This window comes from Gigantopelta aegis, chromosome 4, assembly GCF_016097555.1.
Source record: "Gigantopelta aegis isolate Gae_Host chromosome 4, Gae_host_genome, whole genome shotgun sequence".
Classification (NCBI taxonomy): domain Eukaryota; kingdom Metazoa; phylum Mollusca; class Gastropoda; order Neomphalida; family Peltospiridae; genus Gigantopelta; species Gigantopelta aegis.
In genome coordinates, this window is record NC_054702.1 from 44,572,449 (window position 1) to 44,644,537 (window position 72,089).

At 41.7% G+C, this 72,089-nt stretch overlaps 1 protein-coding gene and 1 long non-coding RNA gene across 2 annotated transcripts; both read right to left on the bottom strand.

The window, feature by feature from the left end:
- Positions 1–15,582: 15,582 nt before the first annotated feature.
- Positions 15,583–17,058, bottom strand: LOC121369849 (adhesive plaque matrix protein-like). The gene has a single exon (XM_041494926.1). The coding sequence runs from the start codon at positions 17,056–17,058 to the stop codon at positions 15,583–15,585; it is 1,476 nt and encodes a 491-aa protein (XP_041350860.1).
- A 15,227-nt stretch (positions 17,059–32,285) lies between these two features.
- Positions 32,286–46,037, bottom strand: LOC121372075. Its single transcript, XR_005957883.1, has 3 exons — positions 45,816–46,037; positions 40,883–40,945; positions 32,286–32,566 (listed from the first exon to the last, which is right to left on the bottom strand). It is a non-coding gene; the product is annotated as an uncharacterized LOC121372075 (long non-coding RNA).
- Positions 46,038–72,089: the final 26,052 nt, after the last annotated feature.

The window sequence follows — 72,089 nt, forward strand, 5'->3', positions numbered from 1 at the left end:
AGGGATCTTTATCTAATATGTCCAAGAAATATATTTATGTTGAAGTTATTTATCAATGTGTACATTCCTCAGTGGAAGAATCAGGCACGGCGGAGCAAGGGGGGGCGGGGGGGGGGGGGGCTGGGGATCACCACACAATTCTGAATCAAAAATATTATTGGTAGTAAGGCGGAGATGAATTTTACTTGTAGAATGCAGGAAATTGCATTTTAGGACATCTAGTTTTCAAACGTTTACGGGGGAACATATCCCCGAACCTCCGAGTAGAGCTGGTCGATATACCGTTCGGTATCGGTTTTATGTCAATACCGATTTACTGTACCGAGCAAATTTCAAAATACCGAAATTTCGTTATTCAAACATATTTCCCGGAAAGCACTAATAATATATCTGACGAACGCAAAATGGGTTAGTGTAAATCAGACGAGAGAGCCTTGTGTATGGAATTTAATTGTATTTAAATGAAATTAGCGGGTGAGCCTTAACACAGGGATGCATTTAAAGCAAAGTAAACCGAAAACAGCTCTTGATATCGGTATTGTGTCAATACTGAATACCGTACCGATACCAAGGTAAATCACCCCAAAAATACCGATGTCGATACCGAGCCTCAAATTTCAATACCGCCCAGCTCTACCTCCGAGAAAGTTTGCTTTGCGCCCTCAATCTCAGTGACACCCCCCACCCACCCCTTGTCTACTTGCTTCCTCCATGCCTGATAATACTACCCATCTTAATATATAGTTCAGTGGAAGGGCGCTTTTGCTCCTTTCCAGCCAATGCTCCATGACGTGTACGTCAATGGTCGTCGTCCTGTCTATTGGGAAAGTCCATATAAAAAATAAATTCTTTGATGATTATTTATAACTTTCACGGGGTTTCTTCCATACGAGTCCATATAGTTAACCCAAGTCTTCGTTACTGGAGGTGTTTCCAGATAGCAGATTAAACTAATTGGTGTACACGAGACATAACATGTCCACCCATAGCAACCCTGATTAGCACGCCACCTGTTTCTTCAGGTGTAAGTGACAATCTACCAAAACACGCTGTCCTAAACCGAACCGGGCTGACACAATGTGAAAACACCCTCCGGTCAGCGAATTACTTTGGACAAAGAGTTCTGTAGTCTTGCTGCGACGATGAAAATTAATACTGTAAATCACGAAATTAATGCGAGCAAGTAATTAATGCGGAAAATGCGGCGAACACATCGACGCAATAACTTGTTTAGTCTCATTCCCAATATAAAAAATGTGCAGGATTTTACTATAATACTAATATAAACAATTATAATATAAAGATGAAACAAAATACAAAAAACTATTAATTAATAAAAATACGCATTTTTGTTCACTCATGTACGGACGCAATAATATGACGTATTAATTATATGATTTACAGTACACGTTTAACGGCCACATCCATAGTGGTGCTTTCAGGTAACAGGTCATGGTTAATATATAAAAATAAAAATTACAAACTAGCAAGAAAAACCTCTTCAACTTCGCGCATTAGCGTACAAGATGGAGGAGGCAACTGCCCCCCGCCCCCTCCCACAGTGCTGTAGCAAATTCCCCAAATTCGGGCAAAAACGATAAAACAAATTCGGGGAAAATGAGTAGCCCCGAAACCGTTTTCACTATGCATTACCGTCATTCTGCCCACAATATCCATGTAAAACTGCGTAGTGATTCGTTTCGTTCACAACCATCTATAGCTGTTTGGAAGTAATGCTAATATGAATAAATGTTGTCATCACAATTCGAGTATTTTTGTTTAATTCGGGTAAAAAAATTAGCCTGCGAGGGCAAAAAAAAAAGAAAAAGAAAGAAAGAAAGAAAGAAAAAAGAAAAAGAAAGAAAGAAAGAAAAAGAAAGAAAGAAAGAAAGAAAGAAGAAAAAGAAGAAGAAAAAAAAAAAAGGGTGTCTATGACTTCGTGTTTTCTTGATATGAATTTCTTCTTTTCTCTTCGGTGGCGGGACGTAGCCCGGTGGTACAGCGCTCGCTCGATGCGCGGTCGGTGTGAGATCGATCCCCGTCGGTGGCCCCATTGCGCTATTTCTCGTTCCAGCCAGTGCACCACGACTGGTATATCAAAGGCCGTGGTATGTACTACCCTGCCTGTGGGATGGTGCATATAAAAGATCCATTGCTGCTAATCGAAAAGAGTAGCCCATGATATGGCGACAGCGGTTTTCCTCTCTTAATATCTTAACCACATGTCTGACGCCATATAACCGTAAATAAAATGTGTTGAGTACGTCGTTAAATAAAACATTTCTTTCTTTTCTTTTTTCTTCTGTTTTTTTTTTTTTCTTCATTTTTTTTTTCATACTCTTCTTCAACTTATTTTCTGCTTATATCCAATTAAGGTTCAAACACGCTGTCCTAGACACACACTTCAGCCATCTGAGCTGTTTGTCCAGGACAGTGGTTTAGTTGTTAGTGGTTATCGAGAGAGAAGATGGTGTAGTGGTCTTACACCTACCCATCGAGTCGTTAAAACTCGCTCTGGGTGGGAGCCGGTACCGAGCTGCGAACCCTGTACCTACTAGGCTGAACCAAGACACCATCAAGGCCGGTGATCCGTCACCGAGACTGCATAGATTATATAGGTTAATAGGTGTCATACAAATACTAGTTGATAAAGTATGTAAATTTATTAGTATACACAAAGCTATGTGATGGTGTGTTTATGCATATAAATTCTGACAGTAGCAGCATACATATTAATGCTCAAGGTATGTTAAACTAGTATAAATATTAGAATAAACGTACACGGAATTAAGTTATTGTCTTTATATACAGATAATTCAACCTCCAAATGGTTCTCACTAAACATTTACCAAGTTCATTTACATAAAAATTGAAGTAAACATGTAAAACAATGCCATGATTCATAATGACATAATTATTTTTATTGTTAAAGGCATACTGTCACAGACCACTGACCTATTTAATGGCCTAACAAAGTATTACCTGAACAAAAATAATTCGATTTGTCCTTAAATGTAATTTATTCAACCATCTTCATAACCACCATACTCCATTTATTAATGACATTTTGTAAAAATAATTGAATTATGGCAATGATCTATAATTCAAAAATTAAAATCGCCGAGATGGTTGGCATGGATTTCATTCCATCACAGTTCAGTCAAGGTGGTGCGATGGCTAGATTTGGTTTCCAACAATTAATGGAATTTTTATTTATTATCAATTTTTAGAGAAATAAGGTCCTTAAATCCGTGACAGTATGCCTTTAAAAACAGTTCTACTCTAAGGTGGTAAATTCTAACAAGTGACGTTTAACACGTTCTGAGTAATCAAGGGAAAACACTACCACCATGGAATTAAGATAACATAAATCGTTATCTTGAGTATGGTATATCTTTATTATACAGACCTTTATATCGCATAATTAAACGTATAGGAATAGCCTAGTAAGTCCCCTCCCCCAAACAAAAGAAGAAAAAAAAAAAGATAAAAAAAAAAAGATGAAAAATCAAGATGTGTCTATTAACTGACATATATAACATTATTTTTAAAAATCTGAAATAATTAGTATCGTCACGACAAAGATTTACTTACCAGAGACTAGTGTAGGAGCTGGCACCCCTAGGCGACGGGTGGGACGTAGCCCAATGGTAAAGCGCTCGCTTGATGCGCGGTCGGCCTGGGATCGATCCCCATCAGTGGCCATCGGGCTATTTCTCGCTCCATCCAGTTTACCACGACTGGTATATTAAAGGCTTGATATGTGCTATCCTGTCAGTGGGATGGTGCATATAAAAAGATCCCTTGTTACTAATGGGAAAATGTAGCGGGTTTTCTCTCTAAGACTACATGTCGAAATTACCAAATGTTTGACATCCAATAGCCGATGATTAATATATCAATGTGCTCTAGTGGTGTCGTTAAAGAAAACAAAACTTCCTAGGCGAAATGGTGATTAGTTACGCTATATGCCAGCAAATATTATTTTGTTTCTTCTGAAATATAAAATAATGTGTGTGTGTGGGGGGGGGGGGGGGTATTTCTTAAGATGTTCCTCCCCCAGCTAAAAGGTATAGGTCAGGTCAGGTCACAGTTTAACGTGCACATTCAAGGCAAGACCTTACGTCTAAGACAGGAAAGGTGGGGGGAGGAGAAGGCGGGACTCTCGCATACGACTTTAGCACTAAAGGAGCACTGGAGATCGGTTGTTGTGGCCGAGATAAACGAGGCGAAAGAGGCGGCTGTAAATTTTGAAAATTCTCAGAAGGAGAATTAAGTTGAAAAGTTGAAGTAATTTGTCGGAAAAATTTCTGGTGATTGAACGTTAATTTTGAACGGTTCGTACCGACCTATACGAACCTGGGGATAGCCTAAAGCTGTATCCTAACCGGCAGCGAGCGATGTTTTGGAAGTCATTGCTTTCAATTGCCGTATCCTAACCGCGCGCGTGCGACGCCACATAATTATCTCTCGCGCCGTACACATGCGGTTAGGATACGGCGATTGAAATCAATAGTTAGGATACAGCTTTAAAGGCTAGAGGGTGGTGTTCAGGCGTCAAAGCTGGCGAAGTGAAGCTGTATTCTAACCAGACGCGAGCGATTTTTTTTTTTAGAAATCATTGATTTCAATCGCCGTATCCTAACCACACGCATACGGCGCGACAAATAATTATGTCGCGTCGCACGCGTGCGGTTAGGATGCGGCAACTGAAAGCAACGATTTCTAAACTAATCGCTCGCGGCCAGTTAAGCTGTATTCTAACCGGCCACGAGCGACGCGAGCGATTATTTTAGAAATCATTGATTTCAACTGCAGTATCCTAACCGGAAGCGTGCGACGCGACATATATATCTATCGCATCGCACGCGTGCGGTTAGGAAGGAAGAACATTTTCATTTAACGACGCACTCAACACATTTTATTTACGGTTATATGACGTCAGACATATGGTTAAGGACCACACAGATATTGAGAGAGGAAACCCGCTGTCGCCACTTCATGGGCTACTCTTTTCGATTGGCAGCAAGGGATCTTTTATATGCACCATCCCACAGACAGGATAGTACATACCACGGCCTTTGTTACACCAGTTGTGGAGCACTGGCTGGAGCGAGAAATAGCCTAATGGGTCCACCGACGGGGATCGATCCTAGACCGACCACGCATCAAGCGAACGCTTTACCACTGGGCTACATCAATGATTTCTAAAATAATCGCTTGCGGCCGGTTAGGACACAGCTTTAGGATACAGCTTGACGCAGCTCCCGTTGAAATCTGATGACGACATCCCCGTTGTGCTGCGCGAACACCCTGCGCAGGGTCTGACGGTGTGTAGAGCCGTCCCCCACGTATGCCAGCTGGTATACACCGTCATGTTGACCAAGTACGGCTCTGGAGCTTAAATACCTGACGGGCGCATTTGGCATACTAGTCCATCAAGCCTGACCCCAAGGCAGACTAAACGTCCCATCTCATTTTTTCCCTGTTGGCGTTTCGGAGGTGCGATGGGGAACGACGATCATCGTGGCACCTGCGCACTTATTTTGCCACAAAGCATTACGAAGAGAATTCCAAGAATGACGAAGACACGTGCGAATACGTACCTCCGGCTAAAAAACCATATGCTACATTCAATTAATAGGGTTGCGGCCATCTGTCACCTGCCGGGGTCAATCAGTGCACGTTACTTACAGCAGTTCCAAGAAAATCAAACCGGACTACAAGTCTAAAGCGTCATCAACTATGTAGGTTGAACGCAGAAGACGAAGAATCAAATCAAAATGTGCGTGATTTATTTTTTCTTTCATAATTTTCCTTCTTTTTAAAATATTTAATTTGGTTTGGAGGGTTGTTTTTGTTTTTGTTTAAATATTTAATTTGGTTTGGAGGGTTGTTTTTGTTTTTGTTTAAATATTTAATTTGGTTTGGAGGGTTGTTTTTGTTTTTGTTTAAATATTTAATTTGGTTTAGAGGGTGAGGTTTTGTTGTGGGGGTATTTTGTGGGGTTTTTTTTTTTAGCTCATTGGTTGATTTGAACAGATCCGTAGTCCGGTTTTGTTTTGTTTTTGTTTGTTTGTTTGTTTGTTTTAAAAAAACAAAAACAAAAAACAACAACAACAACCCTGAATACAGATTAGTTGTATTTAATATATTATTAATGGGGTCAGTGGAGATATAAAGCAGAAATAGGAACTAAAAACCACTAAATAAACATATGACCCCCACTATAAGAAGCCCGATCTGTTTATACTTGTTAAACATATCGATAACATGGACTCTTAAAGGTAGTACTAAACCAGATAACTTCCGGCTGGGTCAAAGTTCGAGGTGCACCGAACTTTTGGCAAAGAATTTAACACCACAAGTCCTGACCATTAGGGCTAGCTCTGGGTGAGCAGAACATTTCGCCAAATCATCTACTAAACTTAAAACATTTCAGAAACATTTATTTTCTAACAAAATATCAATTATTACATGAACTTAATTCGCCAAATTAAAATAAAACTCGCCAATTGATTTTGAAATTCGCAGATGGCGAATTTAACAAATGCCAGAGCTAGCTTGCCTGTGGTTGGCGATAAATGTGAGCGTATTGGTTGTAAAAAAATATGAGTTTCATCCGGGCAAATAATATATGCAAGTACCGCTGTGTCAAGTAGCCTTGTTTAAAACATGTATTGGGTATTTGTACAAAAAATACTACAATTGTGTGCGGAACTTGGGTAGTCATAGACGCTACCCATTATCTCTGAAATGAGCAGCTTGATCCCCATTTTTTTCTGATTCACTTTAAGGGTGAGGGGTAGTAGTATTTATATCCGTGGTGTTTATGTCGACTGATACGCTGCAGGTAGGAGTTTTAGCCACATGTTATTATGGTCGTCTATGGGATTTGATTTGGTGGTATACACCCTAAAGATGTGGGAGCAGGACCCAGCTCGGTCGGTAGAGCCCGAGCTGGTTTAGTCGTAGGATCGAAACCCTTGGCGGATCCATTCTCTTATTGTTTTATTTTCATCCCAACCAGTGCCTAAAGACTGGTATGTTAAAAGCCATGGTATGTGCTGTCCTATTTGCGTGAAAGTGCATATAAAAAGATTCCTAGCTGCAGTGCTAATGGAGATATGTAGCGGTTTTTCTCTGAAGACTATATGTCAGAAGTATCAAATGTTTGACTTCCAACAGCCAGTGATTGATAAATCTATATGCTCTAGTTATGTCGTTAAACAAAACAAACTTTAACTTAAAACTGCATTCTCTACTACATCCTATAACTTTGTTTACTAATACAAAACAAAAACAATTTTAATAAACTCATGTTGTTTTTCTATCCAACAGACATCGGCAAATGCAATGGTAAATAGTAAGCTTGAGTTTTAAGGTGTATCTGAAATGCCAAATAATGGTGTGTATCATGTGTGAAAGGTTATCTTCATAACCTGTTCTTAATGGCGGCCCAGTGGTAAAGCACACGCCTGATGCGTGGCGGTCTAGGATCGATCCCCGTCGGTGGGCCCATTGAGCTATTTCTTGTTCCAGCCAGTGCACCACGACTGGTATATAAAAGGCCGTGGTATGTGCTCTCCTGTCTCTGGGATGGTGCATATAAAAGATCCCTTGCTACTAATGAAAACATTTAGGGGTTTCCTTTCTAAGACTGTGTCAAAAATTACCTGTTCTCTAGTGGTGTTGTTAAACAAAACAAACATTAACTGTTATAGCTTGTCTCGTGACGTCACGATTTTCCACTAACAGCATTTCACTCGTTTTACGTTTGACATATAAAATTAAATTATAGAAAATAAAAAAAGAATAAAAAAAAAGGTTTGTTTTATTTAACGACGCCGCTAGAGCACATTGATTTTTTATCTTATCATCGGCTATTGGACGTCAAACATATGGTCATTCTGACACTGTTTTTAGAGGAAACCTGCTGTCGCCACACAGGCTACTCTTTTTACGACAGGCAGCAAGGGATCTTTTATTTGCGCTTCCCACAGGCAGAATAGCACAAACCATGGCCTTTGTTGAACCAGTTATGGATCACTGGTCGGTGCAAGTGGTTTACACCTACCCATTGAGCCTTGCGGAGCACTCACTCAGGGTTTGGAGTCGGTATCTCGATTAAAAATCCTCGACTGGGATCCGAACCCAGTACCTACCAGCCTGTAGACCGATGGCCTGCCACGACGCCACCGAGGCCGGTAAAATAAAATAAAAGTAAAGTAAAGTAAAGTAAAGTAAATAGGTTGCGTGTTCAGTGATAGTCAATTTCATAGTAATAACATATGACTTAATTTAACTTCTAAATTCCAAGGTTGAATTCCGTTGTCTTAATTTAATGTAGGGGGCGGGATTTAGCTCAGTCGGTTGAGTGCTTGCTTGAGGTGCTTGCGTCGTAGGATCGAACCACCTCGGTGGATCCATTCAGGTGATTGTTGTTGTTTTTTTCGTTCCAACCAGTGCACCACAATTGCACAAAGGCCGTAGTATGTATTTTCCTGTCTGTGGGGGGGGGGGAAAAAATGTTTTATTTTACAACGCACTCAACACATTTTATTTACGGTTATATGGTGTCAGACATATGGTTAAGGACCACACAGATTTTGAGAGGAAACCCGCTGTCGCCACTACATGGGCTACTCTTTCCGATTAGCAGCAAGGGATCTTTTATTTGCGCTTCCCACAGGCAGGATAGCACAAACCATGGCTTTTGTTGAACCAGTTATGGATCAATGGTCGGTGCAAGTGGTTTACATCTACCCATTGAGCCTTGCGGAGCACTCACTCAGGGTTTGGAGTCGGTATCTCGATTAAAAATCCCATGCCTCGACTGGGATCCGAACCCAGTACCTACCAGCCTGTAGACCGATGACCTAACCACTGAGGCCGGTCCCTTTTGTGGGAAAGTGCATATAAAAGATCCCTTGTTACATTAGAAAAAAATGTATCGGGTTTCCTCTGATGACTACAAGTTAGAATTACCAAATGTTTGACATCCAGTAGCCGATGATTAATTAATCAATGTGCTCCAGTGGTGTCGTTAAACAAACGTCTTCTAATTTAAAATGGATAACTTGAAAATGGATCTCACAAAAACGTATATACTAATAACTACTATTGACCAGAGATATAACGCTTAGCCCAAAGTTTAATAACAAGGTCATATTGAGGTCATACATAATCGACGGCTATACTTAAAATGAATCTAAACAGAAATTCATTTATTCATTCATTTGAGCTTGATTTACGAGCTTATGTTGAACCACACTTTCCTGTGCTTCCCCACCCCACAGCTCTGTCAACTGTCTGTCCAAGTCGGTGGGCTGGTCAGTGACAAGTCGGTGAAATGGCACGTCGGTGGGGTGGCGCATATAATAGATCCCTTGCTACTAATGGAAAAAAAATGCAATCTGATTAAAATTAGCTATACTGGGTCTACCAGTAGATCTAATAGCATTGCGTGGACTCCCATGCCCAGGTGACATTTCATCTATAAATAATTTAAATATCGACCAATTACACTTCGCCTTTTATAGCGTTGTTCGGAAGCATACAAATTCTAAAAAAATCGGGCGAGACTATTTATGCAATAGGCAAACTTGTTGGTCTATTTCAACATTAAAAAACAGGGGGAAAAGTGCTGTAATAAACTCTGGATTGTATACGAGTATAAACAGATTTTATGGCTATACCATCACCTGCATTTTTTCGTCTTGAAACGAATTTTATATAAATTTTTATATTGAAATTAGTTTCCGGCATACTTCGTAATTTACCCGAATCATTTCATATACCCTCGGCATAATCACGAATGTTTTCAGATTCTTTTCAAATCACTGGTATGATTTTGCAAGTAAGTTTTTGATTGGTCAAATGAAAGGTCAACTGGACATGAGCTCCAACGGGTTGCTGTTAGATCCACATGTAATAGTGGAGCTAATTTTAATTATATTGGAAAAAATGTAGCGGGTTTTTTTTCTCCAAGACTATATGTCAAAAATTACCAAATGTTTGACATCCAATAGCCAACCGGCCTCGGTGGCGCAGTGGTTAAGCCATCGGACTACAGGCTGGTAGGTACAGGGTTCGCAGCCCGGTACCGGCTCCTACCCAGAGCGAGTTCTTAAGGGCTCAATGAGTAGGTGTAAGGCCACTACACCCTCTTCTCTCTCACTAACCTCTAACCAACTAACAACTAACCCACTGTCCTGGACAGACAGCCCAGATAGCTGAGGTGTGTGCCCAGGACAGCGTGCTTGAACCTTAATTGGATATAAGCACGAAAATAAGTTGAAATCAATCCAATAGCCGATGATTAATAAATCAACGTGCTCCAATGGTGTCGTTAAACAAAACAAAGTAACGTTTTTACTGATACGTATTGTATTGGAGTTTAGTTGGGACTATATTTTCATTTTTCATTATTTTCGTGCTTAATGTTTAAGCATGCTGTCTTGGGCACACACCTCAGTTATCTGGGCTGTCTGTCCACGACAGTGGGTTAGTAGTTAGTGAGGCAGAACACGTATAGTGGTCTTACACCTACCCGTTAAAACTCGCTCTGGGTTGGAGCTCTGTCCACGACAGTGGGTTAGTAGTTAGTGAGGCAGAACACGTATAGTGGCCTTACACCTACCCGTTAAAACTCGCTCTGGGTTGGAGCTCTGTCCACGACAGTGGGTTAGTAGTTAGTGAGGCAGAACACGTATAGTGGCCTTACACCTACCCGTTAAAACTCGCTCTGGGTTGGAGCTCTGTCCACGACAGTGGGTTAGTAGTTAGTGAGGCAGAACACGTATAGTGGCCTTACACCTACCCGTTAAAACTCGCTCTGGGTTGGAGCTCTGTCCACGACAGTGGGTTAGTAGTTAGTGAGGCAGAACACGTATAGTGGCCTTACACCTACCCGTTAAAACTCGCTCTGGGTTGGAGCTCTGTCCACGACAGTGGGTTAGTAGTTAGTGAGGCAGAACACGTATAGTGGCCTTACACCTACCCGTTAAAACTCGCTCTGGGTTGGAGCTCTGTCCACGACAGTGGGTTAGTAGTTAGTGAGGCAGAACACGTATAGTGGCCTTACACCTACCCGTTAAAACTCGCTCTGGGTTGGAGCTCTGTCCACGACAGTGGGTTAGTAGTTAGTGAGGCAGAACACGTATAGTGGCCTTACACCTACCCGTTAAAACTCGCTCTGGGTTGGAGCTCTGTCCACGACAGTGGGTTAGTAGTTAGTGAGGCAGAACACGTATAGTGGCCTTACACCTACCTGTTAAAACTCGCTCTGGGTTGGAGCTCTGTCCACGACAGTGGGTTAGTAGTTAGTGAGGCAGAACACGTATAGTGGTCTTACACCTACCCGTTAAAACTCGCTCTGGGTTGGAGCTCTGTCCACGACAGTGGGTTAGTAGTTAGTGAGGCAGAACACGTATAGTGGCCTTACACCTACCCGTTAAAACTCGCTCTGGGTTGGAGCTCTGTCCACGACAGTGGGTTAGTAGTTAGTGAGGCAGAACACGTATAGTGGCCTTACACCTACCCGTTAAAACTCGCTCTGGGTTGGAGCTCTGTCCACGACAGTGGGTTAGTAGTTAGTGAGGCAGAACACGTCTAGTGGTCTTACACCTACCCGTTAAAACTCGCTCTGGGTTGGAGCTTTAACCACGACTGTAAGTTGTAGGAGTTGCTAGAAAGGAAAGGAAAATTTAATATTTTATTTAACGACGCACTCAACACGTTATTTACAGTTATATGGCGTCGCACACAGATATTGAGAGAGGAAACCCGCTGTCGCTACTTCATATGCTACTCTTTTGGATTAGCAGCAAGGGATCTTTTATATACACCATCCCATAGCCAGGGTAGTACGTACCACGGCCTTTGTTACACCAGCTGTGGAGCACTGACTGGAATAAAAAAACAGCCTAATGGGTCCACCGACGGGAATCGATCCTAGATCGATCGCGCATCAGGCGAGCGCTGTACCACTGAGCTACGTCCTGCCCCTTAGACGGACTACTGTGTCATCAATACTCCAGTTTACCTGTATTAAACTAAGGTAATATAAAACTTCTCACTCTGTCGAGTGAACATACTGTATTGTGTGTAAGCAAAAAAACACAACCCCAAGACAGCGGCGAGATGATAAATGCGAATACACCAACGTGCAGTGAACCGTGTCACATCCGAGTCGTCCATTCAATTTTACACAATGCAGAACAGACAGGTCTGACAATGGTGCATCGTGTCAGTCGTTTCAAATATATTTCAAACACTCCAAATATGCAACCATAATTATTGGCGTACATAATGGTGTACACTTTGCATGGTGCATTCATACTTCCTTCCAGCAGATTTACCCTGTATGCACACAGGGTCCACAACCCAGAACATCGCTAAACCAGAGGGAGCATATACACCGATTACAGCTCCACGACTTGTACAAAGGCTGTGGTATGTGATATCCTGTATGTACACAGGGTTCATAATCCAGAAAATCACTAAACCAGAGGGAGCATATACACAAATTTACAGCTGCACGACTTGTACAAAGGCTGTGGTATGTGATATCCTGTATGTACACAGGGATCACAATCCAGAACATCGCTAAACCAGATGGAGCATATACACAGATTTACAGCTCCACGACTTGTACAAAGGCTGTGGTATGTGATATCCTGTATGTACACAGGGCTCACAATCCAGAACATCGCTAAACCAGATGGAGCATATACACAGATTTACAGCTCCACGACTTGTACAAAGGCTGTGGTATGTGATATCCTGTATGCACACAGGGCTCACAATCCAGAACATCGCTAAACCAGATGGAGCATATACACAGATTTACAGCTCCACGACTTGTACAAAGGCTGTGGTATGTGATATCCTGTATGCACACAGGGCTCACAATACAGAACATCGCTAAACCAGATGGAGCATATACACAGATTTACAGCTCCACGACTTGTACAAAGGCTGTGGTATGTGATATCCTGTATGTACACAGGGCTCACAATCCAGAACATCGCTAAACCAGATGGAGCATATACACAGATTTACAGCTCCACGACTTGTACAAAGGCTGTGGTATGTGATATCCTGTATGTACACAGGGTCCACAACTCAGAACATCGCTAAACCAGAGGAAACATATACGTACAACGATTACAGCTCCACGACTTGTCCAAAGGCTCTTGTTCCAAACCAGTGCACGACTGGTATATCAAAGGTATGTACTATCCTGTCTGTGGGATGGTGTATATAAAAGATCCCTTGCTACTAATAGAAAAATGTAGCGGGTTGTCCTCTCTGTGACTGTCAAAATGATCATATATTTGACATCCAATAGCCGATGATTAATAAATGAATGTTTTCTAGTGGTGTCGTTAAAAACAAAAACAAAACAAACTTTGTACAAAGGTTGTGGTATGTTATATTCTGTCTGTGTATATAAGACGAATTGCTACTAATCGTCAATCATCAAAACCATGTGGTGGTAGCGGGTTCTTCTCATATTAACCCGTTTACAAACAGTCCAAAACTGCCAACATCATAAGCATGTGATAGCCTACGTAAACCTGGAACTGATTGTTATGAACAACCAATATTTAAAAAAACATAAAAGGGAAGAAATGACAGTAATAAGCTGTCAAAATCTAAGTGAGGTGCGAGACTCTACATGAACGACGAAAAACACCCGGGAAGCTGTTTGGGACAAGACAACTTCTGCAGACGACGGCATCGTTCATTGCCAATACTGGCCTCGAAGAAGAAGAAGAAGAAGAAGAAGAAGAAGAAGAAGAAGAAGAAGAAGAAGAAGAAGAAAATAGAAGAAAAGAAAGAAGATTAAAGAAGAAGAAAAAGATGATGATGATGATGATGATGATGAAAGGACACAGTATGATCATTTGTTTTTGTTGGTTTTTTATTGGGTTTATTGTTGTTGTTTTGTTGTTTTGTTTGTTTGTTTGTTTGTTTGTTTATTTTTTGTTGTTGTTTTGGGGGGGGGGGTTGGGTTTCGGTGGCGTCGTGGTTAGGCCATCGGTCTACAGGCTGGTAGGTACTGGGTTCGGATCCCAGTCGAGGCATGGGATTTTTAATCCAGATACCGACTCCAAACCCTGAGTGAGTGCTCCGCAAGACTCAATGAGTAGGTGTAAACCACTTGCACCGACCAGTGATCCATAACTGGTTCAACAAAGGCCATGGTTTGTACTATCCTGCCTGTGGGAAGCGCAAATAAAAGATCCCTTGCTGCTAATCGGAAAGAGTAGCCCATGTAGTGGCGACAGCGGGTTTCCTCTCAAAATCTGTGTGGTCCTTAACCATATGTCTGACGCCATATAACCGTAAATAAAATGTGTTGAGTGCGTCGTTAAATAAAACATTTCTTTCTTTCTTTGTAACAAGTGAACTTTCGGTACTCACTAATTTTTGTGAGCTGTATACCAGAGGCAAAAGCAGCCAGACCATGTCTAATAACCACTGAAATAGCCTTTAAATGATAGTTAAGCTTAATATTACGCCGTTTTTACGAGTTTAAAATAAACTTTACGACTTAACATCATCAACTCTGCATTTCAAAAGATGACAGTCTCATGACTTCGTTTTAGAAATCCCTTGTAAAGAATTTGCTTTCCAATGTGTGTATTTTGTTCCAGTCTACTGTTACCCATCGCGTGTTTACACTCGGTCAATCATTACGCGGTGAAGGCGGGATGAAAGGTGGGAAAATCTCCAGCCGTTTCATTTATAATCGTATGGCTGAGTATTGTGCTGATCACCTAAATGGGGCGTCAGTCATGCAGATCGATGAGGAATGCTAGGGTCTGTGGAATTCCAGAGCCTTTGTGTGGCCAGATCAGTAACCTTTACTGGAACTAAACTCGTGTTTGATATTGGAAATGTTTGTGTCATATTTGATAATTGCGGGATAAGCGTGTAAAGATTTGTGATCCGTGTTAAGCAGTAGGTCCTTTGATGTGCTATACAATCTGTTGTATGCTGGGTCGGAGGTCCATCGATCACCGCAACTCACAACGCCGGAGTCACGATCTTGAACCATATTACAAAAATCGCAGTTGTCTTTACTTTCTGATAAACAAAATATTGGCGAACAATGAACTTGTCAGCAGAGGCATACACGAGGGTTGTCGGGAATTGCCGGGGTTTGTCGGGCATAGCCGGGGATTGTTGGGAATAGCCGGTAGTTGTCTGAGATAGCCGGGGTTGTCCGGCATAGCCGGGGGTTGTCTGGGATAACAGGGGGTTGTAGGTCATAGTCGGGGGTTGTCTTGGATAGCCGGGGTTATCGGGCATAGCCAGGGGGGTGGGGTGGGGGGGGGGTGGGGTGGGGGAATAGCCGGTAGTTGTCTGAGATAGCCGGGGGGGGGGGGGGGGTAGGTCATAGCCGGGTGTTGTCTGAGATAGCCGGGGTTGTAGGGCATAGCCGGTAGTTGTCTGAGATAGCCGGGGTTGTAGGGCATAGCCGGTAGTTGTCTGAGATAGCCGGGGTTGTAGGGCATAGCCGGTAGTTGTCTGAGATAGCCGGTGGGAGGGGGGGGGGGGGGGTGTAGGTCATTGCCGGGTGTTGTCTGAGATAGCCGGGGTTGTAGGGCATAGCCGGTAGTTGTCTGAGATAGCCGGGGTTGTAGGGCATAGCCGGTAGTTGTCTGAGATAGCCGGGGTTGTAGGGCATAGCCGGGTGTTGTCTGAGATAGCCGGGGTTGTAGGGCATAGCCGGTAGTTGTCTGAGATAGCCGGGGGTTGTAGGGCATAGCCGGGGGTTGTCTGGAATAGCTGGGTGGTTGTCTGGGATAGCCGGAGGTTGTCGGTAATAGCCGGTGGTTGTCTGGGATAGCTGGGGGTTGTCGGTAATAGCTGGGGGTTGTCTGGGATAGCCGGAGGTTGTCGTGGATAGCTGGGGGTTGTCTGGGATAGCCGGAGGGTGTCGGTAATAGCCGGTGGTTGTCTGGGATAGCTGGGGGTTGTCGGTAATAGCCGGGGGTTGTCTGGGATAGCCGGAAGTTGTCGTGGATAGCTGGGGGTTGTCTGGGATAGCCGGAGGTTGTCGGTAATAGCCGGTGGTTGTCGTGGATAGCTGGGGGTTGTCGGTAATAACCGGAGGTTGTCTGGGATAGCCGGAGGTTGTCGTGGATAGCTGGGGGTCGTCGGTAATAGCCGGGGGTTGTCGGGGATAGCTGGAGGTTGTCGGTAATGGCCGGGGGTTGTCGGGATAGCTGGAGGTTGTCGGTAATGGCCGGGGGTTGTCTGGGATAGCTGGAGGTTGCGGGAATAACCGGGGGTTGTCTGGGATAGCTGGGGGTTGTCGGTAATAGCCGGCGGTTGTCTGGGATAGCCGGAGGTTGTCTGAGATAGATGGGGGTTGTCGGTAATAGCCGGGGGTTGTCGTGGATAGCTGGGGGTCATCGGTAATAGCCCGGAGTTGTCTGGGATAGCCGGGGGTTGTCTGGGATAGCTGGAGGTTGCCGGGAATAGCCAGGGGTTGTCTGGGATAGCCGGAGGTTGTCGTGGATAGCTGGGGGTCGTCGGTAATAGCCGGGGGTTGTCTGGGATAGCCGGAGGTTGTCTGGGATAGCCGGGGGTTGTCGTGGATAGCCGGGGTCGTCGGTAATAGCCGGGGGTTGTCTGGGATAGCCTGAGGTTGTTGTGGATAGCTGGGGGTTGTCGGTAATAGCCGGGGGTTGTCTTGGATAACTGGAGGTTGCCGGGAATAGCCAGGGGTTGTCTGCGATAGCCGGAGGTTGTCTGGGATAGCTGGGGGTTGCCGGGAATAGCCGGGGGTTGTCTGGGATAGCCGGAGGTTGCCGGGAATAGCCGGAGGTTGCCGTGGATAGCCGGGAATAGCCGGGGGTTGGTGTGCATAGCCGGGGGTTGTCGGGCATAGCCGAGGGTTGTCGGGCACAGCCGGGGGTTGTTGGGCATAACCGGGGGTTGTTGTGGATTGCCCGAGGTTACGATGTTGGCGTTTGGAACAAATTGTCGAAAAACCATCATATTAATTTCTACTAGTGAAAAGTCCACATGTCCCATCTCCCTATACAAACATTACTCGCAGCGTGATAATCATCAGTGTTATAGAAATCATACGAAGATTCAATTAGTTAGAGTGGGCATATTCCATTAAAAAAAAAAATTGCTCAATATTCTGTTTATTACGAAATTATATGAGGTATATTTCACAAGAAGTGAAAGCAATATGTCCGATAAAACTATCTGGGGAATTTTATGCTACAAAATTGTGACTCGAGTATTATAATAATTATTGCTTAACCCGAACTGATGTTTTATTTGCAACAATTTTACTATTAAATTTTTAGACTACAGCGTATTCTCGATTTTGTATCATTAGATATACTCATAATGAATGTTATTAGATATTCAAGAATGGTTTTATAATATATATTTTTATTGTTCAGAAACAATGAGGAAAGTAATTTGAAAATGAATGTACCTGTGTACATAGTAATCAAATAAACACAATGTATATTACTTATTTTGGTTTCAGTTTCCAGTGTGCATCTCTATTTGCCATGGCCGTAACTAGAAGGAGTAGTAAATAGCACTCCCCCCACCCCAACAAAATAAGAAAAGCTGCCATTTTTAGTTTTAGAATCGCCCTTTTTGTATAGCCGGAGAAAACCCTAGATTAAATGGGGGGAGGGGGGCATATGGGAGGGGGGAACCCACAGTCTGTTAGCCTGTCTGTCCGTTTGTCTGTCTGTATGTCTGTCTGGTTGTATGTATGTATGATTTTATAAAATTTAATAGTTTTTTTTTAAAAGGGTTTGATTGGGGGGGGGGGGGTAGGGCATGACCCCCGTGGCCCCCTCTTTACACCACTACCCCACCCCCTACTTACCTCAGACAAAATACGCCCCTGTTTCCCTGTTTGCTTGACATTCGTAGATCATAAACCAAGCAGTGTGGTATTTGACTTGCGCGCAGTTTGACTTGGTTGCCGCGTGAAAGTCCGTCAAGTAACGCCTTGCGCGACCATGTCTCAATATCCACTACATAGTTGAGGTGTAGACAAACACAGGAAAGTCGTTTAAACACCACGAATGATCCAAGGGTCTCGGGCAGCCAGTCTGAAGGTGTCACTATGCACCTTCTGACATATTAAGGTAGAACACAAAGAAAACGACCATGTCCACGTCGGTAAAAACTGGGGTTTACTGGTATTAAATTGGTTTCAACGGCCTCGGCGATGTCGCAGTTAAGCCATCGGACATAAGGCTGGTAGGTACAGGGTTCGCAACCCGGTATCGGCTCTAACCCATAGCAAGGTTTAACGACCACTACACCCTCTTCTCTCGCACTAGCCACTAACCAACTAACAACTAACCCACTGTCATCGACAGACAGCTCAGACAGCTGAGATGTGTGTGATCAGGGCAGCGTGCTTGAACCTTAATTGGAAAATAAATTGAAATGACATGAAAATTGGTTTCATTCTAGTTTGGCTCGTTTGATGCGCGGTCGGTTTCTCGCTCCAGCCAGTGCACCACGACTGGTACAGCAAAGGTCGTGGTATGTGCTAGCCTGTCTATGGGATGGTGCATATAAAAGATCCTGTGCTGCTAATCGAAAAGAGTAGCCCATGAAATGGCGACAGCGGGTTTCCTCCCTCAATATCTGTGTGGTCCGACGCCATATAACCGTAAATAAAATGTGTTGAGTGCGTCGTTATATAAAACATTTCTTTCATTCTATTTTCTTTTACTAATTTGCTTTATGTGTTAATTTTACACTAATATATGTAATATTTCACTCTATATGGCTTTATCGTGGCTACTTCTTTAATTCTGTATTAGAATATTTATGTGCACAAATTGGGTAACCAGGATTATTCAACATCTCTAACAAACAGACATATGTAATTGTGGAATCTGATCTATACTTAGTAACTAGAACTTCAACATGCATTAGGAATTACTTAGAATATATAATTTTAATGTCTGTGCATATTCTAAGACCAACCCCCCCCCCCCACCCCCCCCCCCCCCCCCCCCCCCAGTTTAACAGTTTCGTAAATGTGTTTAAATAAACGAAAACTTGTAACTTTGAAAGTGAAATCAGATACTGGATTTAATTGTTGGTGTAAGTCACAGGAGATTTTCAGTACAAAATGAAATGCGTAACTATCACGTCACTGAATGTAGCTTAGGGGTTACGGTACAATGCAGTGGTACCAACTTGCTAAACTTTTTTGACTTAGTATAGATTATGTAATCTCCCCTATACCAGCATTAAAAGATACCCAGCATATGTAGTTGTAATGAATGGACAAGAAGCCATATTTTTGTTAATATTAGGATTAGAAATTACGCAGCATATATTACGTATGTTAACAAATGGGCATTAGGCCAATTATCGTGTCTATATTAGGATTAGAAATTACGCAGCGTGTGCATTGTCCTGAACATACACAGGTTGTGTAATCTGTCATATACTAGTATTAGGAGTTGCCCAGCAGGTGTAATTTTAATGAATGTCCATAGATGTGGTAATCTGGTTTAAGCTTGTCGAATCACTTCATGCGAGCTACAAGAACACGTGACATTTGCTGAGAATTACAAGAAGCAAAATGTCAGCGCCGTCTGGTGTTATTTCAGAGTAGTCACTTGGTACAGCCAATGAATACAACGCTACCTGTGCGGCGGCGTATTCATTTCCGGAAACCTTTTATCAGCTGTAGATATGCCCACGGGCAGCGTCAACACCGACCGTCGCTGACGTGATTTCAGCAGGTCCAATACGGACGTGATTTCAACAGGTCTAACGCTGATATGATTTTAGCAGGTCCAATATTGACGTGATTTTAACAGGCCTAAGAGTGACGTGATTTGAGCAGGTCCGATACTGGTGTGATTTTAGTAGGTTTGATATTGACTTGATTTTAACAGGTCTGACATTGACTTGATTTTAGCAGGTCTAACATTGACTTGATTTTAACAGGTCTGACAATGACTTGATTTTAGCAGGTCTAACACTGTCGTGATTTTAATAGGTTCGACACTAACGTGATTTATGCAGGTCTAACATTGACGTGATTTTAGCAGATCTGACATTGACGCGTTGGTAATGTTTACAGAACTCTGTTCGCATACTGAGTTTTAATATCACAAGTTGTGCTGGAGTCAAAACATTTTCAACGGACCGCAAAAGAACCGCGATTGTCATCCGTACTGTCAAGCAAGAGTTCTGATGTACCTTGCTGAAGTCACTGGTCTTTTTTTGGAGCGGAACGTAGCCCAGTGGCACAGCGTTCGCTCGATGCGCGGTCGGTGTGGGGTCGATTCCCGTCGGTGGGCCCACTGGGCTATATCTCGTTCCAGCCAGCCAGTGCACCACGACTGGTATATCAAAAGCTGTGGTATGTACTACCCTGTGCATATAAAAGATCCCTTGCTGCTAATCGAAATGAGTAGCCCATAATGTGGCGACATATAACCGTAAATAAAATGTGTTGAGTGCGTCGTTAAATAAAATATTTCCTTCTTCCTTCCTGTCCTTTTTAGTTACCGGCCTCGGTGGCGTCGTGGTTAGGTCATCGGTATACAGGCTGGTAAACTGGGTTCGGATCCCAGTCGAGGCATGGGATTTTTAATCCAGATACCGACTCCAAACCTTGAGTGAGTGCTCCGCAAGGCTCAATGGGTAGGTGTAAACCACTGCACGGACCAGTGATCCATAACTGGTTCAACAAAGGCCATGATTTGTGCTATCCTGCCTGTGGGAAGCGCAAATAAAAGATCCATTGCTGCTAATCGGAAGAGTAGCCCATGTAGTGGCGACAGCGGGTTTCCTCTCAAAATCTGTGTGGTCCTTAACCATATGTCTGACGCCATATAACCGTAAATAAAATGTGTTGAGTGCGTCGTTAAATAAAACATTTCTTTCTTCTTTTTCTTTTTAGTTATCACAAAATGCTCCCTCGGCATCACTATCTCCTTCACGATACATATCCTAATATTTACAGCAGTCAATCGATTTTTAGGAAAAGTTAAAGTTTGTTTTGTTTAATGACACCACTAGAGCACATTGATCGTTGATTAATTAATAATCGGCTACTGGATGTCATTCTGGCACGTTGTCATCAGGGGAAACCCGATACATTTTTCGTAACGCAGCAAGGGATCTTTTATATGCACTTTCCCACGGGCAGGAAAGCACACACCACGGCCTTTGTCCAGTGGTGTACTGGTTGGAACGAGAGAAAAACAATTAGTTGAATGGATCTACCCTTGGTGGTTCGATCCTGCGACGCATGTTTCTCAAGCGAGCACTGAAGGGAGACTAAAAGAGGACACAAACATGAGGGTTCTGTCAGTATTGACAGTAATGCTAGTTTCAGACTACCAACTGCCAGCACAACGTTGGCCAACCTTCCGCTGTTACGACTTTACGACTGTCCAGTTGCTAGTCTGGGCGCTCTTACAACTGGATTCTCGTTGTATAACCCATTTGTTGTTAATCTGAGCGTAACCGTTGAGTTGGTCAACTTCATCATGACAGCTGACATTCTAAGCCTAGCATAAGGAACAGATCCAGGATCATGCTCAGGTTTCCTGACTGCTGGTGCCGACGGACCTGATGTATTCCTGTAGACTGTCAGTCTCTACGGTTTGTGTCAGACGTTTGTGAGGACTTTCATGATGAATCTAGTAACGCGTATCTCAGGACACCAGACACCAAGTACGTGGGAGGGCTGGTTGAATCTCTTCATGGAGTTTGAAGAAAAACGGCAGTTTCCACATTGTTTTGGAGCAGTCAGCGACAAGCACATACACATCAAGGCACCTGCATGAATTAAATCAGGATACTTCAACCACAAGACACCATTCTCTATTGTGTTAGTTACCAGGCACAGATGTTGCGACGCGGTCGGTCTGGGATCGATCCCCGTCGGTGGACCCATTGGACTATTTCTCGTTCCAGCCAGTGCACCACGACTGGTATATCAAAGGCCGTGGTATGTACTACCCTGTCTGTGGGATGGTGCATATAAAAGATCCCGTGCTGATAATCGAAAAGAGTAGTCCATAAATTGGCGACAGTTGGTTTCCTCTCTCAATATCTGTGTGGTCCTTAGCCATATGTCTGACGCCATATAACCGTAAATAAAATGTGTTGAGTGCGTCGTTAAATGAAACATTTCTTTCTTTCCTTAATTTTTCAGATAAAAAAAAACCTTCCCAGAATCAGCTGTCAAGAATTTATGATTATGTAACAGGAGACGATGCCTTTGTCTTCTTGACAACTTGATGCAACCGTACGCACACAAATCAGCTATTGGAGATGAGAACAATTGCAGTTGCCGCCTATCGACAGCCTTGGAAATAATGAATAATGCGTGTTGCATCACGTGTGCCCGATTTCGAATGTTTCTAGTGTTTCTTCGCACCATGGAGCTTTAAATTGACAATGCTGTCAAGGTTGTTCAGGTATGCACTACCCTCCTCACCTATCTCTCCATTTAAAACAATAGGCTCTACTCCCTCCCTACCAGGGTCCATGGACTTTGAAAGCAAGTCATTTGGCAATCTAATTGAAATTAGCTCCACTATTACATGTGTATCTAACACCAGCCAGTATTTAACACCAGCCATTTGGAGCTCATGTCCACCAATGAAAACCTTACTTGCAGAATCCTGCCAGTGATTTAAAAATAATTTGAAAACATTCCGAATTATCCTGAGGGTATACGACATGTTTCGTGTGAATTACGAATGCCTTAAAACATGTTTTATTTTATAAAATAAATAATTTGTAATGTAAAACTCAAGACTGATTTAGTTGGGGGTTTTTTTTTTTATAAATAAATAAATAATTTTTAATGTAAAATTGAAGACTGATAACCCACCCCGTACGTATTGGTATGGTTCGCTGTACTGCGGCCACTAAAATAGACTCGCCCGATATTTTTAGAATTTGTATGCTCCCAAATAACGTTATAAAAGGCGAAGTGTGATTGGTCAATATTTAAATTATTACTTACAGACGAAATGTTACCTGGACATTGGGGGACTACGCAGTGTTGTTAGTTTTAAATCACTGACAGGATTCTGCAAGTAAGGTTTTGATTGGTGGACATGAGCTCCAACTGGCTGGTGTTAGATCCACATGTAATAGTGGAGCTAATTTTAATTAGATTGGTCATTTGGCGACATCTCATATGTCTATGGCCTTAGTCCAAAGCCGAAGGGAGTTGCAGGCCGTCCATCTTCGAAACACATAATGAAGTCTATAATGAAGTACATTTATTGAATCGCATAATGCGGGAGCATTGGGGGGAGGGGGGGGGGGCGATTGTGCGAATCTGCACACTTCCAAAGAAATCTCGGATTCTTGCAATCTTCACTAAACCACCCCGTTACAATATACTAGCAGATCGCTTGCTAAGAATTACAACAAAACATTCAAAAGGTGGTCTATAAGGAAGACAAGCTTTTTCACTAGAAGCAAAGTATACTAAGGCGTTGTAAAATGGTCACTAAATGTCCACAGAAAAACAATTTGAACAAAAAATGTATACATTATATATTTTTTTTCAATTACTTTAAACTTTAAGGTGTATAGTCAGTTGAAAACATTGCACTGTACTGTTTCATGTTTACAGTATAATACTATTCATGTGTACATCCGGCGATTTCTTAGTTCTGTGATGAGAAGAGGTTTTTTTAGTAGAGAGGTGCTTCACAAATGTGTAGGTTATAAACTTCACATAACTCGAGGTGGACATTTTACAAATTTTAAGCTACAAACCCCCAAAAAACTAAACTAAACTAAACTAAATTAAACTAAACAATAAAACAAAAACCACCGTATATTTTAGACCGATATAGCACACACTATGGTAAGAAGACCTACGCAATTTAATACATAAACAAAACATATACTCTCCAGAGCGAAAACAAATTACAGTAAATATTTTATTTTCTTTGCGTCTTTTATCTTCCGTTGATTTAGCGCAAGATACCTTGAAGCGGGACAGCGATGCCTCCTCGGATTTCGCGACACCAGTCCGGATCGGTTTCTCTGTGTGACAATATTGTCTGGAAAAACGCAATGGTCTTTGGGGCGGACTTAACTGGCGGGTCGGGTGTCACAGCCAGAGGTCAGCGTGATCCCACTCGATGTAAGGGGATTGGGGTGTTTATCTGCTGTGTCAACTGGATTACAGATAACCGAGACAGCTTCTGTGAGATAACAATGCCGGACAGCCAGACTCCCGCGAAGTGGTCAACGTCTGGCGAGGCGCACGTCTCTGACCACAGTTATTTGACTACGTTTCTTGCTCCAGCATTTCGGCTTGGGCCAGATTTATTTTTAAAAAAGAAAGAAGTTTGGTTTGCTTAACGACACCACTAGAGCACACTGATTTATTAATCATCGGCTATTCGATGTCAAAAATTTGGTAATTTTTTACATATATTCGTAAAGAGGAAATCCGCTACATTTTGCCATTAGTAGCAAGGAATCTTTTATATGCACCATCCCACAAACAGGATAGTACACACCACGGCCTTTGATGGTCCACTGGCTGGAACGAGAAATAGCCCAATGAACACATCGATGGAGATCGATCCCAGACCGATCGCACAACAACCGAACGCTTTACGTTATGTCCCGCCCCGGTATCAGATTTAATGCAGCTTCTAGGCTTATGGGTTATTGCATTGCTTGTGGAATATTGCATTGCTTGTGGAATATTGCATTGCTTATGGGTTATTGCATTGCTTGTGGAATATTGCATTCAGGACGGTATCTACTGACGGGCTAGCGAGGAGAAGTTGTCTCAACCACAATCAAGAAAAGAAGTGTCTTTTTAGTTTAAACGTTCCCGTTTTGTCACCCAGTATTACCATGGCCTGGTGTGTGTGTGTGTGTGTGTGTGTGTGTGTGTGTGTGTGTGTATCTGTGTGTGTGTGGGTGTGTGCGTGTTTCTCCCTCTGTGTGTGTGTGTGTGTGTGTGTGTGTGTGTGTGTGTGTGTGCTTCTGATGTCAGGTCAGGTCATATGTTTTAATGTGCACGTTTAGAACAAGCTGTTGTAGCATACGCCTGTCATGGAGTCATGTGTCGACTTTCGCCGTATCCTCTGTCGAGGACAGGAAAATGTTTGGGGGTGGGATAGGAGAGGGGGTCGCCCACGTTGGCATGTGCAAGGGAACACAAGCAGCCCGACCAGGTTCGGTAGTGGGCGAGGATTGTGTGTTTTTCTCGCCGTTTCGTTTTTTTTATTCTCTCTCTCTCTCTCTCTCTCTCTGTGTCTCTCTCTCTGTGTGTGTGTGTGTGTGTGTGTCTCTCTCTCTCTCTCTCTCTCTCTCTCTCTCTCTCTCGCTCTCTCTCTCTCTCTCTCTCAGTATACACTGGTGTTCAAACTAGTGTGTGCTACAAGAAATGACTGCTCCTATATTTGTGTAAACACCAGTGTTGCTTCTGCAAACTTCGTTAAACCAGGCGCGTTCTGCCGTTTAACACTTCCGACTGGTTGAACAAGTTAAATGCACTAACAGCGACTTTCTTCGTGCATGTGTACTGGCTTGGGGGGATAGCTTACAGTTCATTGCACTTCAGAGTCATCTTTTGGTCAACGGTACAATTTTTTAAATACATTTTTCAATACGTCCAGGTGCATTTGGCTTTATCAACAAAACATTTTCAATTTTACAATCAATAATTTTCCAACGTTTTATAATGACGGAAACGTCTTGGGTATCTTTATTATTGTTGGAATGGAATGGAAACTCGTTTAACGTGCCCATATCCACGAAGGTTCAGGCACGCCTACCACAGATCCGACCTCTGACTTCGCCAGTGGAGGGTTCCGTGGCAGGAGGGTTACTATTGTTGTAGTTCATTACAGTCGATTTTGTTTTTATTGGCGACGCGTTAGTGAAACGGAATTCATAGTAGAGTGATCCACTAATTATGGCGTGAAGCCGGCTTATGCTACCAGTGTTCTGATCGTTGTGTTGACATGCCTAGATTAGTTGAGATCAGTACAAGATAGACTCCTTGAGTACTGAAAAGTATGTTACCAACAATCGTCCATTTGTTCTCGAACTCAACAACAGCGCCGAAAGCTGGGTATTTGTTAAAGCTTTACAAAGAAACAGACAATACAAACCTATCAGCTCAGATGTCATTTCGTTCTTATTAGGCTTGCTCACAATAAACCTGCCATTTGACAAATGTTTTTTTGCGTTATTCTTTCCTGTCATTTCCGCACGCGGTCCGCACCTCAGTGGGGGTCTGCCGTACACTTGTGGGGTCTACCATTATCTTGAAGGGGTACGCTGTAATCTCGCGGGACCTCCTGTAATGTTGAGGGATCCTGTAATGCGCTTCAGACTTTGGAGTTTGTGTTTAGAAACTATCTAAAGTAAAGCCCCATGCCATGTTAGTAGAGAACTGGACGAGATACTGTGGACGATAGATATCTGACCCAATACAGTCGAACCCTCCACCACCTGGTGACAGAGGGATTAGTGTAACTAGCACTCCAAGATTACTGATAAAACTCAATACAGTCGAACCCTTCCGACTCTCCACCACCACCTGCTGACAGAGGGATTAGTGTAACTAGCACTCCAAGATTACTCATAAAACACAATACAGTCGAACCCTTCCGACTCTCCACCACCACCTGCTGACAGAGGGATTAGTGTAACTAGCATTCCAAGATTACTGATAAAACCCAATACAGTCGAACCCTCCACCACCACCTGCTGACAGAGGGATTAGTGTAACTAGCATTCCAAGATTACTGATAAAGCCCAATACAGTCGAACCTTCCACCACCACCTGCTGACAGAGGGATTAGTGTAACTAGCATTCCAAGATTACTGATAAAACTCAATACAGTCGAACCCTTCCGACTCTCCACCACCACCTGCTGACAGAGGGATTAGTGTAACTAGCACTCCAAGATTACTCATAAAACACAATACAGTCGAACCCTTCCGACTCTCCACCACCACCTGCTGACAGAGGGATTAGTGTAACTAGCATTCCAAGATTACTGATAAAACCCAATACAGTCGAACCCTCCACCACCACCTGCTGACAGAGGGATTAGTGTAACTAGCATTCCAAGATTACTGATAAAGCCCAATACAGTCGAACCTTCCACCACCACCTGCTGACAGAGGGATTAGTGTAACTAGCATTCCAAGATTACTGATAAAACCCAATACAGTCGAACCCTCCACCACCACCTGCTGACAGAGGGATTAGTGTAACTAGCATTCCAAGATTACTGATAAAGCCCAATACAGTCGAACCCTCCACCACCACCTGCTGACAGAGGGAGTAGTGTAACTAGCATTCCAAGATTACTGATAAAACCCAATACAGTCGAACCCTCCACCACCACCTGCTGACAGAGGGATTAGTGTAACTAGCATTCCAAGATTACTGATAAAGCCCAATACAGTCGAACCCTTCCGACTCTCCACCACCACCTGCTGAAAGAGGGATTAGTGTAACTAGCATTCCAAGATTACTGATAAAACCCAATACAGTCGAACCCTCCACCACCACCTGCTGACAGAGGGATTAGTGTAACTAGCATTCCAAGATTACTGATAAAACCCAATACAGTCGAACCCTCCACCACCACCTGCTGACAGAGGGATTAGTGTAACTAGCATTCCAAGATTACTGATAAAGCCCAATACAGTCGAACCCTCCACCACCACCTGCTGACAGAGGGAGTAGTGTAACTAGCATTCCAAGATTACTGATAAAACCCAATACAGTCGAACCCTCCACCACCACCTGCTGACAGAGGGATTAGTGTAACTAGCATTCCAAGATTACTGATAAAGCCCAATACAGTCGAACCCTTCCGACTCTCCACCACCACCTGCTGACAGAGGGATTAGTGTAACTAGCATTCCAAGATTACTGATAAAACCCAATACAGTCGAACCCTCCACCACCACCTGCTGACAGAGGGATTAGTGTAACTAGCATTCCAAGATTACTGATAAAACCCAATACAGTCGAACCCTCCACCACCACCTGCTGACAGAGGGATTAGTGTAACTAGCATTCCAAGATTACTGATAAAGCCCAATACAGTCGAACCCTCCACCACCACCTGCTGACAGAGGGATTAGTGTAACTAGCATTCCAAGATTACTGATAAAACCCAATACAGTCGATCCCTCCACCACCACCTGCTGACAGAGGGATTAGTGTAACTAGCATTCCAAGATTACTGATAAAGCCCAATACAGTCGAACCCTCCACCACCACCTGCTGACAGAGGGATTAGTGTAACTAGCATTCCAAGATTACTGATAAAACCCAATACAGTCGAACCCTCCACCACCACCTGCTAACAGAGGGATTAGTGTAACTAGCATTCCAAGATTATTGATAAAGCCCAATACAGTCGAACCCTCCACCACCACCTGCTGACAGAGGGATTAGTGTAACTAGCACTCCAATATTACTGATAAAACCCAATACAGTCGAACCCTGCTTATATCCAATTAAGGTTCAAGCACGCTGTTCTCGGCACACAGATCAGCTATCTGGGTTGTCTGTCCATGACAGTGGGTTAGTTGTTAGTGGTGAGTGAGCGAGAAGAGGGTGTAGTGGTCTTCACCTACCTACCCATCGAATCAGCCTTATGATCGATGGCCTAACCACACCACCGAGGCCGGTACTAGCACTGCAAGATTATTGATAAAACTCAGTACAGTCGAACACACAAAGTAATCATTTACTACGAGGGCTATTATGGAAGTGGCCACCTTCGTCTACAACCACATATTTTAACTTGGTTTTCGCGCTTATATCTAATTAAGGATCAAGCACGCTATCGTAAACACACATATCAGTGATCTAGGCTGTTTATACACGACAGAATTTGCTCTGTGTAACGACACCACTAGAGCACACTGTTTTATTAATCATCGGCTATTGGATGTCAAACATATGGTAATTTTTGACAGTCATAGAGAGGAAACCCGCTACATTTTTTCTTTAGTAGCAAGAGATCTTTTATATGCACCATCCCACAGACAGGATAGTACATACCACGGCCTTTGATATACCAGTCGTGGTGCACTGGCTGGAATGAGAAATAGCGAGCGCTTTACCACTGGGCCATGCCCAGCCCCTCCACGACAGAGGTTAACGGTTTTAAAAAATCACTCCGAGTGAGAGTCGGTACAGGGATGCGAACCCGAGACATGCCAGCCCTTAGGCCATTGACTTCAACTCTACGACACCAAACAAAATCCACTTTAGATTCAATTTTAAATTTACTTACTATAATCTAATATTATGTCCTTTGATATATTGCTTCCACCCCTACCCCGTTTCATTTTCACTATTACTAGTATTTAAAAAACAATTTGTAAGCAAATTCCATAGCCTTTCTACACACACCATCGGAACTGGGAGGTGTACCCAGGCAGACGTGTCACACGGTTCATCGATTTCGTTTATTGATTACCATGCACAGTGCCGAGCATGACAGATTTTGTGATCCTCATTCCTGATACCTTGATGTTATCACGAGTTAAGCTGTTATAAGACCTGCGATCTGTTAATGAACATAATCAGATTACTTATTTTCTTGTCACATTCATGGTGACTTGGTGTGAATACTCCGGATACCTGACCAGATTTTTTCTTGTTTTGGTGGGGGGAGGGGGGATTTATGAAGACCTTAGGGTTAGTCATAGACGCTACCCGTTATCTCTGAAATGAGCAGCTTGACCCCAATATTTTCTGATTCACTTTAAGAGCAAGGGGTGGTAGTATGTATATCCGTGGTGTTTATGTCGGTTGATACGCTGCAGGTATGAGTTTTAGCCACAGATGTTACTATTGCCGTCTATGGGATTTGATTTGGTAGTATATTAGTGTTGGAGTTAATAATTTTGTATGTACTAAAAACTACATGTACATGTATATATATATATATATATATATATATATATATACGTACCAGGAAGTAAAAAGAAGATTGAACTGCTACAAACATTAGGACGACGAAATCAATCACATTAGAAAAACGGATATTGATATTATAAGCAAGAAAATGTATTCAATATGCAATTCCAGTCGTTAAAAAGACCCTATTAATCGGATTTATCTTTAAAATGGCAGCAAATTCGGGACAGTCCCTTTAAACTCCGCTAAATTATTAACGTTTATCTACGCCAGTTATGTCACTGATATTGTCATGGCCGCAACTACAGGAAAACTTAATGTTTGTTTTGTTTAACTATACCGGCCTCGGTGGTGTCGTGGTTAGGCCATCGATAAATAAGGCTGGTAGTACAGGGTTCGCAGCCAGGTACCGGCTCCCACCCAGAGCGAGTTTTAACGACTCAATAAGATCACTACACCCTCTTCTCTCTCACTAACAACTAACAACTAACCCACTGTCCTGGACAGACAGCCCAGATAGCTGAAGTCTGTGCCCAGGACAGCGTGATTGAACCTTAATTGGATATAAGCACAAAAATAAGTTAAAGAAAGAAAGTTTAACGATATTATTAGAGCACATTGAATAGTTAATCGTCGGCTATTGAATGTCAAACGTAGTCTCAAGAGAAAACACGCTACATTTTTCTGTCAGAAGCACCGGCCTCGGTGGCGTCGTGGCAGGCCATCGGTCTACAGGCTGGTAGGTACTGGGTTCGGATCCCAGTCGAGGCATGGGATTTTTAATCCAGATACTGACTCCAAACCCTGAGTGAGTGCTCCGCGAGGCTCAATGGGTAGGTGTAAACCACTTGCACCGACCAGTGATCCATAACTGGTTCAACAAAGGCCATGGTTTGTGCTATCCTGCCTGTGGGAAGCGCAAATAAAAGATCCCTTGCTGCCAATCGGAAAGAGTAGCCCATGTAGTGGTGACAGCGGGTTTCCTCGCAAAATCTGTGTGGTCCTTAACCATATGTCTGACGCCATATAACCGTAAATAAAATGTGTTGAGTGCGTCGTTAAATAAAACACTTCTTTCTTTCTTTTTGTCAGAAGCAATGGATCTTTGATTTACCAGTCGTGTGGCATTGGTTGGAACGGGAGAAAAACCAATGAATACGCCGAGGAGGTCCGATCTTACAATTCAAGCAACTCGTACGAGCGCTCTACCGACTGAGCTAAACCCAGCCCCGTAAACTAGAGGAGGGTAGGGTGGTAAATACTATACGGGGAAATATAAAAAAGTGTCCTATTAGTTTACAAGTGACCGTTTTATGCAGTTGGAGAAGTCCATAGACTAGTTATTTTTTAAATTTATTTTAAAGTAAGTACGATTCTGATATTATACACATTCCACTCTCACATCCCATCACAAGCCATCCTCTGAAAAAAAACACCCCACAAAAAACACAAAAATCCCCCACAAAAAACCCGTTAGCTATGGCTCCGGTAGCAGACATTTGATTCTCTGTCAAAGTATGCTTTTTATCTGTAGTTCTTGTAAAAGGTTAGCATGCAAACAAGACACTGTGTTTTAATGAAGACATCATGATGAATTGTCGACGGAGGCACACTTGATACTCGGTAGCATGAGATAAGAATTTGTGAGTGACCTACGGTAAAGAAAACATTGTTTTCGTGTATTGTTTCTTGTAAACGGAAGACATATGATTTAAATCTCAGTCCTCTTGTAAACGAAATACATGTGATCAAAATTTCAGTTCGTAAAGTTGTGTTTGTTTGAATAGCACCACTGTGTCGTATATAGTACAGACACAAGGCACTGCATTAACAATCGGTTGCCCATGAAACAAAAACGTTTTTATCTTATTCAAATGATGTTCAAAGAAAGAAATGTTTTAGTTAACGACGCACTCAACACATTTTATTTACGGTTATATGGCGTCAGACATATGTTTACGGACCACACACTCTTTTTTTTAGAGGAAACCCGCTGTCGCCACATAGGCTACTCTTTTACGACAGGCAGCAAGGGATCTTTTATTTGCGCTTCCCACAGGCAGGATAGCACAAACCATGGCCTTTGATGAACCAGTTATGGATCACTGGTCGGTGCAAGTGGTTTACACCTACCCATTGAGCCTTGCGGAACACTCACTCAGGGTTTGGAGTCGGTATCTGGATTAAAAATCCCATGCCTCGACTGGGATCCGAACCCAGTACCTACCAGCCTGTAGATCGGTGGCCTAACCACGACGCCACCGAGGCCGGTTAAATGATGTTCAAATTCAAAACAAACATTTTTGGGGAAGGTTTTGATGGGTCGATGATTGTCGTACCATACATCTTAACTTTCGTTCTAATCCCACTTTTGTATATGGCATATTATTATATTTAAAAAAAAAAAAAGTTTTGCAATTGATAATAGATCGTCCAGGGTTTTTATATACATGTATGTATGTATACGTGACGTGAAAGTTCTTCGATTTCTGTTTTCTGCTCCTTGTGCTGTTCACGAGCAAATTCCTTTTCGCCAAATCTACGCTATGAAGACTAATATTGTTTTGTTTTTAGACATTGTATCAAAGCCAGGAACTTGTTGGCTGTTGCGAGAGTCTGTAAAATAGAGTTTTAATGGCTCGGTGAGGAGGTGTACAACTTTTTTTGTTTAACGAAACCACTAGAGCACATTGATTTATTATGAATCGTCGGCTACTGGATGTCAAACATTTGGTAATTTTGACGTACCGTATAGTCTTAGAAAGAAAACCCGCTGTATTTTTTTTCCATTAGTAGCCATGGATCTTTTATGTATCATCCCATAGACAGAATAGCACATACCACGGCCTTTGATATACCAGTCGTGGTGCACTGGCTGGAACGAGAAATAGCCTGAAGAGCCAACCGACGGGGATCGATCCCACACCGACCGCGCATCAAGCGAGCGCTGTACCACTGGGTCACACAAACATACGCCTGACTTCTAGGATTTCACCGGCCTCGGTGGCGTCGTGGCAGGCCATCGGTCTACAGGCTGGTAGGTACTGGGTTCGGATCCCAGTCGAGGCATGGGATTTTTTAATCCGGACACCGACTCCAAACCCTGAATGAGTGCTCCGCAAGGCTCAATGGGTAGGTGTAAACCACTTGCACCGACCAGTGATCCATAACTGGTTCAACAAAGGCCTTGGTTTGTGCTATCCTGCCTGTGGGAAGCGCAAATAAAAGATCCCTTGCTGCTAATCGGAAGAGTAGCCCATGTAGTGGCGACAGCGGGTTTCCTCTCAAAATCTGTGTGGTCCTTAACCATATGTCTGACGCCATATAACCGTAAATAAAATGTGTTGAGTGCGTCGTTAAATAAAACATTTCTTTCTTTCTTTCTAGGATTTCAGTATTTCTCGCACCTGAAGCGAGCACTTAACCGACTGAGCTAAATGGAATGCACTGAAACTGAGTACAGCCACACTTACCGTCAACATTGAAAACCAATACATAAAAACCATTTGTTCATAAACGTTCTAGCGTTGGCAGACTGATTCTTGTAACATTTTGCCGATTTATTTATTTTAGATATAGTACGTTAGATCATTGGTAACCAGGGCATCACAACTAGTCAAAGGCTGTCGTATGTGCTTTCCTGTCTGTGGGAAAGTGCATATAAAATATCCCTTGCTGCGTTAGGAAAAACTGTAGCGGGTTTTCTCTGATGACTACGTGTCAGAATTACCAAATGTTTGACATCCAATAATCGATGATTAATTAATCAATATGCTCTAGTGGTGTCGTTAAACAAAACAAACTTTAGATCACTGGTAAAACACAAGTCTAATGAAAGGATCACTGTCCCTCTGTAATATATATTTTTTCACTTCTGCCTATGCTCCACGACTGGAGTATGAAATTCTTTGGCATGCGCTATCCTGTGTGGAAAAGTGTATAATATCTTGTTCCTGATGGAAAACCGGCGCTGGATTTCGTCTGTTATTCTCTCGAACATATGTTGCAATTGCGCCATTAATTATCAATGTGCCGAGGTGTACTTGTCAAGCGGTTTCCTTGTTAATGTATTATTCGCCTGGTGCACGATCGACCTAGGATCGATTGCCGCCGGTAGGCCCATTGGGCTATTTCTTGATCCAGTCCGTGGTATGTACTATCCTGTCTGTGGGATGGTGCATATAAAGGATCCCTTGCTGCTAATCGAAAAGAGTAGCTCATGAAGTGGCGACAGCGGGTTTCCTCTCTCAATGTATGTGTGGTCCTGAACCATATGTCCGACGCCATATAACCGTAAATAAAATGTGTTGAGTGCGTCGTTAAATAAATGTAAATGTAATTTCCTTACTTGTTATTGTATTACTGTTTTACCGGCCTCGGTGGCGTCGTCGTTAGGTCATCGATCTACAGGCTGGTAGGTACTGGGTTCGGATCCCAGTCTAGGCATGGGATTTTTAATCCAGATACCGACTCCAAACCCTGACTGAGTGCTCCGCAAGGCTCAGTGGGTAGGTGTAAACCACTTGCACCGACCAGTGATCAATAACTGGTTAAACAAAGGCCATGGTTTGTGCTATCCTGCCTGTGGGAAGCGCAAATAAAAGATCCCTTGCTGCCTGTCGTAAAAGAGTAGCCTATGTGGCGACAGCGGGTTTCTTCTAAAAACAGTGTCAGAATGATCATATGTTTGACGATCAATAGCCGATGATAAGATAAAAAAATCAATGTGCTCTAGTGGCGTCGTTAATAAAACAAACTTTACTTTCACTCAGTGTTTCTGTCTAGTACAAACTAGCTGGCATCTTCAATGAAACACGAATGTGCCTGAGGCAGAACTGACTGCTGTATATTTATAAAAATGTTTGTCGGTGCAGTAATCTTGGCGGAGGAATTTAGGAGAAGGTGAAAGTGAATGAAGGCATGCACAAAGCAACCCACGAAACGCATTCCTAGGTTGGGGCGACCAGGATATAGTCAATATTTGAACATTCTTTTGATCAAGCCTCATGCCAGTTAGTTCATACACAATTTTCTTGTTCTCTTTATCAATATACAATATGTTTCATAAACCCGCCATTATAAATACATCGGGTTCTTATTTATTTATGACTAAAGTATGAATGGTGCAACCTCAAGGTCCATTCACACGTTGCGACTTGCTGGAATGTTTTGTAATGTAGGATCAAACTGCGGTGTCAGAACACGAAAATCGTAATATAATGATGGTAGATTAGGCAGAGGGCAAGTTATTTGTAAGCTACATTTTCCCGTTAGCAGCAAGGAATCTTTTATACGCCCTTTCCCACAGACAGGAAAGCACATACCACGGTCTTTGGCCAGTTGTGGTACATCCCGCCCCTTTAACTGTAGGGACACCTTTAGAAGATCATTTTGTTTTGTGTGAGGAAACACGTTACGGCAGTCAGCACGTGAGAGAGAACATAATGAATGGTCGTCGATGCTCTGTTCTGGCGGTGAGGATATTTCATCCTTTGAGGTCTTAGCCATAATGACACCACTGTTACCCAGCACGTAGAAATGAGGTTTCTTAGAAGAGCCAGTCTACAACATAGCTTTCTTACGGGAATAGCGCTGGTTCTTCGTAATAATAGTGATATCTTGGAGAGAGAGAGAAAAAGAGAGAGAGAGAGAGAGAGAGAGAGAGAGAGAGAGAGAGAGAGAGGAGAGAGAGAGGCACACACACAGAGAGAGAGAGAGAGAGAGAGAGAGAGAGAGAGAGAGAGGCACACACACACACACAGAGAGAGAGAGAGAGAGAGAGAGAGAGAGAGAGAGAGAGAGAGAGAGAGAGAGAGAGAGAGATGACTCCTGAGGACGGAGACGACGACACTAGTAAATACTGGGTCAGTCTGGGGACACAAATCTTGACCGATATCTCCAGAAGCCAGCAGACGTTTACTTTTCCTGATTGACATAATTCCTGTCAATGCCAGCAATGGCGGCCAACACGTAGAACACGGCTGGTGTGTTTACCGAGGATATGCACTCTGTCAGTAAGTCTACGTTTTAAACAAATGAGCCAGTTTTCCCGTGCTCGTGACATTTGATTAAAGATTATCGCAGTGAATCCTGCCTTACTTGCTGAATGGGTCAGTGTGGGTCACTAGTCCTGGACATTGTGCTAATCTGTGGCAGAGAATGTCGGAGAGGAGGGTGGCAGGGAACATAATAATCATCAGTAATACTGGTAACTGGAGGCCTGTCTTGTATATTGGAGTCAGAGGCTTTGGCCTCAGATTACAGTTATTTTCCCATTTGGTTGTCCGGAAATTTGTCCGCGCAAGTAGTCTGCTGTTTGACTGTGATTATTTCATGGCAGACAGCTATGAAGTGGCAACTATTTGACTGAAGGGAGAGCATGTAGTTTGTAAACATGTGTAACTTGTTGACATTGAAGACTTGTTTGTGGTAATTCTGGCCCATGCAAAAGTAATGCTTTTTGTATAAAATAGGTGTACTCCGGCCTGGTTTAGAGGGTGTGTTTGTTTAAACCAATATCCTGTGAGAAAGAGCTGGACAACAGGGTTTGTCCTTTTCAGGTATGTTTCCCCCAGGCAGGCAAAGGTACATACAAAAATCCACGGACCTGCTGATATTAATAAACATGTTATAGCTACTAAGGCTATATAGCATGGGCGTACATAGGATTTTGAAAAGGGGGGTTCCAATACATAGGATTTTGAAAAGGGGGGTTCCAAAATAGATTGCAGAGATATTGGGCATATATTTCTATGTTGAGTAAATATAATAATGTCAGATATCAATGTCAGACATATTAAATTATTAAAAAAGCGATTTCAGGGTGGGTTCGGTCGAACCCATCGAAACCCCCCCCCCCCCCCCCCCCCCCCCCCCCCCATGTACGCCCATGTATAGAATCATATAGCGTAATTAATTGTGGTCTGTGGCCCTTTAGTTTGAATCATCACGGTCGTAACTGGCGGGGTACAGTGGGCAGGAAATTATCAATGGCTACACTTTCTATTTCAAAAGTGCCATTTTGTTTATCTTGCTGGGAAAGACTGTGCCCCGATTGTTGTTGGTTTTTTACGACCGTCTATCAATTATTTTAGGCTAGATACGGATCCGATCACAGATCTTTTAAATCCACGTTTCTACCATTTTAACAGTGCTCGTCGAACCACCTCAGTGGATCCATTCAATTGATTGGCTTTTTTTTCTCGTTCTAACTAGTGCACCATACATGGTCAAAGGCCGTGGTATGTGCATTCCTGTCTGTGGAAAAGTGCACATAAAAAATCCGTTGCTGCATTAGGAAACATGTAGCTGGTTTTTACTGATGACTACGAGTCACAATTACCAAAGGTTTGACATCCAATAGCAGATGATCAATTAATCAATGTGCTCTACCGGTGTCGTTAAACAAAACGAACATACAAACTACCATTTTAACACTGACGTGGCAAGAGGGGCGGTTATATTGTATACAGAATATATTCTTCAGTTGTTAGCAGTTTGTTAAGGGATGGGCCAAGACCCCTTTGGTCTCCTCCCTTTCCGGCTTTGAGTGACGTCACTAGTATCGGTGTGTATGAATGCGCAGAACCAATGGGCGTGTCTAGGATCACAGAATCAACACGTGCGTGATGTCAGCACCATAAGTTAATGAAACATACAACAAATCAGCACCACTATTAAAACAATCAATACGACTCGCTGATTACTGTTTGTACATTGATCAGCTGTAAAGTTCAAAGTAAATAAAGAATTGATTACATCGTGTTTTATCAAATAAAACGGGCAAAGTAAATATTGGGTTTGCCTGTATTATCAATAAACAATAGTCCGCGCCTTGACATACTGTAAATTTAGTCCTGTAGTCATACCAGTGAGTGTCAACAAATAATGAATTAATTAATGAATAAATGGGTGGATGGATGGATAAATGAATCAATGAATGGATGAATGAATGCTTAACAACACACAGGTAGTTGTTCAATGAAACAGGGTGCCGTAGTAATTTATTAATGCGACAGACGTTGGATTATCTTAGTTTTTCTTTCACATTATATAGCTTTTACATCATGATCATTGACAGGGAACATGGTCTAGCTCAGTCGGTAAAAATTATTTCCTGAGTGCCTGGATTGTAGGATTGAAATTCACCGGCAGACCCATTTGGTACTCAACGACTGGTGTATTAAAGGTCGTAGTATATGACTTCCTGTCTGTGAAATACATGTTGTACATTAGTATATACATTTTTAATCCTCACCCCTCCCCCCAAAAAAAATCCCAACAAACCAAAATAAAACAAACAACAACAACAAATAAACAAAAAAACAAAACAAATAAAAGAAAATAATAATTTAGAAAACAAAAACACCTCTAAGGTCTGAACGGAAGACTCAGAGCTGAATTTTTTGTAGCTTTTAAATCTCTTCTCCCACCCCCCCCCCCCCCCCCCCCCCCCTCTCCTCCAGAAAGAATGTTAACTATGGTCTTGAGAGGGTGCACAGATTGAAGATAACTTCCTTTTGCGGCTATAAATTGCCATGTTGTTTTGAATATTTTCTATAATTGTTTGATTTCAAACAAATGACTCTTAACATGTATATTGCGGCTAACGTATTTCCGTACTCTAAATCTAGCTGAGGTTTTTATCGCTGTGACGAAATCGCAACTAGACGTTAATATGTTGGTGTTGGGACATAAAAACCGGAATTCAGCTCTAAGGAAGAGAGCTCTCGGCTGTGGTGATGTAGGTCTTAGACTTCGCCTTCGATGGACTCCAGACGACAGATACAACAAAGTTCACAGTATATTTTCACCGTGGAAAGGTATAAACGTATGACACGAGCCCCCCCCCCCCCCCCCCGTAGCTGTCCTGACACCTTTTCATATGCGTAGTGATTCGTTTGCAACAAGGCTCAATGGGTAGGTGTAAAACCACTTGCACCGACCAGTGATCCATAACTGGTTCAACAAAGGCCATGATTTGTGCTATCCTGCCTGTGGGAAGCGCAAATAAAATATCCCTTGCTGCCTGTCGTAAAAGAGTAGCCTATGTGGCGACAGCGGGTTTCCTCTAAAAAAAACAGTGTCAGAATGACCATATGTTTGACGTCCAATAGCCGATGATAAGATAAATAATCAATGTGCTCTAGCGGTGTCGTTAAATAAAACAAACTTTACTTTTCGTTTGCAACAAATCCCTATTTAGCTTTTGGCAATAATGCTAATATTAATAAATGTTATTATCCAGATTCAGGCATTTTTGTTGAATTGGGGCAAAAATTAGCCTGTCCCTGTACAAACATGGGAGCCCGTTCACTTGCTGTTTTTTAGTAGGTGTTTTTGTTCTGCCAGAGCCGGTTTATCATAGTAGCACATGTAGCACGTGCTACGGGTGACGTGCTTCAGGAGGCCCCGCGGTGATATGTATATTTATTTTCCCCAGGTCATTTTCCCCCTCTCCCTGAGGGGGTTAGAACATATATATCTTGGGAAGGGGACACCGCTGTTATTCGTGTTACAGGCCCCGCGGATCTTTAAACCGGCTTGGGGTGGAGGGGGGTGGAGGTCTGCATGTGAAGAATGAAGCACGATTTCACTCTCACAACAGGTCAGAATGAACTAATTGCATCTAGCCACGTTCACAAAGCGGCGAAACCACTGGACATTGTGGACTCTTTAAATTAGACCTGTTTGTCAAGTCAATAAGTCGGGCAGTGGACACGAACCCTGCCTTTCAGACACTTCCGTCTGTTGTTCGAGTGTTGCGCACGCGTGTAATTATGTGTAAAGATTTCATTTGGCGTGAGTGTGAAACCCTTCTATCAATATTGCCCTGCGTGTCGCCGACAGCTTTTTCAGCTTTTTCAGCTGTTATATGCTTTAATTGGGTGTTTTCAAATCACACCTTTTTACCGAACATGCTGATCATGAGTCCTTTTTTTCCCCCAGTTAGACAAAGTATGTTTGCTTGGTGCTGGTTTTCCATCTCTCTTTTACAGGGTGGGGGTGAGGACGCGGTATGTCGCGGTGTGGTACAGTGCTTACTTGAGGTGCGATGAGTTGTAAGTTCGATTTATCCAGGTAGACTCGTATTTCCTTTTGCAACGACTACTCCACGACTGACATATGTATAACAATACAATGACGTGACATGACTGCGCTGCCTGCTTGATGCGTGTTTGGTCGGAGATCGATTCCCGTCGGTGGGATCATTGGGCTATTTCTCGTTCCAGCCAGTGCACCACGACTGGTATATCAAAGGCCGTGGTATATGCTATCCTGTCTATGGGATGGTGCATATAAAAGATCCGATGCTGCTAATCGAAAAGAGTAGCCCATGAAATGGCGACAGCGGGTTTCCACTCAATATCTGTGTGGTCCTTAACCATATGTCTGACGCCATATAACCGTAAATAAAATGTGTTGAGTGCGTCGTTAAATAAAACATTTCCTTCCTTTCCTTTCTGTGGAAGGTGGCGGGACGTAGCCCAGTGGTAAAGTGCTCGCTTGATGTGCAGTCGGTGTGAGATCGTTCCCCGTCGGTGGGCCCAATGGGCTATTTCTGTCTGTGTGATGGTGCATATAAAAGACCCCTTGCTGCTAATGGAAAACTGTAGCGGGTTCCCTCTCTAAGACTATATGTCAAATTTACCAGATGTATGGCATCCAATAGCCGATGATTAATAAATAAATGTGCTCTAGTGCTCTAGTGGTGTCGTTTTCTGTGGGAGAGTGTATACTACTTACTGTAGAATAGCACCAAGATAACAATGTGAATACATTATCAAACATATGCTTTCTATTACAACTGGGGTAGGGTTGGATAAGGTAAACATAATTTTTCATCTCAGTTCTAGAGGAACATACACTTCTGTATGGAAATAACGAGAATCTACACAACTGAAGAACATTGGAACACAGTGTTTAACTCACGATTCAACAATACAACATGCCTCTTCATCTTGCTTCTTATAACGAGGGGAGCCCGTTTACCTCCTTATAACAGAAATAAGGAGAAGAACAAAATTAGAAATGATGAGAAAAAATTGAAATAATATAATCTTTTTAAACAGTGGCGGATCCAGAAAATCCATTGGGGGAGGGGGGGGGGGAGGCAGTGTCATGAGGTGGAATGCCAGGGAAACTTTGTGGGAGGTTTGGAGGGGATCGTAAAAAAATTAAAATTAATATATAATAAAATTATAACTATCGAAAAATTTAGGGGGGGGGGGCGGGCCCCTCACCCTCAGATCCGCCTCTGCTAAACTTAGGCCTCTTCATTTAGGTAACAAAATGGCAACATTCGGCTTTGCGGTATATTCGGATTATTTGACTAGCAGTCAGCATTTTAGCTTTTTCATTCGATTATAATCATGCTTAATTCTTAACCATAAACAGTGCTTAACTTTTAACACACACACACACACACCCCCCCCCCCCCCCCCCGATCTTTCACGCTATACTTGTGGATCCTCCAGTAACATTAGCATGCAATATTTGCAAGAAAGCTAAAAGATGTTGGTTTTTGTGTGCATCATTCCACTGCGTCCTATTTGTGGGTTAGGATGTATACATTATACAAGCCGTGGTCGTCTGCTTCAACACGGAACATTATTCGACGTGGGCCACGCCGTGTGTTCCGCGCAACAGTGTCAACATTTGACTGCACAAAACTATCTCTACCAGTGTACATAAAGGGTGGACGCTTTTATAAATGTTTATGCATCCTGAATGAAAAGCGATGTTTGTAGACACACATTACAATGGCCTTGTGATATTATATTTACCCGATGCAACACAAACTGCAGGTGGCGGGGTCGGCGTTGCATTAACGTGGGAACCGCTGCACTCGGTTTTGGGTCGGCTTATCTTTAACACGGGACAGTTCTACCTGCATTGGCGGATGTGGCATTTAACCGAAAGACCTGAACGCATACTATTATAATGGGTAAGGACTAAGGTTATACATTAAAAATGAATGGCCACATCTTCACGTAACCCAACCCAACACTAGTATGCAGGCCCATAGATAAGGTTGCTTGGTACCAAAGCAGATAGTTTCGTGTCAAAGTTTGAGGTGTGCCGTCAAATATTTCCGGAGTAAAAGCAGCTGTGGGTGTGATTGGTAGTAATATGTGACATGGATTACTTGTGCAAATACTATTATCCATTGACAATAAATAAATACACTTGTATTTGTTATACAGTTGTTATGCAGTCTATCACCCTAATTGGAACAGAACACAGCTCACAAAACAGTCTTCTTACACACCCATTGGTGAGAACACCATGTGTTATTTTTGATAACATATAGTTGTTTACATGCGTACGAGTGTTAACAAGTTCAAGACATGCGACTGGCTTCTCCTAGGTGATGACCAGGTCACCAATGCCATCCGTCTAATAAAAAACAGCACGGTGGAAATCGATTACACTGTGACGTATAGTTAACCTGGCAATCATGTATCTGTGACGCGTAAGGCAGCTTACACGTGCAAAGGGTTGTAAATATCTTTTAGCAGATAAAGATGTTAAAATTTGCTTAAAACCTGGGTTTTTTTAGGATATGTAAGAAATAGAATAATACATTCGTGTCCGTTAGATACCATTTATCTCACAACTCGTTGTCTAAAAACGTTTCAAACTCGCTTTCGCTCGTTAGATACATTTTAAAACAACTCGTTGTGAGGTAAATGGTATCTAACGGCCACTCATGTATTATTCTCTATGTAGCACTACTATCGTCATATACATGTATGCAGAGACGTATGTAAGATTTTTCTAGGGAACCAATGCTTAAAAAATGGCACCTGTTCACCTACGGTATTTAAAAGTACATCAACATGTAGTATCTATATTATGGTTAAATGTTCCATAGAACTATCAAGCTGACCATTGTAAACAATGTTACATGTTAAAAACCAATAAATGCATTATATTAATTTGCTAAACACTGGATTTTTCTGGTCATTTCGAATTTTGGAGGGGGGGGGGGGGGGGGTTGTACCTCCAACACCTTCATCTTGGTTCCACGCTTGCAATCCTTCGGGAGCAAAAGTTTGTTTTGTTTAACGACACCACTAAAGCATATTGATATATTAATCATCGGCTATTAGATGTCAACCATTATGTAATTTTGACAAAACCCGCTACATTTTGTTTCCTTCGGAGTGAAGCGGATAACTTTGTCATGCTCATATACCACTACGGTTTCGAGCATGTCCGTCCCGGATCCCGTCTCTGGATAGCCAGAAAGAAAGAAAGAAATGTTTTATTTAACGACGCACTCAACACATTGTATTTACGGTTGTATGGCGTCAGACATATGGTTATGGACCACACAGATATTGAGAGAGGAAACCCGCTGTCGCCACTTCATGGGCTACTCTTTTCGATTAGCAGCAAGGGATCTTTTATATGCACCATCCAACAGACAGGATAGTACATACCACGGCCTTTAATATACCAGTCGTGGTGCACTGGCTGGAACGAGAAATAGCCCAATGGACCCACCGACGGGGATCGATCCCACACCGACCGCGCATCGAGCGAGCGCTGTACCACTGGGCTACGTCTCACCCCCAGGATAGCCAGAGACCGGATCCTGGGACAGAGTTTCCTTCGGCAGCAGTTCTTACGGTTAAATTGATACACGAAACTGAATGGACACAATTAATGAAGTGAACTGAATTAACCTACCGTACATTTCTTGTAGTCTTTATTAATATACATTTGCGTAGCCAGGGTGGGGTGGGGTGGGGTGGAGTGGTGGGTATGGGACCATGTCCCCAAATTGCACCTCTTCCCCGCCCCAACATCTTTTATGTGTCTGGTTGTCCCATAATATGACACATTGACAGTATGGGTGTCTCCTCTCAATGTGGGTGCCCTCCCACACCCCACACTCCCAGTATAATATTGACTACACCAATGCCTACACACCCCACTTCCCACTGGATCGGTCCTGATAAAAAAAACAAAAAAACCCACACACTAACATACACACACACACAATTAAAGGAATTATCCTGAGTTTAATACATTGTAAGCAGGCGCGGATGCAGGCGGTTGACACCCCCCCCCCCCCCCCCCCCACCCCCTCCTATTTTTGGTCAATCTGATATTAACAATATATAATACAGAATACACAAACATGCACACTTACCCCGTGCACCACTCAAGGACCTTTAAATTCTAGTTTCAAAAACAATAACGGGTTTTGGACACCCTCTACCAAAAAATTCCCGTATCCGCGCCTGGTAAGATGTAACGATATATTAAATATATACTCTTCAAAAAAAGTAGGGGAACCTGAAATATTAATGTTAATATCAACTATTAGACTGAACATACGTGTTGATCACAGACAGAACGTTCAGGTCTGTTTATCAACACACGGAAACACATTCCATTTTGCACATAGGGCCTACATCACGCAGTTGCCTCATACACGTGCGTGGGGTGTCATTGTCGATTTTGACAATTTCCAGGAAGGTCCATTAATTACTGTGGAACATTATTTCTGTCAATCTTTTTCATTCTGTTGATCATACAGTTGTTATTGTTTTGTTTTTAATCATTTTTATTGTTTGAATTTGCGATTTACTGATAAAAAAACGTCAACTTTCAAATTTCATTTCTGACCCCGATCGTCCTTCAAGATCTTTGGTGGTCATAAGACCTACTGTAATACTGAACTACCAGTTGTAATGATTGCCCAATTAATTCACTATTATCATATAACCATTCCCCACAGCTAATATACCTTAGAATTTTGGCAATTGTAAATTCTTATTAGAGTTCCCCTACTTTTTAAAAAAAATTATATTTTATTGTTTAGAATATCAGGGTCTGTATATTTAATGTGTTTGTAATCCTTCTATATTAGAAAAGAGAGGGAAATTTCACTTATAGTCCGTCCCATCCAAGATGACACTTGAGAGTGTGCATTTCTATTAATATATATGTGTACAAGTGTACAAAATATATAGCAAATTTACCATTTCACAAAATATGAACAATAAACAAAATCAAGGTGTGTGTGTGTGTGTGTGTGTGTGTGTGTGTATGTGTGTGTGTGTGTGTGTGTGTGTGTGTGTGTGTGTGTGTGTGTGTGTGTGTGTGTAATAATTTCAGTTTTATTTGACGTAAGAAGAAAAGTGTTTCGGAAATTATTTATATATATTTTACTATTTTTGTGTCCAATTTAGAAAATAATCGGCTCAGAAATAAATAACTTGTAGTAAATTCCATAGCATAACAAAAGGCGTTCATTGTGGGGCGGACTATAATAGGCCTACACACAGTAGGATGACCAGACACGTTTAATAAACGGCCACTGATCATTTATTTACAACAAATATATTTAATATGTAATTACTGTCGTTACCACTGGCGTAGCCTGGGGCCCTATTTTCGAAGCCATCTTAGCGCTACAAAATCGTAAAACCCGTCGTAGGTTGTGACGTCACTACAGCGCACGCCATAGTGACGTCATAGCTTACGATGATTTCACGATTTCGTAGGCTAAGATAGCTTCGAAAATATGGGCCCAGGATTTTAGATCGGGAAGGAGGGGCAATCTACTATGGGGGGGGGGGGGGGGCAACCCACTATATATGTATGCATGTATATATAATTGTAAAACATGAATACAGTTAAAAAAAAAAAAAAATTGATTTGGAGGGGCAATAACTTTAAATAAACAAACATACAAACAAACAAATATGAAATTTTAAAAATATTGTGAGACTGTGAGCTCAGGGCACCCCAACCCTGACACTGCCATTTTATATCCTGGGGACAATAAAATATTAAAAAAGCAAAACAAAAACAAACCAAACAAACAAACACTCAAAACACTTACCTCTATTGGTATATCCATTCAACATATGCAGGAAATATTGAAATAGAAGAGCACAGTAGACCTGTAGCTGTCGTCTTTAGGTAGTACTAGATCCATGCACTGATATGTTACATTTATACACGTTTGAAAGAAATATGCTTATAAATGTCAAACAACGATCGTTACGCACATTTTTGAAGTTAGACGAATGTACGTAGTATCGCTTTCGCAGCAATAAGCATATTAAAACTAAAAGCATTGTTGACGTCACGTCAAAGGAAGTGTATGTTGACGTATTCATGGTAACATTTTCGGCAATTTTCGTAACTTAACGGAAAATGTCGAAATACAATTGAAATGCTGGATCCACGCCTGACGGGTAACAAATTTAATATGGGGCTATGTACAGTAATAATCCATTGTCCGTAACCGGCAGGATTGATAATGCAAAAAAAATATAAAGTACATAATATATGTACATACAAAATATTCATTTTGCAAAATTTCACATTAATTTTATAAATGCAAAGTACAAAAATCAAATCATTTACACATTTCAAAACGGAAATTCAATATACATGTAGATATACAATAGAACAATCAATCTGCAAGCAAACAAATAGCCTCCAATTATTAAAAAATAATTGGGTATTGTATTTTCCACTTTTTAATAGAATGTCCAATTAATTATTGTGTCTTCAGGCTGACAGGTAATACATGTATTATTTTCTCTTTTACACACAACTGCTTGCTCTTAGTAACAGGAGATCTAGGAAGGGCGATATTAACAATGATGTCAGTGTCTGTGAGTGCAGCAAAAAAAAATTAAAATTAAGAATGAATGAATGCTAACAAAAAAAAGAAGAAAAATCAACAAGATCCTGCGACGCAAGCATCTCAAGCGAGCACTCAATCCTCAACCGACTGAGTTAATCCCGCCCCCCCCCCCCCCCCCCCCCCCACACACACACACACACAAACACATGCTTGACTTCTAGGATTTCAGTATTTCTCGCTCTAGCCAGTGCACCAATATCTGTGTGGTCCTTAACCATATGTCTGACGACATATAACCCGTAAAATAAAATGTGTTGAGTGCGTCGTTACGAACACAACATGCAAACGGGATAAACGTTAGTGACCCATTAAAACAAGAATCAACTATCCCTTTTTTAAATGCTTATATATACATGTGTATGTCATCAGAAGGCTCTTCCTGTTTTTATCTTGAGGTCCTGGTCTTGTTGACCACTTGTCCCCTGTTTTCACCCTGGACATTGTAACGGAATGGTGAATAAAATATTTGTTTAAATTAAAATAATTAAAATACCAGCCAGTTCTTTGTCAAATTCAAAATGCAACACCACATCTTAATTTGACGATCATATCCTTATTGGATGTTTCAATAATATAAATTTTTAAAAATAAAAAAATAGTAGTAGTAAATAAAAGTATTGGGATGCATTTTGTTTTTGGGTGGGATACGTGTAATTCAAGGTATAATCTTTTCATTTGACAAGAAACATGAAGAGTTTAGTCATCATGCAACACCGAGACTGCCACTTCAATTGAATGGATCTCAAAGCTGCAATCTCGGGGTTTATATGTCTTATTTAATTATCGGCGATTCTCATTTGTTATGAAATATACAAGAAAAAGAGTTTAATTTTAAAGGGATTCCTATTTTAGGTGTTTGTTCACTTTGTTGAGCTTTGAATAAGGTACAGCATTTGTTTGAATGCAATATAATATTATGTATAGCTAATGTGCAACATAAATGAAAAATATTTAGGGGATACTGCAGGCTTGTGGCCCTTAACTTTCTTCAAAGCAGGGGTCACGGGAACCCTGTAACACACCCTCCCCCTTGGATCCGCACCTGATAATGCCTACTATCGTTTACTTATGATAAGCAGCGCAATTCATAGGGGCGGGACGTAGCCCAGTGGTAAAGCGTCCGCTCGTTGTGCGGTCGGTCTGGGATCGATCCCCGTCGGTGGGCCCATTGGGCTATTTGTCGTCCAGCCAATGCACCACGACTGGTATATCAAAGGCCGTGGTATGTACTACCCTGTCTGTCGGATGGTGCATATAAAATATCCCTTGCTGCTAATCGAAAAAGAGTAGCCCATGAAGGGACGACAGCGGGTTTCCTCTCTCAATATCTATGTGGTCCTTAACCAATGTCTGACGCCATATAACCGTAAAATAAAATGTGTTGAGTGCGTCGTTAAATAAAACATTTCCTTCCTTCCATTTTAATACAGTGTGAACTAACAGATCACAGGCGTCAACACTAAGAGCGTCGATACGGCGAACACAACATGCAACGGGATAAACGTCAGTGACCCATTAAAACAATATACTCTCTATTACGTTTTTTGACCACTTGAATAATATCCAGAGATGTCCTAGTTTATTGTGTCTTGTACTTGTGGTGTAGTGCATAAGTAATCGACTTAAGTCTGGTAGGCACTGGGTTCGTACGAATATTCAAGCAACACCCTACCGGCCTCGGTGGCGTCGTGGCAGGCCATCGGTCTACAGGCTGGTAGGTACTGGGTTCGGATCCCAGTCGAGGCATGGAATTTTTAATCCAGATACCGACTCCAAACCCTGAGTGAGTGCTCCGCAAGGCTCAGTGGGTAGGTGTAAACCACTTGCACCGACCAGTGATCCATAACTGGTTCAACAAAGGCCATGGTTTGTGCTATCCTGTCTGTGGGAAGCGCAAATAAAAGATCCCTTGCTGCCTGTCGTAAAAGAGTAGCCTATGTGGCGACAGCGGGTTTCCTCTAAAAAAAATCTGTGTGGTCCTTAACCATATGTCTGACGCCATATAACCGTAAATAAAATGTGCTGAGTGCGTCGTTAAATAAAACACTTCTTTCTTTCTTTTTCAAGCAACACCCCTATCCTGGGTTAGTTTTGACAGCTAAACGAGTAAGTGTAAGAAAACTACATACACACAATTCTCTCTAATCATTAACCCTTGCTTTCGGGCCCATTGGGCTATTTCTCGATCCAGCCAGTGCACCACGACTGGTACATCAAAGGCCGTGGTATATGCTATCCCGTCTGTGGGATGGTGCACATAAAAGATCCCGTGCTACTAATGGAAAATGTAGCGGGTTTCCTCTCTAAGACTATATGTCAAACTTACCAAATGTTTGACATCCAATAGCCGAGTTTGTTTTGTTTAACGACATCACTGGAGCACATCGATTAATTAATCATCGGCTATTGGATGTCAAACATTTGGTAATTCTGACTCGTAGTCATCAGAGGAAACCCGCTACATTTTTTCTAATGCAGCAAGGGATCTTTTATATGTACTTTCCCATAGACAGGAAAACACATACCACGGCATTTGTCCAGCTGTGGTGCACTGTTTGGAATGGGAAAAAAACAACCAGCTGAATGGATCCATCGAGGTGGTTCGATCCTGCGACGCAAGCATCTAAAACGAGCACTCAACCCTCAACCGACTGGTACATTAAATGTCGTGGTATCCTGTCTATGGGATGGTGCATGTAAAAGATCCCTTGCTGCTAATCGAAAAGAGTAGCCCATAAAGTGGCAACAGCGGGTTTCCTCCCTCAATGTCCGACGCCATATAACCGTAAATAAAATGTGTTGAGTGCGTCGTTAAATAATTTAAAAACCCCATTTCCTTTCTTCCTTGTAGGATTTCAGAGTATTTTTAGCCGCCGTGTCGTGTGTGGTGTTGTTCTGAATATCTGCAGACGTCGTCTCGAGCTCGTCTTCTTTCCGACACTGACAGGGGCTTACAGCAGTCGGCCGACTTGATTCATTACTTATCATTATGCTGTATTGGGGATATAATGTGTCTGTCGGTATTGTCACACCACTAATATCACACTCCATCTTCAATCTTCCCGGGCCAAAGAATGCACACATTAAAAAAAGTGGAATGACAAGTTGAAGCATTTGACGCTAAAGGCCTTGCCCATAGTTATTATTCAGTGTAAAATAGTTTCGGCTTTTACAGCTCGCTCTCACTCGCTCGCGCTCTCTCTCGCTCTCGCTCTCGCTCTCTCTCTCTCTCTCTCTCTCTCTCTCTCTCTCTCTCTCTCTCTCTCTCTCTCTCTCTCTCTCTCTCTGTGTGTGTGTGCCTCTCTCTCTCTCTCTTTCTCTCTCTCTCTCTCTCTCTCTCTCTCTCTCTCTCTCTCTCTATCTGTGTGTGTGTGTGCCCCTCTCTCTCTCTCTCTCTCTCTCTCTCTCTCTCTCTCTCTCTCTCTCTCTCTCTCTGTGTGTGTGTGTGCCTCTCTCTCTCTCTCTCTCTGTGTGTGTGTGTCTCTCTCTCTCTCTCTCTCTCTCTCTCTCTCTCTCTCTCTCTCTCTCTCTCTCTCTCTCTGTTTCTCTCTCTCGTTTTGACTTTAATACAGTTCGTGCCTGAACAATATTTGGATAGTTAAAGTTTGTTTTGTTTAACGACACCACTAGAGTATATTGATTTATTAATCATCGGTTATTGGATGTCAAACTTTTGGTAATTTGACATATAGTCTTTGAGAGGAAACCTGCTACATTTTTCAATTAGTAGCCAGTGATATTTTATATGCACCATCCCACAGACAGGATAGCAGAAAACACGGCCTTTGATAAACCAGTCGTGGTGCACTGGTTGGAACGAGATATAGCCCAATGGGCCCACCGATGGGGATCTATCCCAAACCGACTGCGCGTCATGTGAGAGCTTTACCACTGAGCTACGTCCGCTCCCTAAAATGACAAAGGCTGAATACAAATGGCCTAGAATTCACCTAAGAACTCCTACAGTTAAAGAATTCTGGAAAGCATTACTCTCAACGGCGTGTTCATGAGGGCAGTACTCTCGAACAATTTGACTGGTTTCCATCATATTCTTTCCTATTACATTCATTTAATACTGCAAAAACCAGTCGATCGAGAGATAAGCCCTAAGTTCAGCCAGCGAACGTTTCGCTAACGTTCGCGAACTATTTGATTGGTTGCCGACGTGGCCATTTGGTTTACTGTGAAGCTAAAAAAACCCACACAAAAAACCCCAGTCTAGTAGACGTTTTTCTGCTCGGTCTGGCTGAACTCAGCCAAGGAACGTTCTACTCAACAAACACGTCTCCCTCCCCCACCCTTACATCAGAATTATATCTCAGAGGCTTGATATGTCGAGAAAGGTTGAACATTAATATTAAATAGTTCAAAAGTGAATGTCTGTAGTCTACATTTAAAAAAGGCGGCACTTCCTTCTAAATTGATAAAGTGAAAAATCAAACGCATTGGACATATCCCCACCAAGATCACAAGACTCATAAATCATATTAATGTTCAATATCTCGTTTCGGAGAGGGGGGGGGGGGGGGGGGGGATTATTCTCGGGAGAGAAACGTCAATATAATATACAGTCACGTTCTAAATCAGGTTATCAAATCACTTCGTGCCAACAAAAATGGAATTTTGTTCGAATTCGTCAGGATTTCGTTAATCGCATTGCGGTGTTGAAGCTGATAAAAGTGACTCGTTAATAGCCCTGATCATACGGTCTTAACGGACTGAAAGAAGCGGCCACCCAGAGTTCAAGTGCCTGCCATGGTGTCAGCCTCACAGAAGATCCATGTCGTCAAGATGCACCGGAAGGCAATCAATTGGTGCCACTTTTCTAGTCTTCAAAGACGGGAGAGCCAATTTCCGTGCGATTCAAACGTGTTTTGACGATCGTTTGCTGGAGATACGAGTGCTCATCAGTTGAAGTTGTGTCTGTGTCGTCGTACACGTGACATTTAATTTCATTTCAATTCAAGTTATTTTTGTGTCGTGCTTATATCCAGTTAAGGTTCAAGCACGCTGTCCTGGGCACACACACACACACACACAGAAACACACAAGGACAAACACACTTACAGAGAGAAAGAGGGTGTACACACACTACCCATCAGCAAACTATGGGCCTCAGTACCTACCAGCCTTATATCCGAGGACTTGACCAAGGACAAAGTGTTTTCATGTTGAATAGTTCTCAAAAATACATAGTGCTTAGTGATTTCAAGAGAAGAGGGCATGTAGGCCATCGGTTTTAGTGGTAGGGAGCCGGTACCGGGTTTTTAATCCAGATACCGACTCCGAACTCAGTACCTACCGCAGGCCTTATATCCGAGGACTGAACCACATCACCACAAAGGCCGGTAACAAATCCAAATACAGAACACTACAAAGGTTTTCATGTCAATGAATATAAACCTACTTGTCAAAAATACATAATATTGCTATCCCTAGGAACACTTTTTTTCTTTTTATTTCAAGAAACTTTATCCCTAGGAACACTTTTTTTCTTCTTTTTTTATATATCACTGATGGAGGATGCAATGATTGTAATATTGGTGGCTCATAATTGAATGTAGCCAAATACGTTAAACGTTCTTATGCTATACGTATACGTAGTTTCTTAAAGTAAGGCCTTTATTAAATAAATCCTACATTTTCATCCCCGCCCACGCCAAGGATAAAAAAAGTTTGGTTCGTTTAACGACACCACTAGAGCACGTTGATTTAATAATCATCAGCTATTGGATGGAAAACATTTGGTATTTGTGACATTTAGTATTAGAAAGGAAACCTGCTAAAAGGATAAAGACACGCTCCAGTTTTTTATTGCCAAAAGAAAAAAAAAGAAGATTGTGCGTCATGTTCGGTATTCACAATATTGTGAAGATATAAAATACAAAATAAATTGAACTTTTTTATAAACAAAATAATAATATATTTTTTTTAAATAATAAATTTGTAGGAGGATGGGACGGACTACGGACGGGTTTTGTTACATTCTGGTAAACTATCATTTAAAGGACAAGGAAAAGAGAAGAGATGGCCAAGTCCCGCAATATCTCACCACCAATCTAAACAAAAAAACATCACATCTTCTGTTGCAGGCATTGTTGTTTTGGGTTTTTTGTTGTTTTGGGGGTTTTTTTTGGTTTTATTTTTTTTTGGGGGGGGGGTTGTTGTTTTTTTGGGAGGGGGTGATTTTCTTTTTATTCTATATTATATATACTATAATAATGCAGGCATATTTCCTGACGTTTCTTCCACCCACCACCGACCCTGCGTAATTAAATCCACACACAGTACACTCTTGACCTTTCCAACCTGTTAACATTATAATTATCAAATATGTTGAATGCAGTGACAATAGTATATGAATAATGTAACTGGAGACAAATTGCTTTGTGGGTTGGTGTGTTCGTGTGAAAAGGTGTCCATATTGTTCCAACACGTTTAACTTTCCGGCCAAATATAACCAGACTCGCCTCCCTTGTTGCGCTCCTTTACACGCGTCGCAGTCATTAGCTATTTACTGCGAACAAATACCAGTAGACTGGATGAAAAGGGAAAAAGGACAAGTCTGTTCGTTTACTGCAATTTGTCAACATTACTTGTCTGTCAATTTTCTACTAATGGTCTTTTAGCTTGTTGACTCAAACTACAACGGCCAGAACTTGAATGGTCTTGAATTATTTGAAATGTGCCCTATCAGTATTACGACTCTTAATTTTGAAAGGTTTGCATCCTGCTGTTTAAACCGGAATAGGCAAAACACGAAAAATGCTTGCCTTAAGCACTTAGAAAGCATTGTGTGATTCATACAACAGAGATATAAATTCTAAGACTGGACGACCTCTCTTCATTAAATAACAGGGAAACCCAGTAGTGTCATTTGAAAACGTGGATGTCATGTTTGTGTCTGGCGAAGTTGTGTGTGCGTGCACCTTTAAGGCAAATGGCTTGGAGTGTAACTTGAAACATTCACCAATGAAATCGGTATGTGCGACAGCATTATGATAAATGAATTCTACCTTCATAAAACGCAAGTCAGCGATTATGTGATATCTGTACCAACAAGAACAAAGACAAGAATATGCATCTTCATGTTTTTCCCTTTTCAAACCAAGCGGGTGAAATTACTTTAACATTATCCACAACCTATCGAAAATTTCTATAAAAATTACACCTGTGGTTTTGTAATAGAATAATTTAATTTTGTCTTTTAATTTTGGTGAACTCAATCGTTTATTCTTAAAAAATATAGTCAAACCGTTCGTAGAATTAGGTATTAAAAAGATCAATACTTTTCAACATAATCATCCTTGATTTCAATGCATTTGGCCCATTTTTGCTATCGATGCAAAAAACACAGAACAAAACTCTTCAGGCTGGCCTATCAACTACAGTTCTGTTGCAGCCTTCAGACTTTCATCATCTTCAAAACCAAGTACCGGTTCAAACCTGAAGACTTCCGAATTCCAGAACAAGCCTTTGTGCTTTTAGAGACTCCAATAGAGTCTGAGACACTAATATCACGACAACGCCATACAAATGTGTGACGTCATTAGAGATTGAGTCTGGACTCTAAAAGTTTTATAAGCACGACTGATGATAATCACTCGGGGCCTGGGCTGTAGGGTGGATGATTAAGCTGCTCGAAGCCACACTTACGGGCATCTTGAGCAATCCTGATTTTTTGCACTGGTTCATTGTTATATGCAAATGACATTAGCTGTCAGCATCTCTCGTCTTTTGTCCTTGAACACTTGTATCGATTTTGTCATCAAATTAGCATGATAGGCAGCAGTGATAGTAGTTCTGGGAGGCATGTTGTCAATCATTATTAAAGTCCTTTGACATCACAGAAAACAGTTGCCAAAACCTTACTTTGACAGACCTTGGATCATCTTCAAAGCTTTCTTGTCCTTGATTAAATTCAGCAGACTATTTCAGAATTGACGAATAATTGGGAAATCCTTCACTAAAACCACTTCATATAATGGCTAGATATGATGACTAGATAAATGTTCATATGTTTGGTCACTGACCAAGAATATAGCATTTTGGGACGGAACTACTTTTACAAAGCTGGAGTACTCTGCCGTTCGAGGGCTTGACGGATATTTGGACGATCATGATCGCTCTCTCAGTCAGAGATAACTTATTGTGAAAACACGGAATTGCTGCCTACCACAGGGTAGGGGCGGGACGTAGCCCAGCGGAAAAGCGCTCGCTTAATGCGCGGTCGGTTTGGGATCGATCCCCGTCAGTGGGCTCATTGGGCTATTTCTTGCTCCAGCCAGTACACCACGACTGGTATATCAAAGGCCGTGTTATGTGCTATCCTGTCTATGGGATGGTGCATATAAAAGATCCCTTGCTGCTAATCAAAAAGAGTAACCCATGAAGTGGCGACAGCGGGTGTGGTCCTTAACCATATATGTCCGACGCCATATAACCGTAAATAAAATGTGTTGAGTGCGTCGTTAAATATACCATTTCTTTCCTTTTTTTACCACCGGGTAGCCAAAGATACTCGCTCTAATACAACAATTACCCTGTGTTTCACGCTAAATACCATTACATTGATCATTTTCGAGTTGGCTGATAACAAATATTTCACATATCAATCACTAATATATATATATACATACACACACTGCAGGATGAAATCGGTGAGCATCTACGTATTTGCATTATTGAATAGGAGGCATGACGGGTTGGCTGCCAACAAGGAAGTAATGATTCGACGATCTACAGATGATAACTGATGATTCAGATTACTTGATCGTCACAATACCTCATCGTCTAACGTAACTACAGTGTCTACGTATCCATCTAATGTAAATTGGCCGTAACGTGAAGTGGCCTAAAGTTTCACAGCTCCTAGTCACCCAGCAAGCGTGTGCATGAATTACATGTCACGGTCTATGTACAATTTTTTTAAATACCACAACAGCTCTCATTTATTTTCCCATTCCTTCGACTCGGCAATGGCGTAGATGTATTAGTCAGATAATATATCTACCAAGAGATGGGCGTCTTTTAATCTTTTAACAAGCTCGGCGTAATATATGACTTGAATGAAACCGAGTCTTTTTGTGGGACATTATTGTCCTCTCCACATGTATATTTATTTTGCGGATTTATGGCCAACAAAGTATACACGAAACTCAATATGTTTTAATGAGGACCCGCGGTGATGTATTAATGACACCATACAACGGAGACAATAAATATAATTTATTGGTGCGGGGTACCCATTCAACCTTCCAGGACTGGCGCAATAACACCCCGATGTTCACACTTAATGTGTTACAGGACTGGCCAGGATACCAATTGTCGGTTGGACATTATTTTCTACTTGATATATTTGACAACATTATTGCATAATTTAGTACACTCGGCAACGGAAATGCAAACGCTTTAGATGTTGTTTTTCTAAATTTTGTGAATTACGAAGTCACAATATATAAAGAAAAGGGAAAGTATGACGATAATGTGACGTCTATGCATAGATATATGTTCCACGTTTAGATCAAAATTTATGACGTACATTATAGATTAAGAGAATGCTTGATATACATGTACATGTACAATTTGAATTTATTTTTGTACTTTGATTCACTTAATGTCCAAACACGTTGTCGTAGATACAAACACACACACACGCACATGCGCACGCGCGCACACACCATACACACAACACACACACACACACACACACACACACACACACATACATACATACATACACAGATACACATACATACGATCATATACATACAATCATTAACACACTTCAGCTACTTGGGTTGTTTGTTCATGACAGAGTAGTCTCCAAGTTTAGTTGTTAGTGAGAATGAAGTAGATGTGAAAACTCAGCTGGCTTGGATCAGGTACTGGGATTCGAACCGGTCACCAAATGCTTTAGAGCTCTTCTACAATGACTGCGATATGTGGTCGTGGTGCGGTTTATTTATATATTTATTTATTTTTACAAAACATTGCGATGTGTATGTCTACGATTATAACTGAGCAAATGTGACATCACAAATTATATAAAAATATTTAGTAAAAAAACCCACTCAACATTGTGTGAAGAGTATATATCTTGAATTACAGACCCACAGAAAATTGGATCCACATAGTTTAATTTACTGTTATTTTATAAATTAATATTATTACACAATCCAGTAAGGGTGACTACACAGTTTCAAATTGAAATGCAGCTCCATTTTAACATAAGAACTGACTACGATTATAAATGGATAGGTGATGGTGTTTTCTATATACATGTGAATTGTATATTTGGTCAAGTTTCCTCGAGAAAACCACTGTTTACACCGATTGGCAACACATTACAATTTTGATATTCTTGAGTTAATTACGAAAAGATCATATCAGTGATCGGTCAGTTTGTAGCTATTTGTCACAAGATACATGCTAAAATAGCGTAATATGCCACTTGCAACTTTGAAAATACACAGTGTAACAACAACAGTAACTGTAACAGTAACAAGCAGTATGTGAGTACTGCTAAAGCAAAAGATGTCCCCTACAGAACCCAACAATTTTTCGTATCTCCTAAATTTAAGGGACATTTTAAGGAGTGTCTGTTGTTTCTTTTACGTTCATCGGGGTATGAACAAAAAAAATCATCCGCAAACTGTGTGAATCGGCGAAGCCGTTCTCACATAAGTTTGCGGATGATTTTTTTTTTTTCATACCCAGATGAACGTAAAAGAAATAACAGACAATACTTATAATTAAATTTGAATCATACATGCTAATAATAACACTAAAACGTCATACTTTATTTTGAATTATTTTTTATCCATAAACAATAACGCTCATTAAGACAATTTGCCCATATAAAATGACGTCATCACATATGACGTTCCCTGACGACGTAATTTTTACGTTCATCGAAAAATGCACAAACTCCCGTTGCTACGTCTGGACCAATCGGATGACGTTACGTCGTAATGAATGTAACAGAAATTTAATTATACATTTGTGAACAGTGGGTAAATCACCATGAAAGATAAACTTGATCAGTAACAGTACATGATAAAGTAATATACAAAATTTCAGCTCAATATCTCAAGACCTTCTCAAAAGAAATTCCGGAAAAAAAAATTTTCACATCTCCTAAGTTCAAGGGTCATAACTCCGGTAAAAATGGGTAATTTGCAATGAAAGTCAAACTTGATCTGTAACAGTACATTATAAAGCTATACACAAACTTTTCAGGACAATATCTCAAGGCCTTCTAAAAAACAAACATCCGGAAAAGTATATGTGGGACAGACGGATGGACAGACAGACAGAAGGATAGAGTAGAAACCTATAGTCCCCTCCAGTTAAACCGGTAGGGAACTAATACGGTCAACAACAACAACAACAACAACAACAAAAACAATAACAACAACAAAATCGTCTCGAAGGTTCATTATGACAGACACTACCAGAGGGTGTAGATGTTATCGTTGGATGTGAATTAATCAATATTATGTTGAATAAAAATTTTTTTACACTACATCCCAAAAAAACACCAAAAAAACCCACCAAAACAAAACAAACAAAAACATTCAGAAGATCAAAACCTGTTTTTAGGACTAACTAATATTAAATACTGTTTTTAGGTCCACGGTGAACACATTAAATCGAGACTTTAGACTATATCAAGACTTAAAAGACGTTCTAATTGACGCTGTACAGTTCATTCTGTCACGTGGAGGTCAGCGCATCTCCAGAGGTTCACCACAAGTTCAGGAATAACATGTAGCTCAGTATGACAACGCCCGATTGGGATGCTGTAGGTCATAGGATCAATTACCATCACAGGACACATTGCAAAAGTTCCTATTTGAATCGATAATCTACTAATAAGAAATAATAGTATATGTGTTGACAGCGGGTTCCCTCATTTCTAATACCGCCTGCCTGTTAGGCTGTATATGCATCCGCGATCTGTGTGTCTGTCCGTATCCGTCAGTCTGTGTCTGTCCGTCTGTCTCGTTGTCCGTCTGTCTGAAGAGGTCTAAGCACGTCTACCTGGACTCAATCTTCGACATCGCCTGAGATATTCATTAATTTTGGGGGTTTTATATATACTTATTGTCGTGATTTTAACCAGTTAAAGTTCAAGCATGCTATCCGGGACACACACACACACACACACATACCCCCCACCCACACACACACAAAGACACACACACACAGACACACACACATACACACACACACACACACACACACACACACACATACACCCCCCCCCCCCACACACACACACACACAGTAGGTTAATAGTAACTGTTGCTAGTGGTTAGTGGCCTTACACCTACAGATTGAGTTGTTGAACTCACCCTGGGTGGAAGCCCTAGACGTACAGGCTCCCATTTTTTAATTATTTTTTTGGTAGGGGGCAGGCTGGCTTTTGTCCGAATGCCGAATCTGGATAACAAAATGTATTCATATTAGCATTACTACCAAACAGCTATATAGAATTGCAAACGAATCCCAACGCATTTTTACACGGATTTCAACTAATTTTGGTGGTAAAATGTCTCAGGATAGCAAATTTTTTCCGAATATCTGTATTATTTTTGCCCTAATTTGAAGTTTTACTCCAGCACTGCCGCTCTGTCTCGTACGCTTATGATGGAAGCCGGTACCAGAATACGAACCCAATACCTACCAGCCTTATTTCCAATGTAAGATAGAATACGGACATAGCTCAGTTACGTAATACTAGACCGGGTCATTTCACCGCGGCGCTAAATACAGGAAATTAGAAGGACGATCAATCAGTTACAACTGCACAAAAATTAATTATCAATCACATTTTAAGTGACAGCTTAAGTGAACCTTAACACCGTTGACGAGATTAGGTTATCGGCAGGTGCTGGCTTTGACCTGGATGGGTTAATTAGATTACTTCGGACTTAGTGGTGTCTCTGTGTCTCCTACGCGTGTCTAAGGCGCATTCATTCATTTCAAATTAATTTCGTGCTTTTATCCAATTAAGGTCCAAGCACGATGTCATGGGCACACACCTCAGCTATCTGGGTTGTCTGTCCAGGACAGTGAGTTAGTTGTTAGTGCTTAGAGAGAAAGAAGAGGGTGTAGTGGCCTTACTCCTACCCACTGAGCCCTCGGTTGGAGTCGGTACCGGGCTGCGAACCCTGTACCTACCAGCATATAGTCCGATGGCTTAACCACTGCGCCACCGAGGCCGGTGCGGTGTCTCTGTGTCTCTTACGCGTGGTGTGCCTTCAAATGTCTACGGCGTATTCATTCATTTCAAATTATTTTCGTGCTTTTATCCAATTAAGGTCCAAGCACGCTGTCAGTGGCACACATCTCATATGGGCTGTCTGTCCAGGACAGTGAGTTAGTTGTTAGTGGTTAGTAGTTAGTGAGAGAGAATAGGATGCAGTGGTCTTACTTACACCTACCCATTGAGTCGTTAAAACTCACTCTGGATGGGAGCTGGTACCGGGCTGCGAACCCAAATTACATTTATTCGTAATCCGCAAGGCGTAATCCGTAGCAATCACTTTCTATGCCAATAGATTGAGTAGATTCCATTTACGCGACTATGTAGATTCCATTTATGCGAATATATAGATTCTATTTATGCGTCTATGTAGATTCCATTTATGCGTCTATGTGCTATGGGGTCAGCTATTATGTTCTCTCAGCTCTATTTTAGGGTTAGGGTTAGGCTTGCCTGAGAGAACATAGAGTTAGACCTACCTAAGAGTTCCTTGAGGGAACAGAATGAATGAATGAATGAATGAATGAATGAATGAATGTTTAACGACAGCCCAGCACGAAAAATACATCGGCTATTGGGTGTCAAACTATGCAAACAAATAAAGTGATGATCAATATAAAAATTCAAGATATAAATAAAAACAGTGTAAAGAACTGTGCAAAAATACAAATACAAATATCACAGATAGATACTGGCTTTTACTCAGAACTTCAGTTTTGTGCTGTATTGGCCATTCTCAAAGAGAATGTTTACACCCCTGCACCACGGTGAGGTTACAGCACGCGCAGGGGATTGAGGGAACAGAGAGCTGAGGGAACGTAGCCATGATCCCTGTGCTGTGTACGCGTGCGCGTAAGCTAGGTTTACTAATACACGTATTCGGTACTGATGCAGTCCGTAAAAAAAAAAAAATCGCTCCAGTAGCTTTGGCAGCAGAAGTTTCGATTCGATTTAATGCTACAGCAGTTCATAAGATATTAATATGATAAAATAGGAAGCCAGTAATTATTACTATCATGCTTTAATGGAAGATTAATTAACAAAGTAAATATTTTAGTTTTCATTGAGGTTGAAGCACCCACTTTGCCACCATATAAATAATGGCCGAAATGTCTCGAAACTAGCAGGTTAAAAAGAGGATAGTAAACGAGTTACCAGTTATTATCAAATTATGTACCGAATAAAATAATGTTCACTTATCTCGAGCTTTAAGGACATAAATTTGATAATAACTGGCACCAAACTTACTATTATGTTCAATACCTCATCTCTCTCTCTCTGTCTCTCTGTCTCTCTCTCTCTCTCTCTCTCTCTCTCTCTCTCTCTCTCTCTCTCTCTCTCTCTCTCTCTCTCTTCCCCGTCTCTCTTTTGTTCTCTCTCTCTTTTTTTTCTCTCTCTCTCTCTCTTTTTTTTTTCTCTCTCTCTCTCTCTCTCTCTCTCTCTCTCTCTCTCTCTCTCTCTCTCTCCCCCCTCCCCCCCCCCCCCCCGTCTCTCATAGTAAGTTCTCAGCGAATATATTCTGTTTTGATGAATCGTTTTCCCTGTGAATTCTCACCTTGGTCATCGTATGTAAAGTTTGTTTTGTTTAACGATACCACTAGACAACATTGATTTATTAATCATCGTCTATTGGATGTCAAATATTTGGTAATTTTGACATACAGCCTTAGAGAGGAAACCCGCTATACTTTTCCATTAGTAGCAAGGGATATTTTATATACACCATCACACAGGCAGGATATCACATACCACGGCCTTTAATATACCATTCGTGGTGCACTGGATAGAACGAGAAATAGCCCGATGGGCCCACCGACGGGGATCGACCCCAAACCTATCGCGCATCAAGCGAGGGCTTTATTACTGGGATACGTCCCGCCCCTAGTCATCGTATGCGTCCCAGAAGTGAATCCATTTTTTTTTTCGTGCTTATATCCAATTAAGACTCAAGCACGCTGTCCTGGGCACACACCTCAGCTATCTGGGCTATTTGTCCAGGACAGTGGGTTAGTTGTTAGTTGGTTAATTGTTAGTGAGAGAGAAGAGGGTGTAGTGGCTTTACACCTACCCATTGAGTCCTTAAGAACTCGCGCTGGGTTGGAGCCGGTACCGGGCTGCGAACCCTGTACCTACCAGCCTGTAGTCCGATGGCTTAACCACGACGCCACCGAGGCCGAAGTGAATCCAGGATATATAATTGTGCAGATATTAGCACCTACGTATAAGTGCTGTATCAATTAACCCACTCGCTAGGTGACAATGACGAATGGCGGATAACAGATGAGTGGGACATCAAAGCTGTTAATAGCCACCTCAGATAGTAATTTGGCTTCGATACCGACTACGTCTCAGTATGTCGCAGTATTAACACATTTTTAGACATTTACATCCTGTATTAGCCTGCTTTCCTTACCCAACAAGGCGTACCCGGGGTGATTCATTTTACGAAACCTTTCAACATCCATTTGGGATATTGCATTCCCACCTCTGTTCTGGGTATCGGAGCGTAATCGTAATCCGACTGGATTTGTCATTGTGACACGTTTTCACGGCGTTTTAACACGGGGTATAAGTTAGGGTCGAAGGTGACACCCCTGGCAGACAGACCTATTTCGTTTGCGTGACTTTCTAGAAGTGTCACTGAGATCTGTTTTGCGATTTTCTTTTGACGGCACCCAGTTTCCGACTGCGGGCCTTTTGACAATTGTGGAGATTTCGTGAAACACTGTGGTGTTGGATAATGGTGTATTGTAGCATCTTTCCTCTCTCGTCTCTGACGATGCTCGCGGTCTGTTGGTCGAGTGTACCATTTCACCATAAAGCACACATCGTTGGTCCTCTTTCGCAAAGATGGGAGGTGCGTATCGTCCGCGAACAAAGCAGCTCTGTAACGGATTCTGAACCACAAACCACACGGTTAATACACATATACTCACAGTTGGCCATGTAACAGATCTGAAGTCGTCAAGAATGGTCCATCTACTTGCACACACGAGACCTCCATCTGGAAATATGTTAACTGGGGTGGGGGATATGTGGGTGTGGGCCATTTCTCCGTTTAGCTTTATGATCTATGTAATATCAGTCAAAAACAAAACACTACTACATGAAACCTGAAATTAAAATACGTGTCTCCGAGCATTACTTCATTATTTTTTAAATAAATATGTCTGTAATAAAGATAGATGGATGTCAGTTATGGTGGTGATTACTTTAACATTTCTCATGACCACTTGCCGTGACATATAACCTGTTCAACAATCAAGGCTAACCACATCGTAAAGACTGACCACAGCTACCGTACTTAACGCTGTTGTGCAGCTGCTGTGTGGTTTAATGGTTACACAAACCAGCTATACTAATATTTCGTTTTGCATGTAATGACAACACATTTCATTTCATTTCAACTTATTTTCGAGCTTATATCCAATTAAGGTTCAAGCACGCTGACCTGGGCACACACCTCAGCTATTTGGGCTGTCTGTCCAGGACAGTGGGTTAGCTGTTAGTAGTTAGTGAGAAAGAAGAGGGTGTAGTGTTCTTATACCTATCCATCGAGTCGTTAAAACTCTCTCTGGGTGGGAGCCGGTACCGGGATGCGAACCCAGTACCTACCAGCCTTATGTCTGATTGTTTAACCACGACAACACCGAGGCCGGTTAAATAACAACACAATTCTGCATCTAAATATGCGTCTATGCAGTATGAATTACGTACACGCATATGAGTTACGGAGAAATGGAATTTGTCACCTTATCTCGGACCTCGTCACGAAAAGACAATTATGGCGAGCCATATCATTTCGATCATTGCTATTTAATACTTTTGTAGTACTATCTTTTTAAAAATTCACACGCTGAGGGGAGCTGAACAGTTCTTCTCTTGAATTAGTTTCAAGGAAGTGAAAGGGAGCCTATACCGTCGTGGGTAAGCCACGAGGTGTGTGCCCAGGACAGCGTGACTGAACCTTAATTGAATATAAGCACGAAAATAAATGAAATGAAAGGGAGATAGAGTGATAGCTTCCTTTAAAGGGCGAGGTCTGCTGATTCTTTCTTGCGTGGTATGTCCATAACATACAGAGGACATTTCATGTTTTTTGGTCAAATATAAAGAAAGAAAGAAATGTTTTATTTAACGACGCACTCAGCACATTTTATTTACGGTTATATGGCGTCAGACATATGGTTAAGGACCACATAGATTTTGAGAGGAAACCCGCTGTCGCCACTTCACGGGCTTCTCTTTCCGATTAGCAGCAAGGGATCTTTTATTTGCGCTTCCCACTCGGACTACTTCCATACTTGTTTCAGGACACTGTTCTTGCATGCACGCCATATCATACTGGCACTGTTCGTATACACGTTACATGTCAAACACATCACAGGATAGTCGCAGGGGGCAGATTCAGGACCCGTTTACGGGGTGTTACAACGTTTTCTGAAAAGTACTTTCTCTAAATTGCATTATACACACGAATACACAGATATTTGAACCACTATTATAAACGTAACACACGGATATAGGGATACTCTAACGTGTCCCAGGATACTAGGATAAATTACATTTCAGGATACTTGGACGTCTTTATTAACTTTCATACGTATCAAGATACATGTACTTGAACTATCATAAATGTAACACACGGATACAGGGATACTCTAACAGGTCCCAGGATACTTGAATTATTTACATTTCAGGATACTTCCAGGGACGTCTTTGTTAACTTTCATACAAGTCAAGATACTTGAACAACAATTATAAAAGTGACACCAAGACTGCGCGTTTTAGAACTTGGGTTTACAGCTGTTTGTTTGCAGAGTTATTCTGCGTCGGATTAACGTATAGTTTATTAGCTCATCGTGTAACATCTTTAATATATCTGTTGTGTCAGTTTGCTTGTGTTTCGCCAGCTAGACCTGAATTACATGCACATTTTGTGACGTTTATGGGGCTACACTCTGTGGTTGATCCTTCTGTTTCGTGTTATGACAGTGAAAGATATGTCCATAAATCTGTCTTTGTACCTCCCGTTTAGCGCATTGTTTATCACGCTTGCTTCTTGAGGTCAAGGTGACAAGAAAGAGTTAATACTGTGTAATTTGAAAACAAGAAGGTGGTGTCGTGGTTAAGCCAACGGACATAAGGCTGGTAGGTACCAGGGTTCGCAGCCCCGTACCGGCTCTCACCGGGTAGGTGTAAAACCACTACACGCTTTTCTCTCTCACTAACCACTAATAACTAACTCACTGTCCTGGACAGACGGCCCAGATAGCTGAGGTATGTGCCCAATTGGATTTAATTGAATAAAAGCACGAAAATAAGTTGAAATAAATGGAAGAAATGTTTTATTTAACGACACACTTAACACTATTTGCGATTATATAGCGTCGGACATATGGCTAACTTAAAGACCTAACAGATAATGAGAGAGCAAACCCACTGCCGCCACGCAATGGGCTACTATATCCGATAAGCAACAAGGGATCTTGTATACAGGATAGTGCACACCACGGTCTTTGTTACACCAGTTGTGGAGCACTGTCTGGAAAGAGAAACTGGCTACCAGCCCACTGACTGGCATCGATCCTAGACTGACCACGCTTCAAGCGAGCGCTTTACCAACGAGCTACTTCCCGCCCCATGTAACTTAAGAATGCAAATATGCAAATGTAGATTAAGAAAAATACAAGGAAAGTATTACAGTCTATTAGAACATGGTGGTGCTACTACTGCTGTTGATTATTAGTACTAATCTTTATTTAAAGCAGGCGACACGTTCAGTGCAGAGGCTGGTCTCCCATATGACCTTCTCCAAGGTACACCAAACAGTGAACACACATTCACAAAATTTGTATTTAATACACCAAGTTTGCCTTACGGCAAGTTTTTGTTCCTCGAATTTATATATTTAAGGTTGCCTGATGCAAAGGAATGACAGATTAATGGCATATATAACACTGGTATGTCATGTAGAGAGATTGGTAGACAACTGAACATTAAGCATAATGTCATCAGTCGTTTGCTTCAAAATGATGTGCAAACTCATGCTAAGGATAGGACAATAATTATATGGATGACCAAGGAATATTGATGCCCAGGAAGACCCAATCCTAGTACACATTGCAAGACGATCCCCATTGCGCGGCAGAAGAGTGCTAAGCGTCTGACGGAGAGCATACAGCAGGGTGTTCACGTCCACTGGCAGATTGTATGCTTGAGGACCATGCAGACATCCACTATTCACTCGACACCACAAACAAGATCGTCTGAGGTGGTTGCCCGCAAGATTCCACTGCAATCTGAGAACCCGGAGAATGGTACATTGATCGGATGAAAGTCGGTTCCTGCACGACATAGCGGTCGCTCGAACTCAAGCATGGAGATTTAGAGGCACGGCCTATGACCAGTGTAACATTCTGGTGGAACTTCCCTTTGGTAAAGGTTCAGTTATGGTCGGGGGTCTCCTTTGACTGTAAACTGGCTCTGGTGACTGTAATTGGAACGCTTATTCGGTGGAGATACCAGGATTGAGGTGTTGTTCCTCAGTTAGACAAGTATGCGCTTGCAAGCCGCCCAATCTGATTAAAATTAACTCTACTGGTCTACCAGTAGATATAACAGCATTGCGTGGACTCCCATGTCCAGGTGACATTTCATCTATAAATAACAATTTAAATATCGACCAATTACACTTCGCCTTTTATAGTGTTATTCGGGAGCATACAAATTCTAAAAATATCAAGCGAGACTATTTATGCAATAGGCGAACTTGTTGGTCTATTTCAACATTAAAAAGTAGGGGGAAAAGTGCAGTAATAAACTCTGGATTGTATACTAGTATAAACAGATTTTATGGCTATACCATCACGTTTTTTTTTTTCGTCTTGAAACGAATTGTATATAAAATTTTATATTGAAATTGGTTTCCGGCATACTTCGTATTCACCCGAATCATTTCGTATACCCTCGGCATAATCCCTAATGTTACCAAATTCTTTTCAAATCACTGGCATGATTTTGCAAGTAAGGTTTTGATTGGTCGAATGAAAGGTCAACTGGACATGAGCTCCAACGGGGTGCTGTTAGATCCACAGGTAATAGTAATTAACCAGTGGAGCTAATTTCATGCCTGTCAATGCTAAACGTAATCGTCTCATAGCAGTACTCGACTATCTGCAGCAGCCTCTAGTACTCTACCAAGGCCTGCGAGAAGTAATGACCGGAACACTGTATATATATATATATATATATATATATATATATATATATATATATATATATATATATATAGATAGATAGATAGATAGATAGATAGATAGATAGATAGATAATATGGGGTACACGGCGAGGGGGAATCCTACTAAACAGAATTTATAGGAATTGACTCGGGCACCTGACAAGGCATAACAGAGAATACTGTATTGGAGGATTCGTCGATTAGTATCCATGATGATGAGGCATGTCCAGTCCTTCGTCCAGGTACAGGGTGGGTATACCTGTTACTGACCAGTGACGGACTGAAAATCATATCGAGGTGTAGGTTTACATTTACAGTCGACTTCACCGACCATCAGGTCTTTTGTGTCATCAGTGAAGCAATAGATAGATGTAAGCTGTATGGCAACTGCTAATTTCCATGACGCTTGTTAAAGTGTTATGACGTCATCGTCAACATTTCTTTTCTTTCAATATTATCTATTGCAATCAGATATATGTGAACAAAATATCAAGCTTCATCAGTATTCTCTTCAAGGCCTGTGCCCGTTTGTGGGGAAAAAACAGTTGGGCGATACTTAACTTGCGCTCGTGTATAGTCCGGTACGTGCATTTGTTCGGTACTTCCTACGACTCGATTACACATTTGTTGAACATACACTATTATAATTATTTTCTAGTTTCTTCAAGGGTTTATAGTTTGGTTTACATTTCAGTTTTATGCAGTTATTCTATCCAAGAATCCCAACCATAAATACTATATAACAACAAAAAAATCTATTTTTTCAATTAAATTGGGCGTTGCATGCTATTCATTGTTATTGCAAGTCGCGTGGTGTGAACGCGCATCCTAAAGAATGTAAATTAATCACTTTCTGATATAAACCATATCTGCTGTATAGGTCTGCAGACCGAACAAAACTGCTCCTTTTCACATACACCAGAGATAGAATGAAATTGCACAGATGACCAAAGTATGGTCTTTTCTTGGGATGAGCTGTTGTAGAAATTCTTTGTTCAATGTGAGACATCGCGAAAACGCCTCACTCGGTACAAGATTAAATTAAAACTACATGTATCGTGGCATAAGGTATAATTTACCTTGCCAAGAGTTAGCAGTGAAATATTGCGCCATTTAGGAACAAGAAACGTCATTTTTGCTCTTCTTTTCTTTCTCTTTTAAAAAAAAAATGTAAGTGTTTTTTTGTTGTGTTTTTTGTTGTTGTTTTTGGTCAAATCCAGATGCGGAATATTGGTGGTGGAAATGTACAAATTAAGGGTGCCCGTGTAGCCTATTTCTCGTTGTACATAATATGATATAAATATAATATGTAAAATTCATAAAAAGACATGGTAGTACCTTTCACATGAATATTATGTCAGTATAGGTGTGCAAACTCGCCCTCTATAACGGACAAGTAATTGTTTTGTCACTCATAACAGCCATCAGACAATGGGAGACAGGTTGTTAGAATGCGTCTTTAATGGTTCCACACTTGTCAGTTATTCGTGAGCTGTAGGGTGTCGTACACGTGTTATTTAGGGCTGTACTGTGTAATACGAACGTTTTCTAATGTGACAAAAACAATACACAAAAATTACATTTGCATTTAGCAGTTACATATACATATATTCTCAGATGTTCGACCCAGCACGAACAATAACATTGGATATTAGGGTGTCATGACCGTAGAACCATTATTTGAAATGGTGAGAGTGCTATCATTAAGTAAATAAAGATATCAGTAGCGGGATTAGGAACTGCACTTTCATATATATGTGAAGATGATACCTCCCTCCTCTCACTTACGAATGTTTCTTTAAAACAACCCTTTACTTACCCCTATCCTCCCCAACCCAAGTCATCCCCGGATAACACGAAACTTGATTCGCTGAAACTGAAGACTTGGCATCTCGTACATTAATCAAACTTAAACCTCCCAAATGAAACATAACTCGTTTAATTTAAATAAACATAATGTAACAATGAACTAACCAGCTTAAAAAGCTACTGAAGAAACAACTCGATCTGGCGCGACCTCAGGAAAGATCACCGATAAACAAATTGGATGCATAGAAGCAAGTAAGAAGCCATTAAGCCGTAGAGACATGCGCGTAGCGAGGAACGGGCATTGCGCACCTCGCCCCACGATAAATGTGACATCCGAGTCGTGAGTGCGGGGATACTGCAGGTAATACCAAACTCTGTGACACGCAGAGGTCGCTATAGGTATGTGTCAAACATGGGTTGACAGGCCGATCACTTTATTACATGTACTAGTGTGTCTTACTATCAAAAACATCCTGATATTGTATCTTTCCAAAGGATAGGAATGGTGTATATTGTTGTTTTTTCATTGGTTTTTTATTTTTTATTTTTTTTTCTCTAAAAAAATCCTTAGTAGGTTTAGTTTTGGCAGTCTCATGACAACAATTCGGTTATTACGACAGTCGATTTAAGAGTGGTAATGTAAAAACCCACTGCTACCAACATACAAACAGAACATTTTTTAAATTATATAATTTTAAAAGTGTGTGTGTATATATACACACACATACATACATGCATACACACACACACACACACACACACACACACACACACACACACGTGTAGTATATAAAAAAAAGGACAAAGATATCTTTTATTTAACGACACACTCAACACATTTTATTTACGGTTATATGGCGTCTGACATATGGCTACGGACCACACAGATATTGAGGGAGGAAACCCGCTGACGCCACTTCATGAGCTACTCTGTCCGATTAGCAGCAAGAGATCTTTTATATGCACCATCCCGCAGACAGGGTAAGTACATACCACGGCCTTTGATATACTAGTCGTGGTGCACTGGCTGGAACGAGAAAAGCCCAATGGGCCCACCGACGGAGATCGATCCCACACCGACCGCGCATCAAGCGAACACTGTACCACTGGGCTGCGTCCCGCCCCCTTATGATAAAAAAAAACGTAAAATGTTCTGCGACTCAAGTGGGATGGTATAGGACCAAACCTACCACGCATCAAGCGAGCGCTTTACCACTTGGCTACGTCCCGTCCCTTAGTAGTAATGGGATAATCACTATCCTATCATTCACATTTTATACGTTTACATGAAACAGTACACACAATGCTTATGTACTGTATAAAGTTTGATTGCCTTTACGTATGGGAAATCAGGTTAGTAGCTACATTTTGAAGTACAGACTGAGATGGGAGTGTCATACATTAATTACACTTTCATTAAAATATCTTATTACAGATAGGGGAGGGAGGGGTGGGGGTACAGCAAGGAAAGAAACATAAAGAAAAATACTTATTATTTTAGCAACCCACCCCGGTTTCAAAAGGTGATCAACTACAATGTCCAATGCAGTATCCAAGATTCAAAAACTCAGTGAAGGGTGTTTGGAAGGAAGAAAATGTTTTATTTTACGACGCACTCAACACATTTTATTTACGTCAGACATATGGTTAAGAACCATACAGATATAGAGAGAGGAAACCCGCTGTCGCCTCTTCATGGGCTACTCTTTTCGATTAGATGCAAGGGATCTATTATATGCACCATCCCACAAACAGGATAGCACATACCACAGCCTTTGTTACTCCAGTTGTGGAGCACTGGATGGAACAACAAATAGCCCAATGGAGCCATCGACGGGGATCGATCCTAAACCGACCGCGCATCAAGCTAGCGCTTTACCACTGGGCTACGTCCCGTCCTCAGGGTGTTTGGACCCCATAATTGGCTCGCAACCTTCTCATAACAATAACAGTCATAATTCGTATGCTTTCAAAATTACCTCTTTTGAGGACTTTATTGTTGCTGAAGACTTTGTTGTTGATGACGGCCTCGGTGGCGTCGTGGTTAGGCCATCGGCCTACAGGCTGGTAGGTACTGGGTTCGGATCCCAGTCGAGGAATGGGATTTTAAATCCAGATACCGACTCCAAACCCTGAGTGAGTGCTCTGCAAGGCTCAATGGGTAGGTGTAAACCACTTGCACGGACCAGTGCTCCATAACTGGTTCAAAAAAGGCCATGGTTTGTGCTATCCTGCATGTGGGAAGCGCAAATAAAAGATCCCTTGCTGCTAATCGGAAAGAGTAGCCCATGTAGTGGCGACAGCGGGTTTCCTCTCAAAATCTGTGTGGTCCTTAACCATATGTGTGACGCCATATAACCGTAAATAAAATGTGTTGAGTGCGTCGTTAAATAAAACATTTCTTTTTCTTTTTTTGTTGTTGATGAATTGGTGGGAGGGGTTGTTTTGTCGCTTTAAAAAATCCGCCCAAAACCTCAACGATATTTATTACTTTTTGTTGCTGCTACTTCACTTTGGCAAAAACGCCCACGCTATGTCAAAGGCATACTTCAAACAAGCGTCAAAACTGATGAACTAACATTCTTTGATAAGACACGCATTCCTGTTTTAACTCGACACGGAATTGGTCTGAACACGACGTTCGAACACATCCAACACTTGTTGCTCTTCCGCAGTGGGAGTTTGATCAGCCAAGCAAGTTTGTGGAAGACTGATAACAATCTTCCCCGATTAGAAGCTGAATTCTCGTTAACAACACGCACATCACAGATCTGCACTTACGCGATCTCAATCGACAGTTGTTGGAACCGAAATAAGTTTCTAAAAAAGTTAAAATTGTACCGTACTCTTGGGTTAACATATCTTTTTATTTATAGCATGCCTATTAGAATTTACTCCCCTATGTTACATTCCAGTATTAAAACATTTCAAACAAGGTAAATTTAAGATGTCCTCGCCCCATGTGATAATTTCTCACCAATGGGTCTGTTATATATTAGTGTCAGATCCTTTTAAAAATATATTCCCCACTGCAGCTGCGCTTTGTAGCAGCAGCGGCAATGTTTTTTATACATATTTATACATGTATTTATGTGTATGTGTGTGTGCACCCCCCCCCCCCCCCCCCCCACACACA

Bases quoted from the DNA above. Each gene is read 5' to 3' on its own strand.
- LOC121369849 (XM_041494926.1), bottom strand. From the start codon at position 17,058: ATGGGACATGTGGACTTTTCACTAGTAGAAATTAATATGATGGTTTTT.